Source organism: Suncus etruscus, chromosome 15 (assembly GCF_024139225.1).
Source record: "Suncus etruscus isolate mSunEtr1 chromosome 15, mSunEtr1.pri.cur, whole genome shotgun sequence".
In the NCBI taxonomy this organism is placed as follows: Eukaryota; Metazoa; Chordata; class Mammalia; order Eulipotyphla; family Soricidae; genus Suncus; species Suncus etruscus.
Window position 1 is genome coordinate 66,766,197 of NC_064862.1, and position 72,089 is coordinate 66,838,285.

General features: G+C 41.9%; 1 protein-coding gene and 1 non-coding gene across 2 annotated transcripts; one reads left to right on the forward strand and one right to left on the reverse strand.

The window, feature by feature from the left end:
- Positions 1-627: 627 nt before the first annotated feature.
- LOC126031450 (small nucleolar RNA U13) lies at positions 628-732 on the reverse strand. Its single transcript, XR_007503324.1, has one exon. It is a non-coding gene; the product is annotated as a small nucleolar RNA U13 (small nucleolar RNA).
- An 11,810-nt stretch (positions 733-12,542) lies between these two features.
- NIPSNAP2 (nipsnap homolog 2) lies at positions 12,543-53,203 on the forward strand. Its single transcript, XM_049789551.1, has 10 exons — positions 12,543-12,648; positions 25,723-25,862; positions 25,945-25,990; positions 29,204-29,298; positions 29,812-29,882; positions 31,304-31,444; positions 34,183-34,214; positions 41,099-41,193; positions 50,143-50,226; positions 52,663-53,203. The coding sequence occupies exons 1-10, from the start codon at positions 12,557-12,559 to the stop codon at positions 52,725-52,727; spliced, it is 861 nt and encodes a 286-aa protein (XP_049645508.1). The 5' UTR covers positions 12,543-12,556; the 3' UTR covers positions 52,728-53,203.
- Positions 53,204-72,089: the final 18,886 nt, after the last annotated feature.

Below are 72,089 nucleotides of genomic sequence, written 5' to 3' on the forward strand. Positions count from 1 at the left end.
AAGAAGTATCTTTAGCCATTGTTTAAACATGCTTTTATAACTCTCAAACTTTGAGTGAAAACCTTGCAAGATTGAGGAATTTCTTTATAGTACTTTGACAATTTTATTTAATTTTCTTATCTATAGAGTATCATTTGTAAACTCTGATATCCTTTTTATGGTGTTTCTGTTGTATTTGATGCATTGCATCTCTCTTGTCACTATCAGTCTCTTTATTATTCCACTCTTGATTACAACGTGTCTTGCTGTTGTTATGTTTGTTTGTTTGTTTTTAAGTCTTTGAGTCTTCTGAATCTTGCACAGTCTGGCTTTTCAGACTGAGGAAGTTCTAACCTACCAGCTCTCCCATCACCTATTTTCCCCCTTTTTCTTTCCTCACAGTCTTGATTTTGTATTATTTGAAGGTGTTCCTCCTGTTATTATCCACCAAGAATTGAAATTTTCTTCATTCTAAAAATGCATTAATATTTACCTCTTCTTTATTGATGATGTGATATACCTTCTCTTTGGGATCAGTGATTTGATGTTTGGCTTCTGCAATTTTGCTCTTAGATCTGTTACTACCTTCTTTAACTCACCCATTCCACTTCAACTTAACTTTTTAATATTTTTTATTTTTTTTCTTCATGTCAGAAGGGTGATGTGCCGACATCGTAACAAGGTTGAAAGGGAGGCACATATCACACAGATGTGTGAAAACCTGATCATCATGCTTATGAACTGGAAAAGGATCTAATTATTTTTTCTTAACTATACCTACTCCCCATACAAATACAGACCAGTATATTGAGATGGACGCAGGGTGAGTTTATTGTGCTGCTCGATATCTTTACCATAAGTGGAAAGAATACAGCCTGTAGAAACCACCAGGAGGCCAAATTCAGTTGTGCTTTTATTCATTCTTTCTTTCTCTTTCTTCCTTCCTTCCTTGCTTCCTTCCTTTTGCTTTCTTTCTTCCTTTCTTTGTCTTTTTCTTCCTTGCTTGCTTTCTTTTTCTGCCTTTGTTTTCTTTCTTTCTCTTTCTTTTTTTTTTCTCTCTTTCTTTTTTGTTTTTGAGCCACTCTCAGTGACACTCAGGGGAAACTCCTGGCTATGCACTTAGAAATCACTCTTGGCTTTGGGAACCATACGAGATGCCAGGGGATCAAACCAATGTCTGTCCTAGGTCAGCTGTGTACAAAGCAAACGCCCTACCACTGCGTCACAGATCCAGTTTGTCCTGCCTTCCTTCTTGCTTCTTGCTTTCTTTCTTTCAAAAGTATTTTGAGTTTATTGGATCACTCTTCTAATGAATTGTTCAGAGTTTGTAGATACTAAAATCTTGTTATTAAGGTTTAATTGATGTGTTGGCACTTTGAGGAAATTCTTTGGTTTTGGCGGCAGTTTGGGCACTCGGGCTCAAAATGGTTAGCCATCACTGCATTAGACTGAGGTATAGCACCTCTTCTGTTGGGCATGGAATGAGAGAGTGTCCAGGGGACTTTGGGTGCCTGGTTAGGAGATGCCTGACTATGTCCGTTGTAATGGAGATAGGAGCACCTTTGCAGCTGCTCAGCTGGAGTGAACCCTAAAGAAGAAAGGGCAGTTGCAGTGAAGGGGACAAAGGGTCCCTCTGCTGAATTCACCTCCCACAGTGAGAGGCCAACTTGGGCAACACCCAGAGTCATGCCAAGCAATAGAGCTTCTGGTATCTAGTGGCACGGGCACCATGATGAGACTGTCCCCCTGTGGACAGTATGAGGGAAGCACCAGCAGTCGTCCCAGGGAACTTGGTGCAGTCCTGTGTTAGTGGCCAGGAATAGGAGTCTGTGGCCCAGTAGAGAGATTGTAGAGGTTTATGGCAGGCACTTTCTGGAACTTTCCAGGAATTCAAGGTCGTCCCTGAGCCAAGGCAATTTGGAAAACGCAGAGGTCATTTGGGAGGACGCTGTACCCCTCAGTCACATTCTGGAGAGTGGCATGGCTACACACGTTCATGGTTTCAGATCAAGTTCCTTGAAGCTCATTGCCATTAAAGCAGGAAAGCAGTGTCAATTCTTAAACATCTTTGTTTCAGAAGAGTTTCTACATCTGGGGCAATGAATGTTCCTGGAGGCAGAGAGCAGTGGTCTTCTTGTCCTGGGGTTCACATCCATGTTCTCTGCTTCCAGAAAACACTCAGGAACCAAATGGACAGACATTAATTTCATCATCCTAGGCACAAAAGCAATTATGAGGATACTGCTCTGTCCTGGCTGCACTTCCTGAAGGGCAACTGGGTGGGGAGAGCAGTACTGGTTTGGGTACTGGTTGTAGAAAATTGTGCCATATTCCCTGTAGAATATATTTCGTGTTTCATTTCTAGGGGATCCTAAGCAGAGCCTGGAACCAAGCCTCAAGCATGCCCACCACAATAATCACTAAAGGCGTTTGTCTGGCATCTGGCTTGCCGCATGCCTGGTCCCCAGCAGAAATGCTAATGTTTCTTGGAGCTTATTGACACTAAAGCAATAAAACAGTAACCATTTCTGTCTGACTTTCAGAAGAGTTGGCAATTGGCACCACAGACTGGTACCTTAAGGCATACAGCTCAGGCATCCCATTTCCATGATGTGTCGCACTTCTCCTGGGTACATCCACTTTCTTGCTACCTTTTGACATTCCCAATCCAGTTATTCTTTGGGGAGAATGTCCTGGTGGCTTAAGAGCCAAGTTACACACAGCTCACCCTTGATATCTGGCTATACTGCAAGGGCAAGTAGGCAACAGACGTGGTCACACACTACATTGCTGATACATTTTTTGTGCTATAGACAATGTGATTCTCTGTGCAAAGGAGAGAAAGGAGTTGCCACCCAAGAAAACATGGCTATTATTTTAGGTCAGAGAGGTCATTCATAGCCATGTTAAAGCCAGGAGAGTGGGTAGGGATGTAGACGCAGGCTTCACACTAGAAGATCAAGGGAGTTCCAGGTGAGAGACAGTTTGACCATTGCCTGTCGTGGTCTGTTGTGTATGTAAATATTTTGGGGGATTACTATGTTGCTCACCCTAAACTGATTAGGTGATTGTGCCCTACCCTAGGGCGTGACCTGGCATTCTGCCCCCACCCTAGGGTAGGACCTGATTCTGCTTTCACCATTGGTTGGTATCTGATCCCACCATTGGGTGGGACCTGATTCTGGAGTATAAAAACAGGAGTCTGTGGAAGGCCGGGATCTTTTGGCTGGCTGGAACTGAATCTGAGTCTTTGGACTTCAGTTTTGTCCATCCGAATAAAGCAAATATTTCCACGAGCCTGATTGTCTGCGAGCTGTTTACCCACCGTTTCACCTCAGAACCGTGGGCTAGACAGGGTGGCAGACGCATACTCCGAGCTGGAAGAAAAGGGCCTCATTCTCCATCCCACCATCAGTCAACCTCTTCAGGGGCTGACTTGCTACAGTGGTCTTCAGCCCATGTCTAGTAAATCGAGGACAGAACCCACAGGCATAGTTTTCCCCGACATCAAAGACGAACTCTGGGATCAGTTCCCATTAGGCTGGCAAGACCCATGTCTGTCCTCCAAGGGAAAATGCCTGTTGCCACGATACCACAATGGCGATGAAAGGCTGTCATCAAGGAATGGATTGTGGCAGCCAGGTGCAGACAAAGTGCACAGGAAATGTGGGATTCAAGGGGCAGTGTCCTTCCCAAGCTACCTCATGTCTACACAGGAAGTAGCCTTCCGGAAACCACCATTGGCGAGTGGCACAGTGTACTTTTGTGCTGCAAGGGGGGATCTCATCTCATGCCAGAGTTTCATTCATTTCTAGAAAAGACGTGCTCCATCATGGAACAAAAACACAGGCATCCATAGAGAAGCACAATCAATGCTGTAGGCCCACTGTGCCCACGAGCCCAGCAGGCAGAACTACCATTATCTCAAACACGGTCCTTTTCTCCCTTGAGGTCCCTGGAAGGTAAGGAAACCTTGAAGGTATCTCTCATGTGATAAGACGAATTTAGAGCACTGTGTCTCCAGAATGAGACATAGATATCCCAACTCTTCTCTCAGAGGCCATCTCCGAGGATGCTTTTTGCATCGTCTTGGACAACGGGGAGTATAATAGGGCAGGTTGGAATGCGAAGCGAGTGAACATTGGCTTTGGCCAGGGCTTCGTGGCTTAGCTGGTGAGGGAGGTCCAGTTTCTCGGACACAAACTGGCATTTCAATTCTGTGCTGGGTATGGCCGCCAAGTGGGATGAGGGTGCTTCTGCCTTAGCACTCCCCACAAGGGAGGCGAGAGGAGAAGCCAGTGAGGTCATGGGTCCCCTAGCTCAGGAGCCCCCCACCCCCATGTCTTTATCCGGCACTTTATCAGGCACTGGGGACTCTGGGGGCCTTTCCAGAACGCGCCTTACAAGACCTTCAGGTGTCCAGAGGCACAGGAAGCCATGCAGTGCCCTTCACCACTGCCGTCAGTGTGTAGGAGGTGTCCATCCGGAGCCCTACGTAGACCAGGGCCTTCGCCATGCACCGACTGCAGCCTCCCCAGGCCGGCCGATAATGCAGTGACAGCAGATATCAGAGACACTGCCCAGAACACTGAGGGAAAAGTCTCGCCGATTGCCTTGCTCGCCTTCTCTGTGTCCTGGCGAGCTGGTGAACTCCCTGCTTGCCTGGCTCGGTGCAAATCAGAGGGTCAGAAATTCGGTGAGCCCCAGGGCCGTTCCTGTGCATGAACTGACAGGCTCCTGCTGCCTTAAGGGAAGACCGCAGCTGTCACTCACAACTCTCCTGCCCTCGCCCTCAGGGCTGTTTCCCTGCAGGGCTTTGGTTCAGTCCCGGGGCAGGACGGAAATGCGCCCGAGGGGAGAGGAGCCGGAAATAAGCCCAGAAGCTCCGCAAGGCCTCTGGGAACTAGAGCAGTGCAGGCCCAGACTTTTGACGTAAGGCCCCAAGCCAGAACTGGGCTTGCCAAAAGGCAGAAGAGCTTCAGCCTGAGCCAAAAGGAAAGTCAGGGTCATTATGAGTCGGATCCGTCTCTGCCATCCACTGGATATTTACTGAACGCCAGGAATTGTGCGAAAACGCTGCGAGATGATCACCTTTGAAAGCTAAGTCAGGGAGGATAGAGACAGCCCAAAATGTGGGGTGCACGAGTCTCCTCACCACCAACCCTTGCAAAGTTCCAGTCCAGGCACAGGCCTCTACCCTGCCTCCTGCTCACTGCTGCGGTGCCACCTGCCGATCATTGCCAGTTGAATTTGATTTGGTTTGAGTACAGGTGAGCAAAGAAGGACTGTATGGGTATTGAACAGAAAACTGCAGCAGCGAAGATAAGTGGCATACCAGTTTACATCAATGGCTGGATTTCATGATTTCAGTGAATTAAAGAAATGCATTTTTGTCAAATTCAGAACCAGCAAACAATGTCTAGAGAAACACAAAATTGTTCAATTATACAGTAAAGTAATAATAAAAAAGCCAGGATTCACGATTTTAAATAAATATCTTTATTAAGCACCATGATCACAAGAATGATTGTAGTTGGGTTTTAGTTTTATATATATAAAGAACACACCCTTTCACAGTGCTACGCTCCCAGCACCAATGCCCTCCATCTCCCTCCTCCCCCACCCCTTGCCTGTATTCAAGACAGGCATTCTATTTATTTATGGCTAAAAAGCCTAAAATAAAAAAGAGTGGGGGACAAAAAATGGAATAGGGATGTATAGGATTATACAGAGACAGCTGAATGATTTCTTCAGTCAGAGTAAGTTCGCGTGTGTTTCATTCTCACGCATAAATGCATATATTTTGTACTAGGCTTACTATAACTTGGGTTGAATTTAGGCCACAACCCATCCATGTTGGGGCTTACTCCTGTTCCTTTGCTCAGGGATGACTGCTGACCATGCTCAGAGAACCATATGGGCTGCTAGCAATGGAACCTGTGTCGGCTGTATGCAAGGCAACTACGGAACTCCTCTACTATCACTCTGGCCCTGCATTTTTAATTAATGAGTTAAAATATGTTTATATTTCACTTCATTTCTTTCAGGTGTTGAAAGTTGGGAATGAGATACACTCAAAGCTTTTAAAACTTTGGAACACAAACACACACACACACACAGAGAGCAAATGTGGGGGAAAGGCAACAGAAAGTCAGTAAGACACATCTCAGAAAACAAAGCTTGTTCAGTATGGGGGGAGGAATAAGAGCTCATTGATACCTAAGTAGGAATGACAGTGCAGAAAGCTGAGGATAGGGAACTTGGCCAGGAGGGAGGGTTGATATGAAATACCCCTCTTTCTTTGAGAGTCCTGTGCCAAGTGGGTAAAGCACATGACTAAGTATGTTTAGTCTCCTGGCTACCTTTGTTTGGGCACCAGTATGTTGGTGACTATATTTGGGGAGGAGCCTTTCAGTGGTGCCAAGGGCACCCCTGTGATTGTTGAGAAAGAGGGCACAATGCTTGGGCCTGCCCATGCCATGTTGCCCGAGTCTGGCAGTGTTGGAGGCCTGAGGGCTACTTCTTGGGTGCTCACATGGAATGTGATGGAACTCAGGACTTGATACATGCCCAGAGGTTGTTCCATTGCTGAGAGCTGTCTCCGGGCACTACTGGTACACTGTGGAGCTTCTTAGGGAGAAGCGTGTGGAATCAGGTGGGAACAGCTCCTGTCAGGCAACTCTGCAGCAGCACCAAGGCCCAAAGAGGTTAAGTATTTTCCAGGGAACACAGCTCAGTATTGAATCAAGCAGGTTTTATTCTCTGTCTCCTCTTTGTATTGAGGCAACATGGTTTGCATGTTTTTGCTGTGCCCAGGACCCTTGACCAGTGTCTCTGATCTCTCCTGGGTACCACCTCCCTGGATTCCCAGCCAGCCCGTGACTGCCCTCAAGTTCGTGGCCATTGCCCCTAGGGTGTGTTTTTCCCATGTCATGTTGGCTGCTCCATCTAGACTATTGTTGGTCTCCTTACTCCTCCTGTAACTCAATCCCCTCCCACTCCACCTGCTGGGCACTGGGCATGTGGCCAAGGCAAGATTCTGGCTCTTCCCCTAGCTCAGGAGCCCCCCACGTTGTTTTCACCCACTGTAACTCTACCCTGGATTTAGTTGTACCTACCTGAGACCCTCCCATTCCAGGGAGTGGTCTTGAAAGGTTATATAAGGCCTTTGACCCAGGGGATTAGCCCCTTTTGCCCTTTTGCCTTTTGGTCTTTGACCAGCATGGAGGTCAACGGGAAGATGGCTGACAGGAGTTAAGAGGCAGGGCTAGCTAAGAATGGCTGTGCTTAAAAGGTTATGATGGAGGCCACACATGTGGTGGATAGGGTATGAATAAAGTTGATGCTTCCTGATGCCTGTCTCTGGATGAGTGATTCCGCTGTTCACCTAAACCTGGGACCCGCCAGCTGAATGGGGATTGCGGAGCCACGTGGCCTGGGATGGCAGAGTATAATCCCTCCATCCTTCACCATCCAGCTCCATCATTAATTATTTAACACTACATCTGGCGCTCCGAACTCTGACCTGAAACCTGGACCCAAGAAAACAGCGAATATGGTGACATTTCTGATCTTCTGTTTGATTTTGGCTCTTTTCACATGGAGTCAGCCCAAAGTGTTTGGCCACATGAAGCCATGTTCAAAGATGGCCGCGACCCCTTCTATGGGCAAAAATATCAGTAAAACAGGGGAGTTGAAAACTTATATCACTCCCATCCAAGACTCAGGACTGAAACTTTGTTGCCGAAAATCCTTTTTCCAAAAACCTCGGCCTCCTCAAATACTGATGGAGGGCCTTAATTGGAAAAGGTTCAGAAAGAAAAAGCTTCTACAAGCAGACTGATTTTCTGAGAATGACCTTCGGCTTGAATTTGAATTTCGACTTTGAAAATTTTGGAGTGGACTTTTAGTTTGAACTCAACATCCACTCATGCCCTGCGGGGGGGAAAAAAAGCTGTGAACAAGTTGCATTGCGGCAGCAGTGATCAGCCAATAGTGTCCTTCCTGCTGCAAAGAATCGGCAAAAAGTTCCTAATCAGCCCAGAAGCAGCAACACCTGCGGCTCGGCTCGGCTCTGCTGTGGAAAAGCAGCAAGCCTGGAATCCACCCTCCAGATCACAAAGGTCAACAGTGCGAGCAAACCATCTGCGGGGCCTGGAACTATGGAAGTAAACCACGTGGTGAGAACAGCGTGGGACAAATTAATCATCTGGACATTTGGTTTTAGGTGAAAGGATTTCACAATTGGTGTTGGTAATGGGAAAAAATTAGGTAGTAGTGTAAAAAATTTAAAAAAAGGAGTAATAACAGCTTAGCCCATTTAAAGATCTGATTTCTAACCGCCTGCATCTTAGTCTTGATTAAGTCATTTTCTTTATAATTTTTGTTTTCCATAGTTAATATTTTCAATCGTAAAATGTAATACTGTGTGTATTTTAATGTACTTAGCCTGTTTTTAAAATGTATGTTATGTATTTATGCTGTAGTACTTGTGTGTAGGGAAGGTTAATAGGAACAGAAAGTTTCCCCAATATAGTTTAAAAGTATAGGAACATGAAAATTCCGGAATAGTGCTTGGTAAAAAAGCATTAAGAGAATTTTAAGTTACAGGTGTATAGTATATTTTGCAGAAAAGTTATGTGTTTGAAAAGGGCTGGTATGTTAATTTTCACTTTATTACGTTGTTGCTATTAAAATATTAACCCACCTTTGGCTAAAGGTGGAGTCAGGATTACAAAAGGTTCTTTTATATTTTAGAGAAGGGGGAGATGTAACTCCACCCTGGATTTAGGTGTACCTACCTGAGACCCTCCCATTCCAGGGAGTGGTCTTGAAAGGTTATATAAGGCCTTTGACCCAGGGGATTAGGGCCTTTTGCGCTTTTGGTCTTTGGTCAGCATGAAGGTCAAATGGAAGATGGCTGAAAGGAGTTAAGATGCAGGGCTAGCTAAGAATAGCAAATGCTTAAATGGTTATGATATAAGTCACACATGTGGTGAATAGAGCATGAATAAAGTTGATGCTTCCTGATGCCTGTCTCTGGATGAGTGATTCCGCCATTCACCTAAACCTGGGACCCGCCAGCTGAATGGGGATTGCGGAGCCACGTGGCAGAGAAACATCCATCCATCCATCCTTCACCATCCACCACCATCATTAATTATTTAATGCAACAACCCACCCCTATGTCTTTATCTGCTCAGGCACTGGGGACTCTAGGGACCTTTCCAGAACATGTAACCCGTGCGCCGCAGCCTGAGGTACATGGACTTTTCCCCAGAGTCCCTCTTCCTCAGAGCATATATATATATTGGTTTTTGGGTCACACCCAGCAGCGCTCAGAGGTTACTCCTGGCTCTACACTCAGAAATCGCTCCTGGCAAGAGATCATATGGGATGCCAGGATTCAACCACTGGCCTGCATGCAAGGCAAACGCCTTACCTCCATGCTATTTCTCTGGCCCATCATTTTAGATTTTTTCCTAAAAGCAAAGGAAAGACAAATTTGAAGTCAGAGGATAGGAATGAGGATTAAATATAAGAAACTGGGTAAAAGATAATATCACAAAAGTTAATAAATGATAAGGAAATGAGCAGTTCTTTTTTTTTTTTTTTTTTTTGGTTTTTGGTTTTTGGGCCACACCCGGCGTTGCTCAGAGTTTACTCCTGGCTGTCTGCTCAGAAATAGCTCCTGGCAGGCACGGGGGACCATATGGGACACCGGGATTCGAACCAACCACCTTTGGTCCTAGATCGGCTGCTTGCAAGGCAAACACCGCTGTGCTATCTCTCCGGGCCCACGAAATGAGCAGTTCTTAGAGCAGAACAAATGGATGAAAAAAGCTATTAGAAGGTACACTATTGCTTTCTTGTTAAGGGATAGGAGAGTTATGTGCCAAGGGTATTTCTGCACTCATGATTGGGCATTTAGAAAAGTAGAATGACATTAGTAATCAAAGGTCAAAAACATAGGACACACTGATGAATGACAGCTTCAGCATAGATCTTACTTTGAACACTGACTTTGTTTACTAGAGTACACATTACTTAGTCTGAGTATTTTTCTTTGTAAAATGGAAATGCCTGCTGAGGCAAGGTTGTCATAAGGATTAGGTGATTCTGGTTATGACTGATGACTTATTTGCAAACTTGAGCAGGACATCAAAGTGCCTTAGATTGGGCTGGAGAGATAGCACAGCCTTGCACACGTCCATCCCAGGTGTGATCCCTGGATTCTTATATGGTTCTCCAAGCCTGCAAGGAGTTATTTCTGAGCATACAGCGAGGAATAACCCTGAGCACTACAGTGTGCCCTCCCCCCAAAAAGCAAAAACAAAAACAAAGTGCTTTCGATTGGGAAAAAAATATTCTTGATAACTGTGAGGTGCCAATGTTAGTGTCTGATTGTATGTTTAAAAGAAAAGTGGGCTTGAAATGAGTAAATGACTAGTTCCATTCACACAACTCATGGTGGACATGGTATGTCTGTAGATTGTAAAGAAAGCCAGTGGGAAAGAAGAGTTGATATAAATTGAGAAATTGTGATTGTTAAAGGCAAGAGTACTTGAAGGGAATGGGCCTGACCGTGGCTTCTTAACCTCTTTCCATTCACAGCACTTTTTATTTTATTTTTTTTTAATTTTGTTTTTGGATCACACCCGGCAGTACTAGGGGTCATTCCTGACTCTATGCTCAAAGGTTGCTCCTCGCAGGCTTGGGGAACCATATGAGATGCCAGGATTCAAACCACTGTCCTTCAGCATGCAAGGCAAACACCTTACTTCCATACTATCTCTCCAGCCCTCACAGAATCTTTTCACTCAAGAAATGCAACATTGGCAAAAGTTGCCAGAAATATCTCAGATTCCGCACAGTTGAGTTTGAATTTTTGGTGGTTGTACATTCAGAAACCTTTGGCTGTTACCAAAATGTCTGTTACTGCACATCCAATTATACAACACTAGGTGGCGCCATGACTTTACTATGCCAGAGATCTTGGGGGAAAGGATAGGCTCTGGAAAAAATCGTAGCGATATTCTAAAAATAAAATGGCTTCTGTTGGAAACTCTTCTAATTTATTTAAGTGTATCATTTTTTTAGGCTTAGCTTTTATCACATGCATATTAGTTTATAAAAATAACTAGATCATGGTTGGGATCTACTGATGTTTGTTTGTTGTTTTTTTTAACAGTATTTTAGTAAGCGAAAAACCTACTTTGCCCATGATGGTCTTCAGCAGTGCACAGTTGGAGATATTGAGCTTCTCAAAGCTTTACCTGTTCCTCGAACAAAGCACGTGAAGCATGAAGTAGCCGAGATCATTTTCAAAGTTGGACAAGTCATAGATCTAGTGACTGGAAAATCTTGTGCAGGCACTACCTACTTGGAGGATCCAGTCGGTTTGGAAACCACCCTAACCAAAAATCTGAAAGAACTTTCTGTCTCTTCAACACAATAAATACAATACAATATTATTAATACATATTAATATTATGTATAATAATAATACAAAATAAATAAAATAGTAGAAAGAGGCAGAGATGTTTGTTTTAAGGTAAAACATTTTTTTCCTTTATTTGACCACCAGTTATTTCCTTTCTTTTTTAACCACCAGTTATTTCTTCTGATACGTATGAAATAGTTAAAAGCAATATGAATTAAATGCTTGTTATAACTTTTCACAAAGGTTTGTAGTCACCTTTCAAATTTCTCAGTGAATATACATTCCTATTTCACTGTATGCCTCCCAGTCTCCTGCCTTGTTTGGTACTATTTCTGCATGTTTCGTTTCCATTTTTTAAATTGATTTAAAATTTTAAGAAATTACAAAATTAGAGAAAAAAAGAAATTACAAAATTAGGAGTTTCAGGAATTTCGCTTCCTTGGTTTGTTATCAATCAAAAGAATTGTGTGTTTGGGGCTAGAGCTAGAGTGATAGTACAGCGGGTAAATTACTTCCCTCGCACATATCCTAAGCTGGGTCGATCCTTACACTGGATGTGGACCCCCACTTTCCCCCAAAAAAGAAATCCAAAGGGTGTTCAAGCAGTTTCCCCCCAGCTTTGGCCCCTACGACCTGGCGTCCCTTAGCAACAGCGGGATACCGGTGTTTGTTTGTTTGTTTGTTGTTTGTTTGGATGGGTTGGCTGGTTGGTTTGGGGGCCACACCCGGTGGTGCTCAGGGTTACTCTGCTCTGCGCTCAGAAATCACTCCAGGCAGGTTTCGGGGACCAAGCCTATGGGATGCCGGGAGTCGAACCCACGGGCGTCCTAGGTGGGCCGCGTGCAAGGCAAAGAAAAGCCCGACTAGCGCTGTGCGTTCTCTCCGGCCCCGGGATGCTGCTTTGCGTTGACCTTGACGTAGACGTGAATGCCTTAAGGGACTTCAGGCGCTCTCGGCGCAGATTCCGGCCAGGCCTGGTCTGTTTACTGCTGAGCCCGGCTCCCCCTGGCGGCGGTGCCCGGCTCTGCAGGTGAGCGCGCCGGCCCGCCCAGGCTCCGCGGCAGCGGCGTCAACGTCAGCATCGCGCGCGCCCGCCCGCTCGCGGGTGCAGAGCCCGGCCCGGCGCAAGACAAGATGGCGGCGCTCGTGCTGTGCGCCCGCGGAGCGGCCTCGGCCCGGGGCCTGGTGCAGCGAGCCGCCCACCGCAGCCTGCTCCCCGGGCTCCGGTGAGCAGCGCCGCCCGGGGGGCGCGGCCGGGGAGGGGCCGCCGCGGGGCTGGGGCGCGGGGCTAGGGCGCGCGTCCCCGCCCGGCTGCGGCCGTGCCCCAGGGGCCAGACCTGCGCGGGGCCTCGGGTGCTTCCGGGCACGGGGCTCAAGGTCACGGGCGCGACCTGGTTGACCTTGCGCCTGGAGCCGCCCCGGCCGCAGTGCTTTCCCTTACTCGGGGCTGATCAGACCTTCCTTCCCCTCCCAGAGCCTGGCAGGGCCTGGGAGCGGGTGAGCATGATCTCAGCATCTGCCTCGATTTTTCCAGGCCTGTCAGTCTCAAGTAGGCGTTGGGCTCGGCTTTAACTTCTGCATTTGATTTGCTGACCCCTTTGGATGAACTGTTCGACTTTCCGATTCAGTCACTCGTCTTGTCACTTGTCATGGGCCCCAAATTTTAAGCCGAAGCCCATACGCTACCTTGCGCATAAAACGTCCTGTCGTTGTCTTTAGATTGATGTGTTAGTAACAGTTACTAACTGTTCAACTAACAGTTAGTTGATCTCCCAAATAAGTGAGGAGCCTCGCCTCACCAAAAGACAGGAGGCACTTAAACCAGTAAAGAGGCTCTGCCAGGGTTTTGTTGGGCCAGGATCCAATCCAGGACCTTGACCCAGGAACTCTCTGAAATTCTTAGGAGGGCCAAGGCCTTATATTACTATGTTATAATACACTATCATTATATTGTAGTATGTTTAACTCAAGTGTAACTTGAAGTAATGGAATCTGCGGAGCGAGGAGATGGACCCTCCAAAGGAACAGATACAATGCTCAATAAGACTTAAACCAAATTAAAGTGTCCTTCCTACATGGATTGATTCTAAGTTTCATATTTGTTTCCAGGGTTATGAATCATCTTTTTAAAGTTCCGTTAAGTATCTGCTCCTTCATTGTTTTCTAGACATGAAAAGCGAACCATAAAATTCACATATTCTTTACAAGGAAGATAGGTGGATTGAAGTTGATAAATATGAATTCACATGTGCGCCTACAGTGTCCAAAGTTAGGAAAGCCAGGAGATGGGAGATTTGGTCCCTGTGCTATCCCGTCTGCTGAGCCCCAAGATTGCTTCATCTGTCCCATCTGTTGCATCTTAGCTTGCTCCTGCAGGTCCTATACCTTTTGATTCCTCCCTCCTATACCCTGCTCTGCCTTAACTGTTGATATTCTCTAACACTTAATGTAGACCTAGTAGACTGACTGATTTGGTCAAGTATTGAATGTAAACAATGTGTCTTTGAAAATCTGTGGAACTGAGCATTTGGTCTACCATTGAAGCAATTATGAGTCTGGTAAAGTTTGAGGTGACTATGAAATAATTCAAATTAAAATGCCAAATTGGCCATGCATAGCCTACTTGGTCTATGTCACTTATTACCTTAAAGGAAATATCAGAACTACAGGTATTGCTGGGAGTTATTAGCATATTGGGATGCAAAAAACGTTAACTGTTGGCAGATACTTAGATTTCTTCTATTTTTGTATTTAGTTGAATGTTTTCATAATAAAACTGCAGAAATAAAAAAATATTAAAGCTAAAACTTCGTGAACTATAGATATATATGAGATGGAGAGGGACTGTAGAAAGATAAGAGAAGTGACTGGAAAACAGACCTATGATATGTCAACATTTATAAGCAGATATAGGAAAAAGAGGTGGCAGGTGGTTGGGAAAGAACAGCCAGTGAGCTCACTGGTTTGTGACTTCCCGGGAGAGGCATTTCATAGAAGAAACGGATGTACCAGATGCTACTAAAACTACATTTGCCAGTAGGGAGTTTGTAAGTGAAGTGACCTTGCAAGAGTACTTTCAGAGAAGGCGAGGGAAGTCTTCCTGGGAGATTGACTTGCCAATATTTCTTGCTTAGCTTTCTGTACCCAACACAATATTTCAGCTGCTTTCAAAGGTTGTTATAAGTATCCTAGAAGGACCTGAGGTATTGTTTAATCATAATTTTCTTTTTCTTTTTCATTCTGGCCACACCTGGCAAGACTCGGGTTACCCTTGGCTGTCATGGGGAACCATACGGGATGCTGGGATTTAACTTGGGTCTGCTGTATGCAAGGCAAATGCCCTACCCACTGTGCAGTCATTCTGGCCAAATTTTTCACTCACATTTTTAGCTTCCTTAATCCTGGCATCTCTCCCCCTGATATTAGAATATCTCACATATAGTGGCATCAGCCAGGAAGAAACAAGGACTTTCTCCAAGAGCATCCCTCTTTTTTCTCTCTCTCTCAAACAGTTGCCAAATCTGTCAGTTTTGTCACCAGCATGGTGTGACTACCTTCTCCATTGCCACTGGCATCACATCTGGATTCCTGTGAAGAGGAGTGGACTTAAAACTATTGGTGATGGGGAAGCTAAAGAATTCTAAGCAGGACTTTCTTTTGAGCGAAGGAGTTAGGCCACACCAGGCTGTCTTCAGGGGAGGGAGTGTATATCCAGCAGTGCTGGAGGACCAGGTGGTGCTGGGGACATGCAAGACATACAAGATAAGTGCCTTGTCCCCTCTCTTCTTTCTTCAGCCCCAATTTCTGTAGAAGGAAGATCTCTAGGACATGAACCTCTGTAACTAGATTCTGATCTCTTCTCTTTTGACCTGCTCCCTTCAGAAAAATTATTAAAATTTTTAAAATGAAATTTGTTTTTATTTTTTATTTCCCCTCTGCACTTGTTTTCTATAATGACATTTGTACTTTCCAGAGGTAGTAGGCTTTTTGCAGCCCCTGATCCCAAACAGCCTCTTGATTGTATTTTGGCAATTAAGGCAGAGATTGAATTCAGTGTCTTACATTTTATTAGGGAATAACTCTTAAATGCTGAAGTAGGGTTATTTTAGATGTAATGAAAGTACCATGGGTTTGTTTTTGTTTTTAGGGAGATGCATGCTGACCTGTTTAGTGACAAAGTAAATGATGTCTGCATTCTACTTTAAAATTATTTAGTGGGGAGCAAAGACAGTTCAAGGCTTATGGCATTTGCCATGCATATAGCCAGCCCCAGTTCAATCTCTAGTATTACATGGTTCCCCAAACCAGAAGTTACCCCCAGAGCACCACCAAGTGTGTCCTCTCCCACTAAAATAATCGTTAGGTCAGGCCAAAGAGGGCCTCAAAGGGTTAAGCCTCATGCTATGTGTGCAAGCCCTGAAGATCTATGAGCCCTATAAGCCCTGAAGTCAAGCCCCAGGCAAGACAGAGTTAACAGATCCTTGATGATAGAATGAAGTCCATTATAGAGGGGCTGGAGAAAGTACAGGAGTTAAGGCATTTGCCTTGCATGTAGCCAACCTCATTACAAACTACTGTTTGTGGTCTCAATGTTAAATGTATTTTCTTAACTTTAATTGTTCCAAACCCTCCAGCTTGCATACCAAAGCAGAACCTTTATGGTCTTCACCTCAGAAGTATTTTTTCTAATGCGCCCCCCTTGGTTTTTGGGTCACACCGGCAGCGCTCAGGGGTTACTCCTGGCTATGTGCTCAGAAATCGCTCCTGGCAGGCTCAGGGGACCATATGGGATGCCAGGATTCGAACCACCATCCTTCTGCATGCAAGGCAAACACAGTACCTCCATGCCATCTCTCCAGCTCCACTACCATCTTTTAACCCAGAGCCATCCAGGCTCATCCAGTGAGTAGTACATGCTTCTGCATGCCTGGTATGCTGGCACAAAAGCCATGCTCCTTGATTTTATTGCTGTGGTTCGTTCAGCACTACTAGGTTTTTGGGGGTGGGGGAAGGTCATACTTGGCGGTGCTTAGGGCTTACTCTTGTCTCTGCTTAGAGATAACTACTAGCGGGGCTCTGTGGACCTTACTGAGTGCCAGGGGTTAAACCTAGGTCAGCCATGTGAAAGGCAAGCCCCCCTACCTGCTGTACTGTCGTTGTGGACTCGTTTTTGTTTCTTCAAATGTGCCAGCATTTCACTATGTACAGGATAAGGTCTAACTGATAGGTATGGTACACAAGATTCTAACTACTCTGCCCCTTCCGTTATCTTTCTTGTATATTGTTTTTCTGCCTACTGAATTCTTTGCTGTTCTGGAAATAAGGTCTACATTTCCATGACCCCATGACCCTGGATATATTGTTCCTTTTGACTAAAATAGACACCTGCCTGTCCTCCTCTTGCTTGTCTTTCAAAACAGAACCAAGCCCATGACTTCTCCTCCTACTGTGTAAATCAGAGTGTCTGTGACTCCACTATTTACTAATTTGGGTTTTTTTTTTTTTCCCAAAAAGCACTACATAGATTAGATATCTGATTCTGTATATTCATGGAACTTGAGACAATGCTTTTTTTCTTTTAAGTATAATATTGTGAATGTACTTTTATTCCATCCTCTGTAAAGAGCGCAATGTAAATACAATTTTTTTTTTTTTTTTTTGGTTTTGGGTCACACCCGGCAGCGCTCAGGTTACTCCTGGCTCTATGCTCAGAAGTCCAGAAGTCGCTCCTGGCAGGCTCAGGGGACCATATGGGATGCCGGGATTTGAACCACCGACCTTCTGCATGCAAGGCAAACACCTTACTTCTATGCTATCTCTCCGGCCCCTGTAAATACAATTTGATCATGATTTTTTGTCACTCTAAAGAATCACTTCCCAGATTCATCTTGATAGATGCATCTGACACAATAGGAGGTTTTGGTCAGGTGACTTAATCTGCAGATTTCCGAGTTTGTCAGTCAATTGGAAGTAATGCTGGGCCAGATGTTTCCGTTTTTTCATTGAGAGAATTGTGAATAGTGCAGTGGTTGAAAGCACCTGCTGTACAAGTATGCGATCACAGCTCAAGTCCCTCGTGCGCAGCACTTGATCCTGGCAGCTCTGTGGTACCACAAGCTATTTCCATCTGCAGCACAGTCTGAAAATAGCACAGAAAAGGGTGAGCACCACAAATAAAAAGATGTACAAGGATGAGCTGGAGCATTAGTACAGTGGGTAGGGCATTTGCCTTGCACATGGCCAACTGGGTTTGATTCCTGGCATCCTTATTATCCCCAGAGACCCACCAGGAGTGATTCCTGAGTGCAGAGCCAAGAGTAACACCTGAGCACCACCAGGTATGACACCAAAGCAGAGCAAAAAATTAAAAAAAGATGTGCAAGGAACACAGCCAGGAATCCAACCTCTGATGAATACTTTGGGGGGGGGGGGGCATACCCGGTGGTGCTCAGGTGTTACTCCTGGCTCTGCACTCAGAAATCTCTCCTGGCAGATTCAAGGGACTATATGGGATACTGCAAATTGAACCTGGTTAGTCCCGTGTTAGCTGAATACAAGGTAAACGCTCCACCCCTGTGCTATCACTCTGGTCTCCAGATGAGTACTTTTGTGAATACCACAGGGATCCCTAGCAAGCACCACAACCCTCAGTGTGCTTCAGCTACGAGAGACCCAGTGACCTGTGCAAATATCTCACAAGAGTGCTAACTTAAGTGAGCACCGTGGCCGTGATGTACACTCCCCAGAGGAAGAGCTGGAAGTTTATTAGCACCTCAACTTGGCATGTGGATAACTCACAGTCATCTCTCGCAACAGTAACCTGAGCAACAAAAGTGGAGAAGGGAAGAAATAAAAGAGGGTAGGACTTCATATTATAGAGTCCATGTTTATCATGTTTCAAATTTGTATCACATGGGAGGTGTTGTGTATGTAAACATTTCTATGGGATTTTTGTGTTACTGATCCTACCTTGATCAGTGATTGTGCCCTACCCTAGGGTGTGACCTGGCATTCTGCTCCCACCATAGGGTGGTACCTGATTCTGCTCCCACCCTGGGGTGGTACCTGATTCTGATGTATAAAAGCAAGGGTCTGTGGAAGGCAACGGCTTTTTTCTGGGACCAATTCTGGGGCTTTTGGCTTCAGCCTTATCCACGAATAAAGCTGATATCTTCAGAAGCCTGACTGCCTGTTAGCTTTCTACCCACCACATTCACCTCAGAACCGCCGGCTGAACAGGGTGGCAGACGCGTGGTCCGAGCTGGAGGAGAAAGACCTCATCCTCCATTCCTTCATCAGTCAGCCCCATAAAGGACTGACTTGCAACAGGGAGGTTTATTTTCTTCCCTTTGTGTTTAAATTCCAAGTCTCTTCTTTAATAACTAGAGATGGTTCTTGTCCCTGGGTCAGTCTACTTAGCAGACTTGAACTAGTCTACAAAATTGGGGCTAGAGAGATAGCACAGTGATAGGGCATTTGCCTTGCATGCGGCTGACTCCGGATGGACCTGGGTTTGATTCCCAGCATCCCATATGGTTCCCTGAGCCTGCCAGGAACAATTTCTGAGCACAGAGCCAGGAGGAGTCCCTGAGCACCACCGGGTGTGGCCCCCCACACAAAAAAAAGATATAGTATACAAAATTATCTGATAGTTCCATAGAAGACCAAGAACTGTTTCCTATATCACCATCCTGAAGTACTAGGTAAGTACTAATAAGATCCTGCACATTTATAATGGCTATTTGGAAAAAGTCAGAAAAGGTCATTTATGTGTGGATCAAAGATCTAGATTCTAAAAAAGTATTCTGGATGGAAATGACAGTAATCACTTATAAAGGGCATTATACAGAAGAAATGGGTATAGACTGTATATAAGACATTCTGGGAAAGAAAAATTTTTATGTACAGACAACAGATTTATGTTTGCTAGCAATTAGGTGATTGTGGGTTTTTGGTTTGGGGGACCATACCTGGTAGTATACAGGTTTTACTCTTGGTTCTATGTTCAGGGGTCATTCCTGGTAGTGCTTGGAGACCATATATGTTGTGCCACAGATTAAGCCAGTATCTGCTGAATGAAAGACCAATGTCTTACCTGGTATCCTATATCTCTGGCTTAAGAAGGATTGATTCTAGTCTCACTCATCTATGGTTTGTTTTTTTTTTTTTTTTTTTTTTTTGGGTTTTTGGGCCACACCCGTTTGATGCTCAGGGGTTACTCCTGGCTATGTGCTCAGAAATCGCCCCTGGCTTGGGGGGACCATATGGGACGCCGGGGGATCGAACCGCGGTCCTTCCTTGGCTAGCGCTTGCAAGGCAGACACCTTACCTCCAGCGCCACCTACCCGGCCCCTCATCTATGGGTTTTAAGAAAAATAAGACATTGAAATAATTCCCAGAGATGAGGGCTGGAAGGACCGGCTCAAGATATGAAGCTCACCACAAAGCACTGCACTGGTGAGTGCAGTTAGAGAAATAACTACACTAAGAACTATCATAACAATGCCAATGAGTGAGGGAAGTAGGAAGCCTGTCTCGAATACAGGGGGTGTGTGGGGGAGGAGGGAGATGAGGGTATTGGTGATGGGAAGGTTGCACTGGTGAAAGGGGGTATTCTTTTTATGACTGAAATCCAACTGTAATTATGTTTACAATCACAGTGTTTAAATAAAGATACTATTTAAAAAATTGAACTTGGGAAATTTAAATATATGAGTACCCCAATACAGATTTGAAACAGATTTGGTACATGGCAGAAGAACAAAAGAGGGATGTACCCAGATGTAATATATATATTACACACATATATATAAGTATAAATATATATATATATATTCTTGTGTACCTAAGCAAAATTATTCCAAAAAAGGGTAACTTGAGTCAACTTAACCATAAGAATCAAACCAGAATTTTCTTAAAAGATTTAGTATCCAGGGTTGGAGAGAGAGCATGGAGGTAGGGCATTTGCCTTGCATGCAGAAGGAGGTGGTTTGAATCCTGGCATCCTGTAATGTCCCCCGAGCCTGCCAGGAGTGATTTCTAAGCGTAGAGCTAGGAGTAACCCCTGAGTGCAGCCGGGTGTGACCCAAAAACCAAACAACAACAACAAAAAAAAAGAGTATCCTATTTACATCAGTTTTTTTGCTTATGTCTCTCTTTTATTTTTTTTAACTTTGCAACACTTTTATCACCACCTTGGGGCAAGTCAAACAAGCAAGAAACTCCTATTTTCACCAAGTCATTCCTAGATTATGTGTTATCTGAATCAAAGAGACATTTATGATTTCAAATGGTTGCCTGGCTTTTTCTCCCAGTAAATGTCAATCTTGTATTATATACTTCTTCTTTGTCTCAAATATGATTTTAAAATATAAACTGATTTTTGTAACAAAAAAAATAAAAGAAAGAAAGGATTGATTCTAAAAGGAGGAAATTGGGTAAGAGTTAAAGAACTTCCATATCTTATATTCTATGAATGAGGAGTAGAAAAATAAATCAGGAACTATAAAAATTATACAGACCAACTTGCCATAACCAGAAAAAAAAATCTGGAAATGAGGAAATGATTTAATGAACTTACATAAATATAGATGCCTCTGAGGTAGAATTATATCCAAATTTCTACAGTTTTGTTTTTGCATTTCTTAGATAAAGGCCAGAATCAACTATGCTGGGGAAGAGGATGACTGAGAGCCCTAGTTTCCAGACAGGTGGTGCTCCAGTCCCAACCTAGGAATGCTCATTGCCAGGGATCAAATGCAGGACCTTGCACATGCCAGGCATGTGTACCACCTGAAATCATATTCTCCCTACAGTCTTAAATTGTTAGCTTGTGCTGTCCTCTAGAGAGGTTATACAAATGTGTGATTCTAGACTTTTAAAAGTCCATGGTTAAAGTATAGTTTTTTTCGGGCTGGAACACTAGTACAGCAAGTAGAGCATTTGCTTTGCATGTGGCCGACCTGAGTTTGATACCCAGCATCTTATATGCGCCGCCAAGAGTGATCTCTGAGTGCAAAACCAGTAGTAACCCTAAGCTGATAAAGTATAGTTTGTTCATCTCAATCAAATTTATACTAGGACACCTTGTACAGTAGTAGATAGTTAATCATAAAATAAAATTTGAATTATTTTTATTTATTTATTTTTGGTTTTTAGGGCCACACCCTAAGTGCTCAGAAATCGCCCCTGGCTTGGGGGGACCATATGGGACGCCGGGGGATCAAACCATGGTCCTTCCTTGGCTAGCTCTTGCAAGACAGACACCTTGCCTCTAGCGCCACCTTGTTGGCCCCAAAATTGAATTATTTACATGTTAGTCCCCATCAACATCTTTATAACAGTTTAAAATCTGAAAAGCAGGGTTAATTTAGTTCAGAAGTAAACTTTTTAAGAAAATTTGTTTTTAGGACAGGGAGAGATAAATCATGATAGAGTATCTGCCTTTTCTATGTGAGCCTGAGTTAGATCCCCAGATAGGGGGCAAAGAAGGCAATTTTTGGACATTTTTTCACAGTTTTTATTATGAAATATATTTAGATAAAATTTGTCATTTGCAACATTTTCAAACATAGAATTCAGTATCATTAAGTAGACATTCATATTATACAATAATCACCACATCCAGAGCTCTTTCATCTTCAGAACTGAAAATCTGTACAGTTATTCCCTATTCCCTGCTCTTCTCCATTCCTGGCAGTCACCAGTTTAGTTTCACTATGGATTTTCACTGTGAATTCACTACTCAGATGTCTCCAGTTTTTGGAAACTTCACATCACACCACTTTTAAGAAAGGGCTGAGAGGTAGCTCAGTAGTTGAATGTACTTTTCGTAGTGTGAGCTCCTGGATTCAGTCTACCAGCACCATTAAAGAAACAAAAATAGGAGTCTTCTCTTTAGCCAACTCAAAGAAATCTAAGGAAAATTTTTCACTCTTACAACAAAGGTGAGAATCAAATATAATGTCCACCATCTGTCTTGTAGCTACCTAGGTTAGGAAAAGTGGAAACACCAAACAAACACCTTTTCTGTGAACTACTGTATATAGACTATTTTTTGTTATGTCTTCCTGATTTTACTGTGTGCTATGGTGATTTTAGATTGTATATATTTGGATCATTGGGTGGGATGTAGGGGGAAGCAGAGTAGGTGGTTTTGTGTGCTTTACCTTACTAAGGGCTCGGGAGATCATACAGTACCAGTCAACTGCATGCAAAATAAGTCCCTTAACCTCTGCATGCAAGGTAAGTCTCTGGCCCTAGGTTTAGTGTGATATGGTAATTGGTATGATTTGGTACTTTTGTTTGTTTGTTTGTTTTGTTTTTGGGTCACACCAGCAGTGCTCAGGGGTTACTCTGTGCTCAGAAATCGCCCTTGCAGGCACAGGGGACCATATGAGATGTTGGTATTCGAACCACCATCCTGCATGAAAGGCAAATGCCTTACCTCCATGCTATCTCTCCGGCCCCATGATTTGGTACTTTTGATGACTAGAAACACTGAAAATGTTTTCCATAAAATTAGTAGTAATTTCTTCTTTCTATTATGTCATTTCAGCTTAAAAGGGTTTCAGAGAAATGCTCTTCTTTGGATGATAGATTTTTTTCTATGTGAAAAGTTATTTTGGGAGAGGAAAAATCCTATAATAGAAATTGCAAAGATAACCTTTTTCAAACACTGTCTCTTTTTTTTTTTTTTTTTTTGGTTTTTGGTTTTTGGGTCACACCCGGCAGTACTCAGGGGTTACCCTGGCTGTCTGCTCAGAAATAGCTCCTGGCAGGCACAGGGGACCATATGGGACACCGGGATTCGAACCAACCACCTTTGGTCCTGGATCGGCTGCTTGCAAGGCAAACGCCGCTGTGCTATCTCTCCGGGCCATCAAACACTGTCTTAACCACAAGTTTCCTTTATTTAAAGAGTATCTTCTCAAATGAGCGCAGTCCAAAGGGGTGGTGAAGGGGAAGGTAGGAAAACGGAGAAGATTCTGTATGGCTTTTCAGCAGCACTTTGCTTCCATGCAATAGGAACCTCTAGCTCTACTGCTGTCTAGAACAGAGAGCATGGCCCAGCAGGAGTTGGGTTTTTTTTTTTGGGGGGGAGGCACACTCGGTCCTCAGGGGTTACTCCTGGCTGTCTGCTCAGAAATAGCTCCTGGCAAGCACGAGGGACCATATGGGACACCGGGATTCGAACCAACCACCTTTGGTCCTGGATCGGCTGCTTGCAAGGCAAACACTGCTGTGCTATCTCTCCGAGCCCCAGCAGGAATTTTTATCACTAGGTCCATATACCAAAACACACTCATAAGAAGAAATGCACCTCCCTTTTCTCAAGGTTTGATGTTTTTCACATGCTGGTAGCTAGGTTCCAGGACTGGCTTCCTTCCACAGAAGAAGTTCTAGAATTAGTCACTAACCACCCGCTCTTTTTTTAATTTGAAGTACCAGGGATGGATCCCAGGACCTGACACAAGCATGTCCAGTGCTCCAGCACTAAGCTATATAACACAACTCCTGTTTTTAGTTGTATAGGAAAACATCGAGGCCCTATTTTTCATTTCTAGTAACTATGTATTACCCTTCTCCCAACTGCCTAGCTCACCTCCTCTCCAGATATGAGATAGGCAGGAAGTTGGGGGAAGAGTAACAACTATTGTTCTTCAAGTACCTTTTCCCCCCTGTTAGTGGAGTATTTTTAGGGAGGAAACAGAAGGTGCTGGCTTGATCCCTAGTTGAGTGTTGATTGCAGTCCTCCCTGCAGAGTAGAGGGCTCAGGAGGAACTGTAAGCTACTGAGTAAATGGCCTTGACTGATTTTTTTTTTTTGGTTGTGTGTGGAATGATGAGTTACTGTAAACTGGCCCTTAGAACTTCTGTGATTCGAGTGAAGGGATGCCGAAAGCTTTGTTCTTTTGGAGCAGAGAGGGGTGGTGAGCAGTGGGGTGGGAACAATCACGAGTCCAGCTTTGCAATAAGCATCTTCCTTTGTTGCCATCTACCGGATAATAGAATCTGGCCTGCATGGTGAGACTTGCACCAACTCGGCCTGCCCTCCCTCCTTTCAGTTCCCAGCAATCTTGTGAGAAGCGTGGATACCTCCTGATAGGATGTGGAGCTCACCACCCACTCTGTGCCAGGTTGTCCTCATCCTTCACATCAGGCCTTGATACTTTGAGATTGAGGCCTGTCATTGAATGATAAAAGCCATTCTTGAGGGTTCGTTACAGTCTCCAGCGAGATCGCCCTATTCCCACACAGTCTTGATGATCCCTCTCTGTGAAAAGTAGCCAATACTAAGAGAAGGGGGAAGAGACGAGCCAAAATTGTGCCACTGTGTATGGGGAGTTGAGCTCTTTGTTGATCTATAATTTTCTATTGACCAGTTTACCTATAAACTAGAATTTGCAAGAGGCGCTGTGCTAATAACCCCTCTCCATTGCTGTAATGCTCATATAATCCAAGACAGTGAGAGGGACATGTAAATAAAATTGTAAAATTTTAGTTATGTGTTAAAATGTCACCTTTCTCCTTACCTCATGTGTCCTTATCTGTTGTCATTATTATTATTATTTTTGATTTTGCCAGACAATGACTTGTCACTCTTCCTCTGTTGGATGACTGAAGCTATGAGTAGTAGGTTGCGATAGGTGCATCTGTTTTGAGAGTACCTGTTAACAAATGAAGGCGAACTTGATGTCTTAAGAATCCCCATGCAAATAAATTGTTCCCTCCCAATAAAATATTGAGAATGCTAAAAAAAAATAGTAAAATAAAATAAAGAGTGTCTGCTCTCTTGGGAGATAGCCTAGAGCACTTTGGAGGATGATCAAATACTACATGCCTTCTAAACACCCCTGGGTTTGGTACCCAAACTAAACACATTCACACAAAGTATATGCTATTCTCCTGGAAACTGCTTTGGGGTATCCAAGTTCTAGAATAATGTTTTTCAACCTTTTTTCTGATCATGACCCTCTACTGACCTTGCTTCCTACCAGTGGCACATCACTTATTCCCTGTCTATCCATAGGCCCTCTCCTATGGGTAGGAGATGTACATCCCCGGTATAAGTGATTTTTCTTCTGTGATCCCTTGGAATATCCTGGTGATCCACAGGACCATGTATCCCCCAGCTGAGAAATGCTATTCTGGAACAATGTCGTAGGTGTTCATGGCATGTTTGTTGAAGGAATTGACAAATTTTTAAGACAGTATACTGTGTGATATTACCTAGACTCTAGAGTCACTAAAATATTCATATCACTGATTAGATTCACTTTTCTAATTATTATTTTGTAGGGGATTGACATCTTCAAGTAATAGACCTCGAGAAGACAGCTGGTTAAAATCCTTATTTGTCCGGAAAGTTGATCCAAGAAAAGATGCTCACTCTAATCTTCTAGCCAAAAAGGAAACAAGCAGTTTATACAAAATACAGTGTGAGTGACAGTTTAGATATTTTATATTTGTTTTTTTCTTTGTTTATAACATTATCATTGAATTTCCTTTTTTTTTTTTCAGTTCACAATGTTAAACCAGAATGCCTAGATGCATACAACAAAATTTGGTATGTATACCAAACTATTTATTTAGGAAAAGCTAGTGATTTCCATATTTATTGTTCAGCTAACACATAATAGCACAGCAACATCCTTGATTCCTCTTCTTACAATCAAATGTTCAAAGGCTCTTAAATTAAGCTCTATGTATTATGTATAATGAAAGGCATTAGGATTTCAAGTACTGATAGTCATGCTAGGCTATCAGTTAGACAATAAGGTGTTAGAATTTGGGGCCGGAGAGATAACATGGAGGTAGAGCTTTTGCCTTGCATGTAGAAGGACAGTGGTTTGAATCCCGGCATCCCATATGGTTCCTCGAGCCTGCCAGGAGCAATTTCTGAGCATAGAGCCAGGAGTAACCCCTGAGCACTGCCAGGTGTGACCCAAACCCCCCCCCCAATTTTTTTTACTAGATTCTTTTTTTTTAAGCACACAGCATCAAAATTTTTATTCAGTCTGAAAATGCATTTCTAACATATGCAAAACTATGGTGTGGCGTGCCCTAACTCTTCCCCAGTGAGGTGAGATAGGATTCTGTGAATGAAGCAAAATTTTACTAGATCCTTAAGGTTGAAGGAGCCTTGCAAAGCTGCATAGCCCATCTATTTACTTCCAGTACTTGAGTTTTTTTCATAGATTTCAAGACTATCTGTGCTTACATATATTTAGACATTTCATCCTGGACAGCTTTGTATGTCAGGAATTAGAACTCATCTCTGTCTCCTGTTGTTCCCAATTTTATTCCTAAAACTGCTACATGAAAGTTTTGTATATCAGTTGTCATTTCTTCTCAAGTCTTTCATTCCCCAGGAATCCAGTTCTTTTTAGCAAATTATCATATGCAATTAGATCCATATATTCTTACAGTATTAATAAACTTTAAGGCCAAAAGAGAATTAAGTCCATCGATGCTTTAGTAACAAATTAGTATATGATCAATTGTGAACAAATATAATTTAAGCAATTTTTTAACCTTTAATATTTGCTTTAGTGAGAAAGTCAATAAATTTGTCACCAGAATCAGCATGATTTGTAGAATCAAAGATCTTTCATTTGGTTGGTTTTGTTTGGTTTTGTTTTTTAGCAAATTTGGGAAACTAGTTTAGATTTCTAATACTGAGATGATTGTACTTTAAAAAAAAAAAGATACTTCTAATCTTTTCTTAGAAAATGAGTTTTTTCTCACAGCTGATGTTTCCCTGGATTTTCTTTTCTGTCTTGCCTTTGTCATTTCATCCTGTCCTAAATTCTGTCTCTTCATCTCTTCATATTTCCGATTGGATGTCTTGCTCTCATTTCAAACTCAGCATACAGAATCACCTTGCTCTTCTAGCTTCCTGTGTCTCACTCACATTGGTTTTCTTTCACTCTTTTCTTAGTTATTTATGATTATTTAATCACTAAGGACCATGTATTCTTCATTTGATAAGTATTTTGGTTCTCTCTCTCTCTCTGTTTTTTTTTTTTTTTCCTTCTCCATCTCCTGCTCCAAGCCTGTTGAGTCCTATTTCTAAGTAGCCTCCTTTCTGAACTGCTTTTCTGGGTTTAAAACTACACCTGTATCTTTATTCTATCCTGCAATTCATTACCCAGAAGTTTGTCAGTTTGTTCTGCTTGACTTCTATTTTCTCGTTCATCATATTTTTTCTTTTCTCTAAAACTTTCTGCAGCAACCTGTTTCCAGTACATAAAGACTTAACTCCTGCCTGGTTTTTAGGGGCCCCAATAATGAGGTTCTGCCCAACCCATCCAGTTCTGGGTACAAGTACTACCTACATTACAACCTCTGTTCAGGTAAGGTCAGGGCTTCAAAGAGCAGATTTGGGTCCCCTTTGTCCCCCAAAAGGGATTGAGTTTTGTATTGATGAAAAACCTTGGCCCCATTGTTCAGCTCTAACTCATTTCTGGACCCAATCTGGGTCATCTATAAAGGCTTCCTTCTTCCACATGACTCTAATTCAGGGAGAAAGAGAAGCCATTCCCATTTTCTCAATGTCATCCATCTTTCTGTATTCCTGATTTCTATCAACCCCATATCATTTGTCAGCATTCACTTATTATCACATCTTAATTTTTTAAATAACTTTACACTTTCAAAAATATACAGTGTGGTCATTATAACTGTGTTTAAATATGTTTAGGTTTTCATTTAGACAGCAGACCATTCAGAGATTTTATTTCTGTTCATATATACCCATCCTAATATCCCAGCACCTTGTGGTTAGTTAAACATCACTCATTATTGCCAAATAATTTCAACAGGTGTTGTTATCTCTGACCATTTAATACCTTTCTGCATCCAACACTGAATCTGTATTACACTCTACATCATTATAATATTCTGTTTAAAATTGGGCGGGTTTAAGCTTTCTCTTGATGTCGCATAGTCATTCCTGTTCCCTTTACATTTCCCTGTACATTCAGATCTTTACAACAGGAAGGTTTGTAGGGAGTAAAGCTGACACACTGGCATGACTTGACATTGCTTTGCTCAGGCTACTGTAGAGTTGGTGGGAATGAGCTGGGTGATGGTGTTTTCATTGTGAAATTATGTGGTACCTCACATACCTCCTCAGCTGGTTGACTTGAATAGAACCTAATTTATGCTTCAGGATATATTTTTAATTTGTCTTTTACCACATTGATGCCCATTGGGATGGTCAGGGTTATTTTTTCAGACTGTATTCTGTCTTTTCCCTTTCTAAAGTCAGCTTTTTTCCTGTCCTATTACTACCTCTGTCTGCACAGGCCACTCCTGTTATCTCTCCTATAATAAGTGTTCTCTCTTTTTTATTTCCTTCAGATTCTTTTTCTTCTATTGCCAGTTCTTTCATTTGCTCTTTATTTGAATTCAACAGAACTTAGCTTTTATAAATACTGTCACTTCTAAGTATTTCATTTTTTTTTGTACTCTGTAATGAAAAAAAATTAGTTCCTGGAATCTTGGAACCTTTGCCTCATTCTTGTCATTTTTATCACTATTCTTAATTGGATTACAATCGTTGTAGATAGAACATTAGAAAAATAAGATTATGTTAAGTGGGATACTAGGATTCAACAGAATTGGTTAAAAGGTTAGTTCTGCATGTTGTATAGCATAAAGTTAATCTGTCAGTTGTCAGAATATAGGGACAATGACCTTTTTCCTACTGATCATGTGTTGTCCACCTGGTAAAAATTTTTTTGTTTAATTAGTGTTGCTATCTTTTCTCTTTAAGTCAAGAGGTATTGCCAAAGATTCATGAAGATCAACATTACCCTTGTACTTTGGTGGGGACCTGGAATACGTGGTATGGCGAGCAAGATCAAGCTGGTAGGAAGCAGAAATGTTTAGAAAAAAACATTTGTTCCCCAAACCTTTACTGTACTAACTTAAGTAATGTTTAATTTATTGTTTGCTTTTATAATCAAAGCTTTCCCAGTCTCTATTTTTATGATTAGCTTTTCCTCTGAATCATTTATAAAACTCCTTTTGAGGGCTGGAGTGATAGCACAGTGGTGGTAGGGGGCTTGCCTTTTATGCAGCTGACTTGGAACAGTCCCGGGTTCAATTCCCAGCATCCCATATGGTCCCCTGAGCCTGCTAAGGATGATTTCTGAGTACAGAGTCAGAAGTAATCCCTGAGTGTCATCCAGTGTGGCCCAAACCCCCATCCCCAAATAAAAGAAAGAAAAAATTCCTTTTGTAAATTGTAATATTTCAGTCTGTCATTGAAACTTAATACTAGAATTCAGAGACCTACATATAGAACATACCTATAATTTATTTAAGCTCAAAGTATTATAAAATTCTTAAGCATATATTATCTTTTAAAATATATTTCAGTTCACCTCTGGAGGTATGAGGGAGGCTATCCAGCTCTCACAGAGGTCATGAATAAACTCAGAGGAAATCAGGTAATGATTATGTGTGAAAATTATTTATTTGGACTAAATGATAATAGATCTTAGTACAGTTAAGTAACTTTTTATCAAGATTTTTGTTAGTAAATGTTTAGTGTATTATAAAATTCTTTACTTGAGGTTATATCTAAATACTAAAAAACTATTTGTAATACTACTGAAATGATGATTTTTATGGGCCAGAGTGATAGCATAGTGGGTAGGGCATTTGTCTTGCACATGGCTGACCCAGGTTTGATCCCTGGCATTTCATATGGCCCCCTGAGCCAGCCAGGGGCAGTTTCTGAGCACAGAACCAAGAGTAACCCCTGAGCGCCACCGGGTGTGGCCAAAAAAAAAAAAAAAAATCTTGAGAAATGCTAACTGCATTCATAGTCATATATATCTTGGACTGACTTTGCTTTTTCCCCTCCTTCTGCATAGAAGGAATTTTAATAGCACATTATTAGGAAAGAGAACCTTTTCCTTTCTGTTAGATTCTCAGTTCATTCATATTGGATAATCTGATGTTCTATATAGTCTCCACATTATCTCTCTTAATGTGCTGTCAAACACCATTTGGAGCACCTAAAACTTTATAAAATTAAATTTGTTTTTATTGTTACTTAATTAGGATGACCATAGAGTTTTTCACCTAAACATGAACACTTTTGGGTCCAGAGCAATTGCACAGCAGTAGGGCATTTGCCTTGTACTTGACCAACCCCAGACAGACCATGGTTTAATTCTAGCATCCCATATGGTCCCCCAAACCTGCCGGGACCAATTTCTGAGCACAGAGCTAGAAGTAACCCCGGAGTGCTGTCAGGTGTGAACCAATCTCCTCACCCCCCAAAAAAACACACACAATTTATTTTTGTTTGTTCTTGATTTTAGTTTTGGAGTCACACTTGGAAGTATTCAAGACTTATTTCTAGTTGTACATGCAGGGATCACTACTGGCTATGGGGGAACATGTGTAATGTCAGGATTGAACCCAGGTCATTCATATGACTGTACTTGCTATACTTTCACTTTGTCCTTAAACTTGAACACTTTTTTTTTCTTTTTTGGGCCATACCTGGTGATACTCAGGGGCTACTCCTGGCTCTGTGTTCAGAAATTACTCCTGGCAGGCACAGGGACCATGTGAGATGCTAAGGATCAAACCTGGGTCAGCTGTCTACAAGACCAGTGCCCTACCTCCTGTTTTATCTTTCTGGCCCCTTAAACTTGAACACTTTTGAGAGTGAAAGAAAATCTAAAAATCACTTATGATTCAGTAGGATGTGAATTCAGATTCTCTTGGGCCAACCGGAACTCTGTTTATAATCATGTTTTCCTATAGAAGAACTCTATACGAGGAACAAAGCATTATCAAAGGTTAATTTATAACATTTTTTTAAATTTTCACAAGCAACTCTCTTTGCTCCAAGGAATTTGTGGAATTCCGTAAAGCAAGAAGCAATATGCTTCTCTCCAGGAAGAATCAGCTGCTGCTGGAGTTCAGCTTCTGGAATGAACCTGTCCCCCGGTCAGGACCTAATATTTATGAACTCAGATCTTACCAACTGCGAGTAAGTATCGAAACATGATTAATTGTCCTCTTATTCTTTGCCTGATAGCCCTCCCAACGCTGACAATGCTAACAGCAAAATTTAAGTATAAATTCTATGATTATATGTTTGATGTCATGTTTTGATTAGTTTGTTTTATCCCATTCCCAGGGTCTTCCTCCTGTTTTTTTTTTTACTCATAAATTCTTTTCTGCTAAATCCTTCCCTAAGTTCTATTAAAAAAAAGAAAAAGAAGAAGAAACAACATTAAAAAAAAGTGGCGTTGGACCATGCCTCACTGTGCTTGGGGTTTGCTCCTAGATCTGTGTGCAAGGACCACTCATGCTAGACCTTTGGGGCTACATAAGATTCCAGGTTTTTAACCCATGCAAGGCAAGCACCTTACCCACTGTACAGTATATCTCTCCAACCTCTCTTCAACTTCTTTTTTAATCATCTTTTCTGTAGTTTTTATGTTTATAATTGTTATTTTTTGTATAGTATTTATTATTTTATTTTTTGTTTTTTGAGCCATATACAGTAGTGCATAGGGGACCTTGCAGGACCAGAGATTTAACCCTCAGTTTGAAACTTGTCTTCAGCCATAATATTTCTAGGTTTTTTTCCCTTTTTTTCCTTCCTTCCTTCCTTCCTTCTTTATTTTTACTTTAATTTTTGTTTTTTGGCCACACCCAGTGATGCTCAGGGGTTACTCCTGCCTATGCGCTCAGAAATTGTTCCTGGCTTTTGGGGGGACCATATGGATCACCAGGGATCAAACCACGTTCGTCCTGGATCTGCCACATGCAAGGCAAATGCCCTACCGCTGCACTATCATGCCAGCCCCTTCCTACTTTAATTTTTTAATTGAAACCATTGTGATTTACAAAGTTCTTTTTAGTTGGGTTTCAGACATGCAGTGTTTCTGGGGCAATCCCACCATCAGTGTTTCCCCTGAGTCCATCCCATGCACCATCCCCCTACCCCCTAACCTGCCAGAATAACAGCCCCATTTTAAGTTTTGATTGTTAAATTTTGGGTTTCATGATTTCATTGTTGTTAATTCTGACAGTATTTCTGTTTGTTTGTTTTGGTTTTTGGGTCACACCTGGTGGTGCTCAGGGGTTACTCCTGGCTTTGCACTCAGAAGTAGCTCCTGGCAAGCTCGGGGGACTATATGGGATGCTGGGATTTGAACCATCCTTCTGTCCTGGGTTGTCTGCGTGCAAGGCGAACGCCCTGCTGCTGTGCTATCTCACTGGCCCTATATTTCTGTTTTTAAAAGGAAAAAATATGGGTGGATATATATACATAGTGAATATATTTTTATATATTTCTCAGGACTAAGAAATAGAAATAAATAGCATCTATTGCAGCTGAACTAGCACGACTAATATGTATATGACTGTTGAATAAATATAACTTTTTTTTGGCCGGGTGGGGCACGGGCAGGGGCTCACATGGCCCCGCACTCGGGAGGTGGGGCGGAGGTGAGGGTCCGGCGGGGGAGGAGGGAGCAATATGACTTTATATTAAGATGAAAGGGAATAATATTTTGTAAGAATTGCTAGATTTTTGCTGGAAGTGACAATAGCACTCCAGATAGCACCATTATTAAAAAAAAATAGTGAGACGTGTGTGTGTGTGTGTGTGTGTGTGTGTGTGTGTGTGTGTACACATCAGTAGTTTGGTGACCTAATACTGTTTCATTATATTATAAAATATTAAATGAGGGCCGGAGTGATAGCACAGCAGTAGCCCATTTGCCTTGCATACAGGCCAGGACGGACCCGGGTTTGATCCCCAGGATCCCATATGGTCCCTGAGCCTGCCAGGAATGATTTCTGATGGCAGAGACTGGAGTAACCCCTGAGTATCACCAAGTGTGGCCCAAAAACAAACTTTTTCATGGAAAAAAATTAAATGATATCTTCGTTAAGTTTTCCTAAAATGGAACTGGAGAGAGAATTCTGTAGACTGAGCACATACTTTGCTTGCAGGTGGTTCAGGTTCAACCTCCAGCACCAGATAGTTTGTTACACATCACTCTGTGCACAAAATCAAAAGTTAAGTCTCTGAGCACCACTGGTTGTGGCTGCATCACACACCAAAAATAAAAATAAAAGGTGTGGGGTCAGAGTGGTAGGACAGTGTTTAGGATGTTTGCCTTGCATGTGAACCAATCCCTGGTATCCCATATGGTTTCCAAAGCACCACTGGGAGTAATTCCTATGTACAGAGCTAGAAATAACCCGAGCATCACCAGGTATGGCTTCCTCCCAATAAAAGGTGTGCTTATGGGCCCGGAGAGATAGCACAGCGGTGTTTGCCTTGCAAGCAGCCAATCCAGGACCAAAGGTGGTTGGGTCAAGTACCGGTGTCCCATATGGTCCCCCGTGCCTGCCAGGAGCTATTTCTGAGCACACAGCCAGAAGTAACCCCTGAGCACCACCGGATGTGGCCCAAAAAACAAAAACAAAAACCAAAAGGTGTGCTTATATTGAATCTTTTGGTGGTGGGGGCCAGGGTGGGGCACGGCTGCACCCAGGGATCACTTTTGACAAGTTTTTAAGAATTGTATGCAGTGCCAGGGAATGAATTCAGGTTAACTATGCAAGCTAGATAAGTGCTTTACCCACAGTACTGTCTCTCTAGCCCAAAGTTAATTTTTAATGTAGTAAGTATTGTCATTTGATTACTTTTAATGCTATTTCATATTTCTTCAAAGAAGAACTAACAAAATCCCTATCTCTTTTCAGCCAGGAACTATGATTGAATGGGGCAATTATTGGTGAGTATATTACCAAATAGTAAGTTTATAACTATTATTAATATATTTTTGTCTTTATGAGGACTATAAATTATATTAGGCTGTAGTGTTAGATATAGAAGTAAAACTGACAATAATGCCATGATTTGATACTTTTTTTTTTTTTGGTTTTTGGGTCACACCCGGCAACGCTCAGGGGTTACTCCTGGCAGGCTCAGGGGACCATATGGGATGCTGGGATTCGAACCACCAACCTTTTGCATGCAAGGCAAACACCTTACCTCCATGCTATCTCTCTGGCCTCTGATACTATTTTTGTTGGACTTTTGTTGTATACTTTTTTTGAGCACTTACAATAGAATAATACTATGGATTCCCTGCTTCTCTGCTTATTAGTTTAGCTTCAGTAATTTGAATACATGACTAATCTGATTTTGATTATTGGGCCATACCCGGTGACGCTCAGGAGTTACTCCTGGCTATGCATTCAGAAATCGCTGTTGGCTTGGGGGACCTTATGGGACGCCAGGGGATTGAATCACGGTCCATCCTGGGTTAGCGTGTACAAGGCAAACAGCCTACTGCTTGCACCACCACTCTGGCCTCAGCTAATCTTTCTTAAATATAATTCCTCCAATCCAGATTATCTGGAAGTCAATCACAGTACTTCATTCATAAGTATTTTAGTGCATGTGTGTTTGTGCGTGTGTGTATGTATATATAAAAGAAGTAAAGAACTTTGGGAGGGACCAAGAATGTTTGGACCACACTTGGTTGTGCTCAGGAATTATTTCTGGTTCTATCTACACTCAGGAATTAATCCTAATGGATTCAGGGCACCATATGGGATGTTGGGTATCAAACCTAGGTGGGCCACATGCAAGGCAGACACCCTACCAGCATCACTCCAGCTCCACCTTTTAGCTTTTAACAAAAACAGTGCTTCATAAGCTGATTTCATATATTTCTTAGACATTTTCTTCTCTAAAATGTTGCTTTTCAGGGTCAGAGAAATAGTATAGCAGACAGGGCACTTGCCTTACATATGGCAGACTCAGGTTCGATCCTAGCACTTGAGTAGCACCAGGAGTGACTTCTGAGCACAGAGCCAGGAGTAAGCCCTGGGTACTGCCAAGAGTGGCCCAGAAACAAAATAGAACAAAAAAAAATGTTACTGTTGATAGATAATCAGAGCATCACAATAATTCCATTATTTTTCTTTTTAGTTTAAGACAATGATACTGGTCTATATTTTATACTAGTTTAGCCACGTTCTTCATGTTGATTAGAAAAATATAAATATTTTGCATGCTAATGTATAGCTTGAACACAATCTAAAATGAAATTCCAGCAAACATTGGAAATATAAAGGACCCAAAGTAAAATCTTAAAAAAGAAAAATAAAGCTAGAGAATTCACACTTTCACTTTTTTCTTTTTCAATTTTTGACTCATATTTGACTGTGCTCAGGAATCACTCCTGGCAGTGGTCTGCCGCGAACGTGTTAGCGTCCCTAAGCAAAACCTTAGTGGGTCAGATAAATTTCCACTGGGAATAGACGGGAAACATGAAGCGGACAAATATGAAATATGAAATAATGATACCACACACAGTATGTGTGGGGTCAACACATCTCTGGCAAGAGTGCGACAAATTTAATCTTAGGCAAAGGAGTATTTAAAGGGAAAAAGAGAGGCAGTCGTAACATGAAAGGAATGCAATGTACATCGTTTGATTTCAGAACAAATACACATAGCTTTAGGTGTTTTGTAACCTTAGAATAAAAGGAAGACTAAATTATTACATATCAAAGAGGTTTCTGGCTCTAGGTGTTATTACTGATGTAAATTAAGGGATAGCAGAAATCCTGGTTTACTCCTGATAACAAATATTCTTAACCTGAGGGAAATAGTATTCTAGCTAGGGGCTAAGACCCACTTCCTATGATCTGGTAATAGAGAGAATAACACTAAAGAAAGGGGTACAGAATTATACCTAGTAAAATAGCCTAATTCTACACTGACCAAACCTGTTTGCAAGCATGTATACAAAGTGACAGAGAGAGTTCCCAAGACAGAAATCATTCTGCTTTGAGGCTCAAAAGTAGGGAGAGAAGACCATTGTCTTGAAGATGCTATGTTTTGACTTGGCCTTTGGAAGTGAGAAGGCTGACAGAAAGAGGGGTAGCTGGTGAGCTTTGAGTTGCAAATGTACTAAGCCAGCAGGGAACTTCTGGCAGCTTGCTTTTGGTACTGAAATTCCTTTGTGAGTGTAGAAAATCTAAAGCCGAATTTCTGTAGTAGAAAAGAGACAAAATTCAAATAAAGAGAAAATGTAATGTCACAGAATTATAGCCAATAATCCACGCAAAGGGTCAGTAATTGACTTCTCTGAACGGGCCTTTTGGCAAATAATTCTTGGGAGGGAAATTAGACACTGCACCAGGAAGGCAAAAGCCACATCTGGTGCATGCCCCCTTAAGTGGGTGGCAACAGTGGTCTGAGGATCATATGTAATGCCAGTTATCTGACTGTGAATTGGCCACATGGAAGACAAAACACCTTAACCTCTATACTCTCCCCAGCTCCACCTTCAATTTTAATTTGACCACATAGCTAGAATAATCAAGAGTAAGAATAGACAGATCAGTGAAATAGAATTGAGATATGGAAATATATTTGGGGGGCAGAGAAATAGCATGGAGGTAAGGAGTTTTCCTTGAATGCAGAAGGTTGGTGGTTCTAATCCCGGCATCCCATATGGTTCCCCGAGCCTGCCAGGAGTGATTTCTTTTTCTTTTCTTTTATTTTCTTTTTTTTTTTTTTTTTTTTTTTTGGTTTTTGGGTCACACCCGGCGGTGCTCAGGGTTACTCCTGGCTGTCTGCTCAGAAATAGCTCCTGGCAGGCACAGGGGACCATATGGGACACCGGGATTTGAACCAACCACCTTTGGTCCTGGATCGGCTGCTTGCAAGGCAAACGCCACTGTGCTATCTCTCCGGGCCCCAGGAGTGATTTCTGAGCATAGAGCTAGGAGTAACACCTGAGCGCTGCCGGGTGTGACCCAAAAATCAAAATATATATTTATATATGTAAGCAGTTGATTTCTTTATTCTCTCTGGTGTGGGAGGTTAAACCCATTGCTTCATCCAGGCAAAGTAAGTGTTCTACTACTAGGCCACATTCCTAACAGAGAAAGGCATATGAAAAAATATTCAACATTATTAACTGTAAGAAAAAGCAAATCAAAACCATAAGGTACTTCACACCCATTAAGAATAGAAAATAGCAAATATCAGGGCTGGAGAGATAGCATTTACCTTTCATGCAGAAGGTCATCGGTTCAAATCCCGGCATCCCATATGGTCCCCTGTGCTTGCCAGGAGCGATTTCTGAGCATGGAGCCAGGAGTAACTCCTGAGCACTGCCGGGTGTGACCCAAAAACAAAAGAGAGAGAGAGAGAGAGACAGAGACAGAGACAGAGACAGAGACAGAGACAGAGAGAGAGAGAGAAAGAAAATAGCAAGTATTAGTGAAGCTATAGAGAAGTTGAAATCCTTGTTCACAGTTTATAGGTAGGAATGTAAACTGTGTATTCTGGAAAACCATGTGAAAGTTCCTCAAAACATTAAAAATAAAATTGCCGGGGCCGGAGAGATAGCATGGAGGTAAGGAGTTTGCCTTGCATGCAGAAGGATGGTGGTTCGAATGCCAGCATCTCATATGATCTCCCGAGCCTGCCAGGAGTGATTTCTGAGCATAGAACCAGGAGTAACCCCTGAGCGTCGCCAGCTGTGACCCCCCCAAAAAACACAAAAATAAAATAAAATTGCCACATGTTGGAGCAACCCCACTTCTTAGATATTTTCAAAAGAATTTAGAGCAAGATCTCTAAATTGCTCATCCATGGACAGTGAAATAGATCAAGCATTATATTTTATTACATGTCAGCACATAATAAGCAATATAATATAAATTTTTTTTTTGGTTTTTGGGTCACACCTGGTGACGCTCAGGGGTTACTTCTGGCTATGCACTCAGAAATTGCTCAGGGGACCATATGGGACTCTTTAATTTATATTAAGACAACAACTGGGTATGGCCCAAAAACCACTAAATAAAAAAAATGGCCCCAAAACCAATAAATAATTACATTTCTGCAGAAATGTAAGATTTCTCTTCTAAGATAGTGTTAATCTATAAATTAAATATAGGAAACTAACTGCAGGAAGCAGTAACGTGTGAGGAAATCTGTATGTATGTGTAATTTAGCTGCTTGGAGCTTTTATTTTTATATTTGAAACTTTCTTTTAACATGATTTAGAAGGTGGTTCATAATACAGTTGTTTTAAATATTTAATAATAATAATAATAATTAATAATATTAAATAGTAATCCCAATCCCAGTCCCACCAACAGTTTGACCTTTCTTCCACCAATGTTTCCAGTTCTCTACCCACCTCCTCAAGCCTACCTCCTTAATAGGCACAAATAAATTATATTATATTATTTTGGGGCCAGAGTGATAGCACGGTGGTAGGGTGTTTGTTTTGCACATGGTTTTCCCAGGATCCCCTGAGCCAGAATCAATTTCTGAGTGCATAACCAGGAGTACCCCCTGAGCATCACCAGGTGTGGCCCAAAAACGAAAAAAAATTTATATTATATTGCTTATTATGCGCTGATATGTAATAAAATATAATGCTTGTTAAAACATGTATCTTACAATGGTGTACTAAAGTCATTCCCTGAGGCCTTACTGAACTGTTTGGTGTTAGTTGAGCCTTCTGTGTTACTGTTTTTGTTCATTGAGCTTAGTGAACTTCTACATATTTTTCCAATCTCATTTGCTATGCTCCTCTGATATGTGAATTTTGTGAAATTTGAAGTGTTGCACAGCTTCCAGGAGCTGTGGAACTGGACTGCTTCCGTAGCTTGGCATCTCCTCAAGAGTAGTAATGGAGCTGTGAAGCTGGGCCATTTCTGTTTTGGAGGATGTCAGGTGTGAGTGTGAGGCTGGGCCTCTTGGCAGGGTGGAACCCGGCCAACCTCCATCCAAAGAAGACTCCAGAAATCTCAGAGACTGGGCACTTTTTTTTTTTTTAAGGAAAATGAACCTGTGACTTTAGCCACTTTGAACTTTTAGCTAAAAATTCTGCTGTTTCAGTTATAAAACATTTGTTTTAGACAAGTTGATTCTGACCATCTAATTAAAGTAAAAAATAAAAAGTAGCTCTGTGATAATTATTTCTAATGAATCATTTCTTCTTGAGTCACAAAAGGTTAAGAGCTTTTTATTTGCTTTTGGGCCACACCATTGGGTTTCTCTTGGCTTTGCACTCAAGAATCACTCCTGACAGGCTCTGAGGACTATATGGGATGCCTGGGATCGAAACCAAGTCTGCCGCATGCAAGCAAGCACCTTATCCCACTGTACTATCTCTCTGGCCCCAAATTAGGATATCTTTTCATTTGAAAATAAATAAATTATGTTTATATTACTAGTTTGGGTGTTTTATTTATTTATTTATTTTTATTTTTTATTTTTTGTTTTTGTTTTTTGGGCCACACCCAGTGGTGCTCAGGGGTTACTGCTCCTGGCTATTTGCTCAGAAATAGCTCCTGGCAGGCACGGGGGACCATATGGGACACCGGAATTCAAACCAACCACCTTTGGTCCTGGATCGGCTGCTTGCAAGGCAAACACCACTGTGCTATCTCTCCAGGCCCGTTTGGGTGTTTTATTACTCAGGGACAGGATGTGTGCTAAGTAATTGACTTTCCTAAGGTGCCATTTGGATTTAGAACTAGCTTAGAAAGAATGCAAAGTAGCACCCCTTACCCCTGTTTATCTCTCCAGTCCCATAGATATTATGGTTTGTTGTTGTTGTACCTGGGGGATCATATTTGGGGACATCAGTCATTTATGAGGATCAGATCCAGAGCTTCACAAACCTCAGAGTATGCTCTGAGCCACATTTCCAGTACATGTAAAAATCACAATAGGCACCAGTTCATTAAGGGATTGTTTAGGGTGGATGTTTAGGTGTAACAATTTAGTGTCCATTGAATAGCATCATTCAGTTCCTTTCTTTCATGTTAATAGTTAAGACTTGCCCACCATAGAATCTGCAGTGAACTTTCAGGGTTACTCTTCAGTTATTTTAAAAATTATAAATAAAGCTAGTTCAGCATTCAATTTGTATTTTGGTACATAGGTAACTATTTAAGATGCTGATCTTCTCTACAGTACATGCTTCTGATTATTACCAGGCCAAGGCAAGTATGTTTTCTTTGCCTATTGTACCTGAATTTTTAAAATTTAGAATGAAATAATCTCCAATATTTATCACTATCAATAAAGGACACTTTATACTGAATGCACATGAAAGTGATTTATATAATTTCACTAATTGACCAATCAGAGCTGTAATTTATGGGAAGAATATTGATCAATTAATTCTAAAGGTAAAAGAAAAAATATCATTTGGGTGTCACCAATGGGGCAGTAACTAGATTTTACCTTCACAGAGTTGAGCTCACCATGTATGAAAACAGTGGAAATTGGCTTTTGTCTCCTCTAGCACAAGTTCTCCAACCTCTGATTCCAGTCCTTCTGCCCCCACATTCTAATTCACATGCGGTGAAGTTCTCCTGGAGAATTATTGGTCACAACAATTCAAATATCTAGTTTCTCAAGAGCCGTGTTTCACTAGAGGTATAGAAACAATAAGGTTGATATGACAACTGCTTGATGACAAGCTGCTGACTCTAAAATGAATTATCTTCTCAAATACCTTAAATGTTAACTCTGTTGTACACACATAGCCTAAGCTCTGAGTATGGAGAAAACAGACAGTTTCTGACAACTAATATAATATCTGAACATTGTTTTTTCTTGTAGGGCCCGTGCTGTTCGCTTCAGACAAGATAATAATGAAGCAGTTGGAGGATTTTTCTCTCAGATTGGACAACTGTATATGGTGCATCATCTCTGGGGTATGTATTAGTGTGTGTGTGTGTGTGTGTGTGTGTGTGTGTTTACTGGGATTTCAGAGTTCATTTCAAAATGAATTTTACTAGACACTGAAGCATACTTTATATCAGGGACCTGAAATGCTGCAGCAAATTCAAACATCACAGATAGCAGTTCAGGGTCGTTCTCTCAACTATGAAAGACCTTTGTAAAGATTTATAACCCATTAATAAGCTATCTGTGGGGATGGGCACATGGGTGAAATCAGGGAACTATGCAGCTATGGAGAGGGAAGATGGTAGAGCTACTGAGTTCCTTTCATAGAGTGGTCTTAACTTCCCTTTCCAGATTGACTTCTCAGTGCTCCCTCAGAGATAGTCCTGAGTTTTACCTGTGTAAGGTAGCTCACTGCACACACATTAATAACCTCCCTCTGGCTCTGGGTCCTTTATTCTGAAGACCCTCGTCTAGCTAGCCTTTTCCATCCCCACCCAGTTAATTTTGACACCTTCTTTAATGTCTTTAGGGAGTGATTCAAATGTTTCCTTTCCTGCAAAATAAATATCTCTCTCTCACCCTCAGTCTGTGCTATCCAAGTTGTCACAGTTGTCATGAAAGTTATTACAGTTCTGTTTGCCTTATGTGGGTGAGACCGTGATCCCCAGTGTTATCCCACATCAATAACTCCAGTCCCCTGCTCTGCCAGTATGGTTGCAGACACCATAGTCAAGTCTGCAATCCCACACTATAATATCAGCAACAGAGAGGAGAATGAAAAGTATAACTCACTTCCAGAGCACAACAATTAACTATTGTGTTGGTTTGACATATTTGGTCTCACCAAGTGCAGTCACCCTATCTTCCTCTTTTTTGCATGGCAGGCTTACAAGTATTATAAGTCAGATTGAATAAGAAATAAAGAAACAGGGGCCGGAGCCTTGCAAGCGCTAGCCTAGGATGGACTGTGTTTGATCCCCCGGCATCCCATATGGTCCCCCCAAGCCAGGAGCAATTTCTGAGGGCGTAACCAGGAGTAACCCCTGAGCATCAACAGGTGTGCCTCCCCCCAAAGAAAAAACCAAATAAACGAAAAAGAAATAAACTGTTACATTAAAAAATCGTGACTAGGCATGCCTCAAGAGAATGTATAACCTATTTTGGGGGGGGGGGCACATCCGGCAATGCTCAGGGGTTACTCCTGGCTCTCTGCTCAGAAATCACTCCTGGCAGGCACCAGGGACCATATGGGATGCCAGGATTCGAACCACTATTGGTCCTGAGTTAGCACTTGCAAGGCAAATGCGCTACCATTGTGCTATCTCTCTGGCCCCTGTATAACCTATTTAAAACAAAAAATTATATTCAGGGGCCAGAGCGATAGCACAGTGGTAGGGCATTTGCTCTGCACACAGCTGACCCAGGACAGACTGTGGTTCGATCCCCAGTGTCCCATATGGTTCCCCAAGCCAGGAGCGATTTTCTGAGCTCTTAGCCAGGAGTAACCTCTGAGCGTCCCCAGGTGTGGCTCAAAAACCAAAAAAAAAAAAAAATTTTTTTTCAGGAAAACCTGAAAGGTATAAAGGTATTTGTGAAAAATTGAAAGGCTCTATACTAGATTACAACATTTATCTGGGATTGACAGATGAAATGGAAAGGAAGATCTGTATCAGCAATAGGTACATGAGAAATTATGAAAATGACTCAAAAATGACAAGTATCATATTTCTTTATACGAGGACACAGAAACCAAGAACAAAATAGTACTTAGGCTTCCAAGAGCAACCAGATGGCAGCTTATGTATATCCCTTCTACCTTCATTTGTTGTCTCCAAAGTTCCAAATTTGCAGTACCATCAGTATCATTTCTACATTCCCACTCTTCCCACTCTATAGAGACAAATACTTAGATATGCAAAGTTTAATTCTCACTTGCCTATCCCAAAATAAAATTACGCTGTGCTTCTCTCTCTCTCTCTCTCTCTCACCCTCTCTCTCTCTCTCTCTCTCACACACACACACACACACACACACACACACACGTATGTATGTATGTGCTTCTGAATGCATATGTGTGCTTGGGGTTAAATTCAGGGCTTTATACATGCATAAAAGTGCTCTACCATTAAACCACATCCCTGGCCCACTTAGAGAAAGAAACTCAACATTTGGGTTGGAGCAGTAGTACACTGGGTTTGCCTTGCATGTGGCTAACACTGGTTTAATCCCTGGCATTCATATAGTTCCCCAAGTACCACTATGAGTGATTTCTGAATGCAGAACCAGGAGTAAACCCTGAGCGCGTGCACACACACACACACACACACACACACACACACACACACACACACAACAAGCAAACAATTAAAAACAACCTTGATGCTGCCCTCAATCCCTGCTTCAACCACTTGTTCTATGTACTGACCTTTTCCATAAATTTATTTCTTATATAAGTGTGTTCAGGTGCCTTCTATCTTTAAAAACCTCCCAAAGCAAATTTTCTGTCAGTAGATAGGAAAAAGACAGTATGTACATACAATACAGTGTTGTTTCCATAAAAAAGGAATGAATTACTGCTACATGATAAAATATAAAAGAACACTGAGGATGTACTATGTGAAATAAACCAGAAAAACAGAAGGGAAAACATTGTATGATTCCACTTCTACTAAATGCCTAGAAGGACAAGTTCATAGAGACAGAAAATAGTATAGAAGTGACCACAAACTGAATTAATGGAAAAAGGAAGTTATTCATTGGATATAGTTTTAAGGACAAGTTCATAGAGACAGAAAATAGTATAGAAGTGACCACAAACTGAATTAATGGAAAAAGGAAGTTATTCATTGGATACAGTTTTAATCTGGGGAAAAATTTTGAAATGATTAGTAATAATGAGGATGCTGAATGTACTTAATGCCCTTAATTATATATTTACTATAGTTAAAATAGAAATGTCATGTTATGTTTACCTTTCCAAAATGTAATTAAAATGTATAAAGACTTTTACACAGAAAAAAATTAATCAATTTTGGAGGCTCCCATAATTGCAAAGTTATAAAGATAATAATTTATGATTGAGTGTGGCAGGGATATTGTATCAACACCAGTTACCTTCAGCACTGTCCACTGCCCTCCACCAGTATCCCCAGTTTCCCTCCTGCTGCCCAGTCTGCTTTTATAACAGGCACATTTCCTTTCCACACCGTCCTGGTGTTCTTTTTTTTCTTTATAATTTCTTTATGTAAACAACATGATTACAAACATAATTATAGTTGGGTTTCAGTCATAACATGAACACCCTCTTTCACCGTGCAACCTTCCCATCACCAATGTCTCCATCTTTCTCCTCCCCACCACACCCCACCATCTTTCTCCTCCCCACCGAACCCCAGTCTGTATTCAAGACAGGCTTTCTACATCCCTCACTCACTGACATTGTTATGATAGTTCTCAGCGTAGTTATTTCTCTAACTGCACTCATCACTCTTTGTGGTGAGCTTCATATCTTGAGCTGTTCATTCCAGCCCTCATCTCTGGGAATTATTTCAATGTCTTTATTTTTTTTTTCCCGTAAAACCCATAGATGAGTGAGACTATTCTGTGTGTATCTCTCTCTCCCTCTGACTAATTTCACTCAGCATAATAGATTCCATGAACAACCATGTATAGGAAAATTTCATTACTTCATATCTCCTGATGGCTGCATAATATTCCATTGTGTAGATGTACCACAGTTTCTTTAGCCATTCACCTGTTAAAGGGCATCATGGTTGTATCCAGAGTCTAGCTATTGTAAAAAGTGCTGCAATGAATTTGGGTGTGAGGAAGGGATTTTTGTATTGGATTTTTTTGTTTTTGTTTTTGTTTTTTTTTTTGGTTTTTGGGCCACACCCGGTAACGCTCAGGGGTTACTCCTGGCTATGCGCTCAGAAGTCGCTCCTGGCTTGGGGGACCATATGGGACGCCGGGGGATCGAACCGCGGTCCGTCTCCTAGGCTAGCGCAGGTAAGGCAGGCACCTTACCTCCAGCGCCACCGCCCGGCCCCGGATTTTTGTTTTTCTAGGGCCGTGATGGCTAACCTTTTTGAGCCTAGTGCCCAAACTGCCCCACAAAACCAAAGAATTTCCTCAAAGTGCCAGCACATCAATTAAACCTTAATAACAAGATTTTAGTATCTAAAAAGTTTTTATAAATTTTATAAATTTATTAATTGTGGACCTTCCTGTGTGCCAGCTGCAAGGCCTTTGTGTGCCACAGCTGGTACGCGTGCCATAGGTTCGCTATCGCAATCCTAGGGTATATCCATAGGAGTGGTATAGCTGGATCATATGGGAGCTCAATTGCCAGTTTTTTGAGGAATCTCCATATTGTTTTCCATAAGGGCTGGACTAGATGGCATTCCCACCAGCAGTGAATGAGAGTTCCTTTCTCCCCACATCCCTGCCAGCACTGATTGTTCTTGTTCTTTGTGCTGTGTGTCAATCTCCGTGGTGTGAGATGATACCTCATTGTTGTTTTGATTTGCATCTTCCTGATGATTAGTATGTGGAGCATTTTTTCATGTGCCTTTTGGCCATTTGTCTTTCTTCTTTGAGAAAGTGTCTGTTCATTTCTTCTCCCATTTTTTGATGGGATTATATGTTTTTTTTCTTGTTAAGTTCTATAAGTACCTTGTATATATTATATATTAACTCCTTATCTGATGAGTATTAGATGAATAGCTTCTCCCATTCTGTGGTGGCTTTTGTATCCTAGGAATTATTTTCTTTGAGGTGCAGAAGCTTTTCAGCTTAAATATAGTCCCATTTGTGTATATCTCTGCTTCCACTTGTTTGGAGAGTGCTGTTTCCTTGAAGATGCCTTTAGTTTCAATGTCCTGGAATGTTTTACCTATGTGTTGTTCTGTATAACTTATGGTTTCAGGCCTGATATCAAGGTCCTTAATCCATTTGGATTTTACCTTCGTACATGATGTTAGCTGGAGATCTAAGTTCGCTTTTTTGCAAGTGGCTAGCCAGTTGTGCCAACACCACTTGTTGAAGAGGCTTTTCCTGCTCCATTTAGGATTTCTTGCTCCTTTATCAAAAATTAGGTGATTGTATGTCTGGGGAACATTCTCCAAGTAGTCAAGCCTATTCCACTGATCTGAGGGTCTGTCTTTATTCCAATACCATGCTGTTTTGATAACTATTGCTTTGTAATACAGTTTAAAATTGAGAAAAGTGATGCCTCTCATATTTGTTTTCCCAAGCATTGCTCTAGCTATTTTTAGGTATTTATTGTTCCAGATGAATTTCAGGAGTGTTTGCTCTACTTCTTTGAAGAATATTATGGGTATCCTTAGAGGGATTGCATTAAACCATATGATCATATATCAGTAAATGCAGAGAAAGCATTTGATAAGGTCCAACACCCATTCTTTTTTTTTTTTTTTTTTTTTTTTTTTTTTTTGGTTTTTCAGCCACACCGTTTGATGCTCAGGGGTTACGCCTGGCTAAGTGCTCAGAAATTGCCCCTGGCTTGGGGGGACCATATAGGACGCCGAGGGATCAAACCATGGTCCTTCCTTGGCTAGCGCTTGCAAGGCAGACACCTTACCTCTAGCGCCACCTCACTGGCCCCGACAACACCCATTCTTGATTAAAAAATTCTCATCAAGATGAGAATAGAATGAACTTTCCTCAATATAGTAGAGGCAATCTTCCACAAGCCAATGGCAAATATTTTCAATGGATATAAACTAAAGCCTTTTATCTAAAATCTGGTACAAGACAAGCCTGCCCTCTCTCACCACTACTATTCAACATAGTGCTGGAAGTTCTTGCCATAGCGATTAGGCAAGAAAAAGATATCAAGGGCATCCAGATAGGAAAGGAAGAAGTCAAGCTCTCACTGTTGCAGATGACATGATACTATATTTAGAAAACCCTAAAGACTCTACCAAAAAACTTTTAGAAACAATAGTTCATATAGCAAAGTGGCAGGCTACAAAATTAACACAAAAAAATCAATGACCTTCTTATACACCAATAATAATAGAGAAGAAATGGATAAAAAAAAACCAATCAAATTTACATTAGTGCCACACAAACTCAAATATCTTGGAGTCAGCTGGTCCAAGTGCAGTGGTATTTACAATTAATTGATCACAGCCAGTTACAGATTTCTTTGTTCCTTCTCCACTCCCTCTGTTTACTTGACTAGCCTTAATATATATTACAACTAATATATATATATGTATATATATATATACACAACTGAAGATGTAAAGGACTTATACAAAGAAAACTACAAAACCCTGCTTTAAGAAATAAACGAGGGAGCCGGAGAGATAGCATGGAGGTAAGGCGTTTGCCTTTCATGCAGAAGGACGGTGGTTCGAATCCCGGCATCCCATATGGTCCCCAAGCCTGCCAGGAGCGATTTCTGAGCATAGAGCCAGGAGTAACCCCTGAGCGCTGCCGGGTGTGACCCAAAAACCCAAAAAATTAAAAAAAATTAAAAAAAAAAGAAATAAACGAGGATATATGGAAATGGAGAAATGGGGCATATACCCTGCTCATGGATTGGGAAGATTAACATCATTAAAACGGTGTTCTGTATCTTGTCCCACCACTGACACCTCAGTGGCGAGCTTGCTCTGGAAGACCTGTTCTTTTGCTCTTTGTTTGTATTGCCATTTTACATTTGTTATTACCCTACAAAGTTTCTTCATATCCCAAGTATGAGAGAGATCATTTTGTCTACTCTTTTCCATCTGATGGCTTCACTCAACATGATACATGTAGATCCATCTGCATTGCAGCAAATTGCAACACTTTATTTTTTTCTCACAGCCGGTGGAGTAGTATTCCATTGTAGTGTATACCAGTTTCTTTATCCAGTCATCTGTAGTAGGCATTTGGATTGTTTCCATATTTTAGCTATTGTATATAGCCAAATGAACAGAGGCATACAGATGTCTTTTCTGCATTGTGCTTTTTGCCCTTTGGACCAGATTCTATTTGTGGTTAACTTATGTTTTCAGAGCATTGTGGTCTGAGAAGTTAAATGTGCTACATAATTATTTTTACAGGTTGTAATGGGAAAAGACTCCTATTTTTAGCATCTTCAATATTTTATGTAATAAATTGATATTGTGTTAATAGTAAATATAATTTTTTCTTCATGTGTTTATACTTGTAAGTTTACTAGGAGGAGTTTCTATTAGGGAGAAGGAAGTACTATGCCAAAAAGAAGTTTTTCCTATAATAAAATTTTAAATCTCATCTGAAGCTGGTTGGGGGTCATTTCCAGCAAGACTCCCACTTGTAAAGCTTTGTTGTTCAGTCTTTTGAGTTGTCTCCTGGTTCTCTGCACTTTTGTCTTGATGATGCTAGACACTCATTTCCCTAGTAAGCACTTGGAAGGATCAGGTGTAGGTTGGGAATCTGAATCCAAGCATAATGAGATATCTGAATTGGGCCATCTGACTCAATTCTGATGAGTAACTATGCTGATTCCTGTTTCTACATGCCTCTGGCATTTTCTTCTGCCTTCAGGACCAACCTGTTCAAACTCACATCTTTCTGGCATTTCTCCCTGTTCTCAATGGGGACTGTAGAACACGGCAGAGTTCGACCTTGCCTTTATTTGTACTTTTGTTCTCCACTGCACTGAACACAGTCATTACCCAGACCACTGTAGTGTTTTATAAATGATGAACAGAATTAAATCTAATAATTCTTGTCATCTGTGGTCTAATAGATCCTGAGTATATATTTAATATGTTATGAAGAAGCTCGTTTGTTTTGTGTTTATCTTGGCAAAGGCAAAGAGGACTAGTCCATGGTTGGAAGCTCTCCACTAAGAGTGAGAGAGTGTAGTTAGAGCAGAGAAGAAGACTGCTATGGCAATGGTATTGGAAATGATCACTCTGGACAAGAACTGAGTACTCAAAGGAGGTAAAGTGATATGCATAATATCCCTTCAGTTACAATATTTATTGCAAACCACAGTTTAAAAGAGGAAAAATAGAAGCCAGAGAGAGAGATAGAGAAGAAAAATGTCTTTCATAGAGACAGGCAGGGATGGAAAGGAAACTGGGAATATTGATGGTGGGAAATATGCACTGATGAAGGGATGAGTGTTGACATTGTATGATTGAAGTTTAGTCATGAACAGCTTAGTAACTATGTATCTCACAATGATCAGTTAAAAAAATTATTTTTAAAAATAAAACAATTCTGTCCCTTCACCCAAAACCAGGCCCTAAAACTGATGGGATCTATCAAAGAATTCTTGGGAAGGAAAGGTCTCGGGGACAGGTCCTTCTCAGCACCCTTAACATAGGCCACCTGCCACCGCCCCAGAAACTAAGGCATCATCTGAGAGTAAAGGCAGGTGTAGGAGGTCTCCTGGAGAGACCATCACGGTGAGAGGGTCATGCTAAGGAAGGGGTCTTGATAAGGACTTTGGTTTAAAGAGGCCCAAGGAAAAAGTGGGGTTCAGAGATGTAGCTAAGTCGATGTGGCTTTACCAGTGACAAGGCTGTCTGCTTCTGTACGGGGGGATAGAATGTGCCAGGTGTTAAGCCCCAGGGCCTGCTTGTGAAAGACACACTGCAGAGGGATCAGAAAGCCTGGAGGCTGCTCTGGGTATCAGATGAGGGCTGAAGGGTGGCAAAAGAACCTAGGAGAGGACTCTGGAAAGATGTTTTAGGGAGAATCAGAACCAGGAGAAATAAAGTTGTTTTGGATCTAGTAGACTGTAAACTTGAGAGCAGATGGTTTTGCTCCTCTCACAGCCCTAATATTTGGTTCAGATGAAGTAGCACTTTTGTATTTACATAGTAATAAATTTAAATTCCTAAAATAGAGTTCTTGAGAAAATTAAATGAGCATCAGGATGAAAACTTAATGTGTATACTACTAAAATGCAGGTCAATTATGTTTGATTTTAATATTACCTCTTCTGTGTGCTTATTTTTCAGCATACAAGGATCTTCAGACTAGGGAAGATATACGGAATGCAGCTTGGCATAAACATGGCTGGGAAGAATTAGTATATTATACAGGTAATAGTTGAATAGGCGTAAATTTTTTTATTTTCATTTTAAAAAAGTAGTATGGTGAATTATAAAGTTTAGGGGAAAATAAACAAAAATTCTAATATATGACTTTGAATAAAAAAATTTTTCCAATATATATGTTGTTTGGCAAAAATTTTAGATCCTTATAATTTTTTTTTGGTTTTTGGGCCACACCCAGGGACACTCAGGGGTTACTCCTGGCTATGCATTCAGAAATCGCTCCTGGCTTGGGAGACCATATGGGATGCCAGGGATCAAACCGAGGTCCATCCTGGACAGCCGCATACAAGGCAGATGCCCTACTACTGTGTTACCACTTCTGCCCCCCTTATAAACTTCTTTATCACTATTTTATAGACTTCTCTATGCTTTGAAAATATATCATACAATTTTTTTTTCTGAAGCCTTTTGTTTGTCATCAGCATGGTCAGTTCTCAGGGCATGCAGGACCATCAGGTTCAGTCTCTAGTAGTGCATAGTTATACAGGTATCACCCCTAAGCACTGCAAGGTATGACCCAAAAAAATCAAAATAATGATATTAGGAGCCAGAGAGATAGCACAATGGTAGGGCATTTGCCTTGCACACAGCTGATCCAGGACAGACGGTGGTTTGAATCTCAGCATCCCATATGGTCCCCTGTGCCTGCCAGGAGTGATTTCTGAGCACAGAGCCAGGAATAGTCCCTGAGCGCTGCCAGATGTGACACAAAAAAACAAATATAATAATAATAATAATAATAATAATGATAATGTATTAAAATAAGTCTGCTCCCGGGGTCAGAGAGATAGCACAGCAGTAGGGCATTTGCTTTGCATGCAGTCCGATTCCTAGCATCCCATATGCTCCCCTGAGCCTGCCAGGAGCAATTTCTAAGTGCAGAGCCAGGAATATCTCCTGAGCGCTGCCAGTTGTCCAAAAAAAAAAGAAAGTCTGTTCTCAAAAACATTGTAGGCTAAGGGTCAAGAGATTGTACAGGGGTTAAGGTGCTGGCCTTGTACACAAGCTGACTCCAGTTTGATGCCAGGCATCTCCATAAAAATGGTTTAAAGAAAGAAAGAAAATAGTTGGGCTGAATACAACCCCACAATCCTGATACAGATTCCTGGAAGTAACTGATGTAAGCAACTGCAAAGTTCCTTAGTCCACAGTGAAATTAAATTCTTTATTTTATATAAATTAATTTCAAGAACTGCTTAAGAAAGTACCATATTGGGGGCCAGGAAGCTAGTATAGATTAAAAGATGTTTGTTTTGGGGCCAGAAAGATAGCACAGCAGTAGGACATTTGCCTTGCAAGCAGCCAATCTAGGAGGGACGCTGGTGTGAATCCCGGCATCCCATATGGTTCCCTGTGCCTGCCAGGAGCGATTTCTGAGCACAGAGCCAGGAGTAACCCATGAGCACTGCCAGGTGTGATCAAAAAAAACCCTAAAGTATGCTTGTTTCCCCGGCTTGCATCTGACCCCAGTTCAACCTTCAACATTACATGTATTCCCCAGAAAATTGGCAGGAGTGACCCGTGCACACAGAGCCAGGAATAGCCCCTAAACAACACCAGGTGTGGCCAAAAATGCACCTCCTCCCAAAAAGTGCCATATTACTCATATTAAGAATTTTCAGGGGGCCCGGAGAGATAGCACAGCGGTATTTGCCTTGCAAGCAGCTGATCCAGAACCAAAGTTGGTTGGCTCGAATCCCGGTGTCCTATATGGTCCCCCATGCCTGCCAGGAGCTATTTCTGAGCAGACAGCCAGGAGTAACCCCTGAGCACCGCCGGGTGTGGCCCAAAAACCAAAAATAAATAAATAAATAAATAATTTTCAGGGCCAGAGAAATACCACAGTGTTAAGGCGTTTGCCTTGCATGCAGAAGGACAGTGGTTTGAATCCCGATGTCCCATATTGTCCCTCGAGCCTGCTGGGGGCGATTTCTGAGCATAGAGCCAGGAATAGCCTCTGAGTGTTGCTGGTGTGACCCAAAAACCAAAAATAAAATTTTCCACAAGTGAAACATCTCCAAATAGGATGTTTTTATTTTTTTTTGTTTTTATTTTTATTTTTTTATTTATTTATTTATTTTGGTTTTGGGGTCACACCAGGGGTTACTCCTGGCTCCATGCTCAGAAATCGCTCCTGGCAGGCACAGGGGACCATATGGGATGCCGGGATTTGAACCAGTGACCTTCTGCATGAAAGGCAAACGCCTTACCTCCATGCTATCTCTCCGGCCCAGGATCTGTTTTTAATTAATATTTAATACTAACTGATCTTGAATATTTCTTCTGAGATCAGTCCTGTTTTTTTCCCAGTGCTCTATCCTGGTATCAAGTAGCAGGCTTTTGAACATTCTCAGCAAACTATTTATTAATACCCAAATTGTTTGAAAAGAATAAACATAGTAATATTGATCTTGTTTTCAGTCCCACTTATTCAGGAAATGGAATCCAGAATTATGATCCCACAGAAGACTTCCCCTCTCCAGTAAAGCTTTGGAGTTGAGATATGTCTACATAAATGTCTGTGACAAGTATTTTCCATAAATTAATTTTAATTTTATATCAAGTGAAAAGAATTGTAAACTGCTGTATATAGCTTACCAAAGACCTCTTTTTCTTTAAAATTTACATGATCACAAGAAAATTATTACAGATTTATTGTAGCGGTGTTCAGTAGTGCTCTTTATAACAACTGTTTGTCAAATATACTGTATAATGTTGAGGCACCCCTTTCTACCCTCTAGGGAAAGAGGGCTTAAATTAAAATTTGATCCATTTTCAAACAAGAATCCAACCATTAGGAAAAGTCAGCTATTTACTTACAAGAAGAAATTTTGTGGGCCGAAGAGATAACACAGCGGTAGGGCATTCACCTTGCACACTGCCAACCCAGGACAGACGGTGGTTGGAATCCCAGAGTCCCATATGGTCCCCTGAGCCTGCCAGAGGCAATTTCTGAGTGCAAAGCCAGCAGGAATAACCCCTGAGTGCCACCACCAGGTGTGGCCCAAAAAGGAAAAGAAAACAATTTTTGTTTTATCATTAGATTTTTTTGACAAGTTTCTTGAATCAAGAAAAAATATAAATTTTGTCATGTCTCTCTATTTCAGAATCTCACTAGGAATACCAATCAGTCTACCAATACCTGAAATTGTTTGAATTTACTCATGTATATTTTTCATCAGCAGGCAAAATAAACAATGTGTTATTACTAAACACTAGGAGTGAATGCAGATACATTTACTCAGTAATTCAATACTCGCATGGTATTTATGTATCTATTTGAGAGAAGAACATGAATATTATATGTGATTTTCAAATGAACACCTTGAATAGCACTAATTTTTATTTGTAATATTTTTCTATAACAAACAAGTAGCACTAAAAAAAGAGGTATTATTTTTAAAAATCATTTGTGACTTCATTTCTATTGACTATTTCAGTAAGCTCACAGCAAATACTTTCAAGATCATGTATAATGCATGTTACCATTTAAATTGACCGTAAGATTCATATCTTGTTTAGTTTTGTTTCATTTTGGTTTTGCTGGGTTTGTGATTTAATCATGTGAAAATACCACTGAAATGTTAGACAAATTACGTCTAACATCCAAATTGAAGAATTTTTGTGTATAATAGTGTGAATAAATCTCATTTCAAATGTCAACTTTTTCTGTGAATGGTTTTCTTTAAGAATATATAAAATTCAATAAAATCTTCTTAATTTTCACAGATTGTATGCTTGTAATTTTTTTTTTTTTTTTTTTTTTTTTTTTGGTTTTTGGGCGACACCCGTTTGACGCTCAGGGGTTTCTCCTGGCTATGTGCTCAGAAATCGCCCCTGGCTTGGGGGGACCATATGGGACGCTGGGGGATCGAACCGCGGTCCGTTCCTTGGCTAGCGCTTGTAAGGCAGACACCTTAGCTCTAGCGCCACCTTCCCGGCCCCGCTTGTAATTTTTTTTATAAAGTGGTGACAGTATGCTCTTGAAGATCTAGGGGTGTTAATATTAAATAAACACTTTAGGGTCTGGAGAGATAGCACAGCGGTGTTTGCCTTGCAAGCAGCCGACCCAGGAACTAAGGTGGTTGGTTCGAATCCCAGCATCTCATATGGTCCCCCGTGCCTGCCAGGAGCTATTTCTGAGCAGATAGTCAGGTGTAACCCCTGAGCACCGCCGGGTGTAGCCCAAAAACCAAAAATAAAAATAAACACTTTAGTTTTTCAGTTGAAAAAGATTAATTCAGCACTTATCTCTGAAATAAAGAAAATAGCTATTTAAAAAAATTAATTCATCAGTTTCTTTACAAATTAAATATTTAAAAAATTAAATAAGTCTTTAAATTAAATTAGTTATTTATTGTAAATAAAATTAAAGAAGTCGCCAGCCTTTGACCATTTGTTGGGGGATTGAAAATGTTGGTCGTAGTAGTTCTTTTAAGTCCAAATTTTTCTCCTTAACAAAGTTCTTATTCTCTGAGATTGTGTCCTTAATCTGTAAAATGGGAAAGTTGAGATCTGCATTTCTTTAACTGAATCTTGATCCTATGGGAAGTAGTGTCATGGGAGAGCTGTCACCAGTAAGCCCCTTGCTTTGCCAAGTAACCTTAGACAATTATTAATTTCTCTGTGGCTGTGTCCTAATCTTCAAAATAATGAAAAGAATATCTTTCAGACTTATGCAATTAATTTTTGTGAAAGTTGTAATTTTTCTTTATCTCAGAAACATTACTAGATAGAGCTCCGTAAATCAAAGACTGTGTAGGGGCTGGAGCAATAGCACAGCAGGTAGGATGTTTGCTTTGTGTGTGGCTGACCTAGGATTTAATCCTAGGCATTCCATATGGTTCCCTGAGCACTGCCAGGAGTAATTCCTGAGTTCAGAGCCAGTAGTAAGCCCTGAACACTATCCAGAAAAAGTAGGAAAGGAAATCCAGGTACACCAACTAAAAAAAAAAACAAAGAGGAAATTTTCACATTGTGTGGATTTATAAATAAAATGAACCCTATAATATAAACTGGTATGAGATTATAGGATTTTACTTACATTGTTATGGAAACCAAGAAATCCCATAATTAGGGGCCGGGCGGTGGCGCTCGAGGTAAGGTGCCTGCCTTACCTGCGCTAGCCTAGGAGACGGACCGCGGTTCGATCCCCCGGTGTCCCATATGGTCCCCCAAGCCAGGAGCGACTTCTGAGTGCATAGCCAGGAGTAACCCCTGAGCGTCACCGGGTGTGGCCCAAAAACAAAAAAAACAAAAAAACAAAAAAAAAAAAAAAAAAAAAAAGAAATCCCATAATTAGCCACCACAAACTAGAGAATCAGCATCCAAGTCCAAAGATTTGAGCATCCAATGTCAATATGTGCTCAAAGGCTCCTCACCAAGAGGTATAATAGGGATGTATCTTGGCGTTATAGTTCTGATCTTCCATGTGTAAACCTCTGGATCTGAACCTCAAATTTAAAAAATAGTCAGCTCTGTAGCCTAGAATAGCAAGTGGATATCCTTACCCAGGAAAAGAATGAGTTTTTTTTTTTAATATAAGTTCTTTATTTAAGCACCATGATTACAAACATTATTGTAGTTGGGTTTCAGTCATAAACAGAACACCCCCCCCCTTCACCAGTGCAACATTCTCACCACCAATGCCCCCACCCTTCCCATCATCTGCCTGTATTCAAGACAGGGATTTTACTATAGTTACTTTTTTTGTTTTGTTTTGTTTTGTTTTTGTTTTTCGGGCCACACCCATTTGATGCTCAGGGGTTACTCCTGGTTAAGTGCTCAGAAATTGCCCCTGGCTTGGGGGGACCATATGGGACGCCAGGGAATCGAACCGCAGTCCTTCCTTGGCTAGCACTTGCAATGCAGACACTAACCTCTAACGCCACCTCGCCGGCCCCAGTTACCTTTTTTTTTTTAAGTTTAGTAAGCTGGGTTTTTTTTTTTTAAAGGATAAGTGTTTAAAAAAAAAATACAGTAGTAACGGTGTGAGAGTGGCAATCGCCATTGTTTGCATAGGCCCAGCAAAATACGGGGAAAACGGGGTGTGGGGGGTTGCTTTGGCCTAAATACAAGGAGACCTCACTCCTGAAGTTTTCTGGCATAAGACTGACTCTGGGCTCCAGGCATACCAGGCTGCCCAACCCCTGAATCATTCTTCGTGGTCCTGGTGAAACTTTTTCTGCACATTAGCTGTTGTTGGTGTCAGGTTCCTGTAGTTAAAGACTCTGGTTTCTGTGCATTTCCTTCATCGAAATCAGGATGATGTGGAGTGTCCTGTAGTTTCACCTCACCATTAGATGTGGAGAGACATGCCCTGCAAACAGGTTGTTGGTATTGCTAAGTCGTCTGGGTGTTAAGAGTAAGTAAGTCAATGCTAGAGCAGTGATAGAGTCTTCCCTGGTAGAAGTTTGCTTCCTGGTGATAGACAATTGTGGTTGTTTACATAGATGGTATCCATGGTTCAGGAGTGTATGAGATTCTTCTGAGGCCTGAGCCAAGTCATTATGCCAATGTTCAGTGTATAAGGCTTAACTGCATTACAAAATTTGTGTCCCTATCTCTTTTAGATAAGAAATTGTTTGCATATGTAATATTTTCCCATTTTAATGTGTCTATACAAAAGAGGAACAATGCCACAAGTTATTATTGGTGCATTTTGGGGTTGAGGGAACAAGTCCAACATTCCCCATAACTTGGTTCTAATATAAATTCTAAACAGAGTAACTCTTCTACCAGAATTCCTTATTGAACAGATCCCAAAGGGGGGGGGGGGAAACAGTGGACAAAATTGTCACTATATAAGAGGATATTCAAAAAGAGTTATAGATGTTAAGGGAATACATCTAAGATATACAAAGGAGATACACATGTCCCTTTTATGTTTTGAGAAATAATCAGGGAGAGGATATTGAATCCAGGACACCACTTTGGTCTATGATTTGGCTTTGAGTGGGGGCTTCTCAGAAACCAAGTATGGTAGCAAGCACAGGTACACAGTGAAGGAAAGTAGAGGATAGGAGGCCGCTGAGAGTAGATTAATAGGAACAAAGTATTGGTTTCTTAGGCTGAGAGTCTATTTTTCTACTTTGGGAGCTGGTGGCAGCTGGTTTGAGTGAGAATAATGATTTGCTTCAAGAGGAGCCAAGAACTGAGGGTAAAAATGGTTAAATGTGGGGTAATAGACAGTAGGGGTGAGAGTAAAGGACTAGAAATTAGTCTGTAAGGTGATGAGCCAATGGGGAAAGGAAAGTATACAACATAGACATTCTGTATATTGTAAACATAGATGACACCCTATGATATCTTCTTAAACTATCTAGTGCCCCTGTGTGGTTTGAGAATGGACACTGATCAGGAGGAAAGTTGGCAGTGACTTCGTGAGGGTGGGGGTTGGGTAAAGCCTGGGACACTCTATCTCAGGTCCTGGGGTCTCAAAAGCCTGGGGTCCCTTTTAAACTCCTCCCCGGCACCCACTTCGCTGGCCCCCTGGGCGGGGGCCCAGAGATAGCCCCGGAGTCAGGGAGTAAGGCTGTTGGGGGGAGGCCAAGACCCGCAGCCTCCCCTAAACTTGGCAGAAGGGCCTTCGGCCTGGAGTCTTGCTATTCCCCATGCTGGCCAAGGCTTCTGCTCCCAGAAGAGGAAATTAATTCCTTAATTATGCTGGAAGCTGGAAGTTTACTAGCCTGCTCCCCTCCCCGAGAATGAGGGGTTTTCTTGTTGTTTTGTTTTGGTTTGGTTTGGTTTTTGGGTCACAACCGGCCGCACTCAGGGGTTCCTCCTGGCTCTACACTCAGAAATCGCTCCTGGCAGGCTCGGGGGACCATATGGGATGCTGGGATTCGAAACACTGTCCTTCTGCATGCAAGGCCATGCAAGCCATGCCATTTCTCCGGCCCTGAGAATGAATTTTATCCTTTATTGCCTTTATCAGAAATCTCTTGCTATGGGCATAGAATAATCACACTCGTATGGAATATTAAAAACATATAATATGATGATAATATCCAGAGGTTATAGAGATGAGGGCCAGGAGGACCAGTCCATGAAAGGAAACTTGCTGCAAATAGCTGGGGAGTGAAGTTAAGACAAAGAAGGAACCACTATGGCAATAATTGGAAATGATCACTCTGGACAAGAACTGGGTGCAAAAAAAAAAAAAAAACTGAGTGCAGAAAGGAGGTAAAGTGATATGCATGATAAGGAAGAAAGAGAAGATATCTACACAGAGGCAGGCAAGGGGCAGGAGGAAACTAGGGACATTGGTAGTAGGAAATGTACTAGTGAAGGGTGTTATATGTTGTATGACTGAAACTCAACTATGAACAACTTGTAACTGGAAAATAAACATGATCAACTATATAACTATACAAGGTGTTTAAATAAAGTATTAAAAATAAAATGGAGGGGCCGGAGAGATAGCATGGAGGTAAGGCGTTTGCCTTTCATGCAGGAGGTTCGAATCCCGGCGCCCCATATGGTCCCCTGTGCCTGCCAGGAGCAATTTCTGAGCCTGGAGCCAGGAATAACCCCTGAGCACTGCCAGGTGTGACCCAAAAACAAAAAAAAAACAAAAAAAAAAATAAAATGGAGATATATTTTTAAATAAATCAGCATTTTCTATGCTTAGTAAGGGATAAGAAAAAATCCCTGGTCACCAACAGATTAGATAAAACCTATTCAAACTTAGTCTACTGATTCAAAGGTTAATCTCTTAGAGAAATAAACATGTTCACAGCAATACCAGGAAGTAAGGAGTTTTTAGCAACAGTTTGGATTAGGTCAGTCTATCTTAACATAAAATTAACATATTATTTGACATAAAATTAACTGGATTCTAGAATCCACCAAATCCACTCATAATCTCACTGGAAAGCTATACAGTATTTCTGAGCATCAGATGGCCCATGTACCAGCCAATATGCAATATATTTTTCTTTTAGAAATAGTTGCTTCTTCAGGTCCCCTGGGCTGAACTCCTAGTCCAGGGGGCCAAGATCCCCCCAAACCTGGTGGGTCTTCAGGGCCACGCCTGGTTAATCGGGCCCTGGGGGGAGGCGGGGGAGAAATCCCGCCCTTTGCATCCCAAAACTGCAGAGGCACGGCTGGGCTCAGACCACTCCACATGCCAGGATTTCTGGGTGTTTGACTGGTATGTGGGGGGCTCTGGGCAGGACAGCTAGCCACAGGTCCCCTGGGCTGAACTCCTAGTCCAGGGGGCCAAGATCCCCCCAAACCTGGTGGGTCTTCAGGGCCACGCCTGGTTAATCGGGCCCTGGGGGGAGGCGGGGGAGAAATCCCGCCCTTTGCATCCCAAAACTGCAGAGGCACGGCTGGGCTCAGACCACTCCACATGCCAGGATTTCTGGGTGTTTGACTGGTATGTGGGGGGCTCTGGGCAGGACAGCTAGCCACAGGTCCCCTGGGCTGAACTCCTAGTCCAGGGGGCCAAGATCCCCCCAAGCCTGGTGGGTCTTCAGGGCCACGCCTGGTTAATCGGGCCCTGGGAGGAGGCGGGGGAGAAATCCCGCCCTTTGCATCCCAAAACTGCAGAGGCACGGCTGGGCTCAGACCACTCCACATGCCAGGATTTCTGGGTGTTTGACTGGTATGTGGGGGGCTCTGGGCAGGACAGCTAGCCACAGGTCCCCTGGGCTGAACTCCTAGTCCAGGGGGCCAAGATCCCCCCAAGCCTGGTGGGTCTTCAGGGCCACGCCTGGTTAATCGGGCCCTGGGAGGAGGCGGGGGAGAAATCCCGCCCTTTGCATCCCAAAACTGCAGAGGCACGGCTGGGCTCAGACCACTCCACATGCCAGGATTTCTGGGTGTTTGACTGGTATGTGGGGGGCTCTGGGCAGGACAGCTAGCCACAGGTCCCCTGGGCTGAACTCCTAGTCCAGGGGGCCAAGATCCCCCCAAACCTGGTGGGTCTTCAGGGCCAAGCCTGGTTAATCGGGCCCTGGGGGGAGGCGGGGGAGAAATCCCGCCCTTTGCATCCCAAAACTGCAGAACCGCGCGGGGGCTAGGGCCCCCGCGCGTACTTCATATATTAAGTGCATTCCTACTGTTATGTTACTTTTTACGTATCCAGAATCTTTTTTATGTATCGTGCCCTTTCCCACATCCCTACAAAGCTCTTTTTTATTCCTTTACTCTCTATCCCCCCCAAACATCTCTAATCTACATTACTCTTTTTAATCAGTAGTGTACAAGCGTTATCACAGACCAAAGCCGTGCATTGTGTGTAACAACCCCAAACTGTTTCAAGATACATAAAATGGACACGTATTTCTTTAGAATATTTTGGTTTTTTTTCTCTGACAGCTATAATTCTTACTAAATGTTGTCTTATATAGTGACGATTCTAACCGCTTTTCTTCTCTTTTTGAGCTGTTTAACAAGGAATCTTAGAGAAAGAGTCCCCCAGATTAATGCTTATGATTGAACCATAATTGTTCTTATCACCCCCTTATGGGCCAAGAACACCACGTGGCATTGCTCCTTTTTTGCATAGGCACATTAAAATGGGAAAATACTATACATATAAATAAGATCCTATCTAATAGAGATTGGTACAGACTAATCTTATAGTGCAAAGGGACCTTACACCCTGAACATTGACATAACGACCTGGCACAGACCTCAGAAGAAAGGACATTCCCCTGAACCAGGGAAGCCATCCACAAAACATCCAGGCTGGTCTATAGCATCACCTGGAAGCAATCCTCTACCAAGGAAGACTCTACACTGCTCAGACATTGTCCTGCTCAAAAGAGACTTCCATTAACACTGAGAAGACTTAACAACAACAACGATTTGCTTACAGGACAGGGCTCCCTGCATTGCCCTTTGATTGTAAGGTGAAACCAGAGGACGCTCCACATCCTGACTTCAATGTTGGATATACAGATTCCAGGATCTTAAATACAGAAGCTTGATACCAACAACAGAGACTGTGTGAAAAATATAAGTGTGTTGGCACTACAGACAATGTCTTGGATTGGACGATCTAGCTTGCCTGGAGCCTAGAGTTGGTCTTGTGCCAGGAACCTTCAGGGGTCGGGTCTTTTTGTATTTAGGCCAAGGTTATTTCTTTCCATGTCCCTCATATTTTGGTGGGCCTATGCAAACAACAATTGCCACTCTAACACCATTTTTGCTGTGCTCCTTTGACTCTAATCCTTAAAAAGAACCCAGTTAAGATTTGAGGTCAACTTAAGCTAATATGCATGAATATGGAAATGTAAAAAAAAATGCTATGCCTGTAATGTTTAAGGAGTTATGTAAGTTTTATGGCTTTAGATTGCCTTGTGTGCTGTTAAGAAATATTATAGTGTGTTACAATCTTAATGTTCTTTGGATGAAATTTCAAAGTTGGGATATCAGCAAGGGGACTTCTGAGAATTATGTTATGTATTGTCCTTCCACTGTAACTTTACCTTGTCCTCTTTCTTTGCATCCTTGTTCTCATAATTACAAATAAAAAATTAAAAAAAAAAAAAAGAAATAGTTGCTTCTTTTACTTTTTCTTAGAAGAGCCTTTATGTTGAGAAAAGCATAGAGCCTGACTCTGTAGGATGGAAGTGTTTTAGTTTGTTTTATGGGCCACACAAAAAGCTGTACCTCATAGCTTACTCCTGGCTCTGTGTTCAAGGATTACTCCTGGTAGGGCTCAAATGGTACCAAGGAACAAACCTAGTTTGGCCTTGTGTGAGCAAGTGCCCTACTTGCTATATTATCTCTCCAACACCAAATGGAGTTCTTTGAAAATATATCCTACACTTAGAAAAGAAATTTGGGTTTAGGAGGAGTCTTCCATTTGTGTTTATGTTTTTTAAGTCACCATGAGATAGAGTTAAAAATTAATAGTTAAGTGTCATATAAAATTCCAATATTCATCTCTTCACCAGTGTTCATTACCTGCCACATTTCCCCAGATATCCTCCCATCCACATCCTCACCCCCAGACTGCCTTCAAGACAGACATTTTCCTTCTTTCTTCTCTCCCTCTTGTTTTCCCCCTTTTTTTTCCTTTTAGGAATACTGTTACTGAAGGGATATTATGCATATCACTTCACTTCCTTTCAATTCCCAGTTCTTGTTCAGAGTGATCATTTTCCATTATTATTATCATAATGGTCCCTTCTCTGTCTTAACTGTACCCCCATCATTTCTATTGTCATTGAGTATTATTCTCATAATATGAGTCTTTTTAATATCCTGCAGATGAGTGTCCCTCTCCCGCTATTCGTTTTCCTTATCATGAAACTCCGTGTCTATTCATATATGAAAAAATTTTATGATTTTTTATAGTATTCCATTGAGTAGATTCCCATAGTTTCTTTGTCCATTCATCTGTTCTTAAGAATTTGGGTTGTATCCAGGTTATAGCTAGTGTGAATAGTGCTGCAATGAACATAGGAGTGTAGATGCCTTTCCTGCATTTTGGTTTTGGGTCCCAGGAGGATATTCCTAGTAGTGGTATTATGGGTCATATGGGAGCTCACTTTCTAGTTTTCTTGTTTGGTTTTTTTTGGGATTTTGGGGTCACACCCGGCAGCTCTCAGGTGTGACTCCTGGCTCTCTGCTCAGAAATCGCTCCTGGATGGCTCAGGGGCCGATATGGGATGCCAGGATTCAAACCACCATCCTCTGCATGCAAGGCAAACGCTCTACCGCCATGTTTTCTCTCCAGCCCCCTCACTTTCTAGTTTTTTGAGAAAAAATTTATATTGTATTCCAAAAGGGCTAGACCAGTTGACATTCCCACCAGTAATGAATGAGAATCCCTTTTCCTTACATCTGGCTAACTCTAGTTGTACCTGTTAGAAAAGGTATTTGTTTTAGTTAGGTGATTGCGAAATCCTGCAGAGTATAAATGCTGGACTTTAGCATTTATACTCTTCCCAAAAGGGGGAGTTACTTTTTTTTTTTTTTTGGTTTTTGGGCCACACCCGGCGGTGCTCAGGGGTTACTCCTGGCTGTCTGCTCAGAAATAGCTCCTGGCAGGCACGGGGGACCATATGGGACACCGGGATTCGAACCAACCACCTTTGGTCCTGGATTGGCTGCTTGCAAGGCAAACGCCGCTGTGCTATCTCTCCGGGCCCAGGGGGAGTTTCTGACCAAAAAAAATAAATACATAAAACCCATAGCTTCTGCTTTTAGGAAAAACTGTCAGAGAAAACTGGCAATTAACATTTAAGTTATATAAATTAAATAAAATTTAAGTTACATGGAAACATTGCAGAGGAAAAAAGGAAAAACAGAACAATGAAGATCAGGAATCTTAGGGATCAAAGAGCTATCCAGGGGTTAAGGCATGTTCCTTGCATGTGGCTGATACTAGTGTGATCCTCAAGCAGCACCTGGAGCAATTTTCCAGCACAGAGCTAAGAGTGCGATGAGCCCTGAATGGTCAAATATATAAATATATACATGTTATTCAGGGATTATTCCTGGCTCTGCACTCAGGAATCACTCCTGGCAGTGCTTGGGGGATTATATGATCAAATCCCAGTCAGCCGCATCATGTCAAGATCATTAACTGCTGTACTATCACTCCAGCCCCAGATTGTGAAACATATTTTAATGGCAGAGCCAACATAATTTCCTAAATAATAGTTTAGTGTGAAAAATAAAGTCAGGGCCGGGCGGTGGCGCTGGAGGTAAGGTGCCTGCCTTGCCTGCGCTAGCCTAGGACGGACCTCGGTTCGATCCCCCGGCGTCCCATATGGTCCCCCAAGAAGCCAGGAGCAACTTCTGAGTGCATAGCCAGGAGTAACCCCTGAGCATCACAGGGTGTGGCCCAAAAACCAAAAAAAAAAAAAAAAGAAAAGAAAAATAAAGTCAAAAGCTTTCCACCTCAGTAACTAATAAGATAAGGAAAATGAAATGTTTCAAAATCTGACAAACAGGAGAGAGATAGTACAGTGTATAAAACTCTTGCCTTGCATGCAGCCAAACTAGGTCCAACCCTTAGCAACTGATATCGTCTCCTGAGACCCACCAGAAGTGATCCCTGAGTGCAGAACCAAGAATAACTCCTGAGCATTGCAAGATATGGTGCCCAAAAATAAAATTTGGAGGGGGTGGGCGTCACACCTGGCAGCGCTCATGGGTTACTCCTGGCTCTACACTCAGAAATCAACCCCATCTGGCTTGGGGGACCATATGGAATGCAGGGATTCAAACCACCATCCTTCTACATGCAAGGCAAACACATCACCTCCATGCTATCTCTCTGGCCCTCAAAAATTTTTTTTATTTTAAAAGTAAGATTGATATTCAGGTAAAGGCTTGATAATGTCTTTTACTCAGGAGAGCTGTGTGACCTGAAGACTTGCAAATATCTGCATTGAGTTTAAAATCATATGAGAAAGATAGGTCTGGTGAGATAAAGAGTAGGTAGGGTTCTTTTTTTTTTTTTTTTTTTTTTTTGGTTTTTGGGCCACACCCGGTAACGCTCAGGGATTACTCCTGGCTATGTGCTCAGAAGTTGCTCCTGGCTTGGGGGACCATATGGGACACCGGGGGGATCGAACCGCGGTCCGTCCAAGGCTAGCACAGGCAAGGCAGGCACCTTACCTTTAGCGCCACCGCCCAGCCCCAGGTAGGGTTCTTTTTTGTTTTACACACTGTCAAACCTGGTTCAATCCTCAACACCTTATCTGGTCCCCAAACCATTGCCAGGAATGATCCCTGAGCACAGAGACCAGAATAAGCCTTGAGCACTGCCAGGTGTGGCCCCAAAACCAAAAAGATGGGGGAAATAAAGTATACAAGGAGTAAGAGTATATGGTGAAGAGGAGTCAGGAATGAAGTGTTAGACACCATCAGAAATATAGGCCTGGAATCGGAGAGATAGTACGAAGGTAGGCATTTGCCTTACATGTAGAAGGATGGTGGTTCGAATCCCGGCATCCCATATGGTCCCCTGAACATACTAGGAGCGATTTTTGAGCATAGAGCCAGGACTAACCCCTGAGCACTGCCAGGTGTGATCCAAAAACCAAAAAAAGAAAAAGAAAAAAAAAAGAAATATAGGCCAAAAGTTATGGAAGTGAATTTGATCAAGATAGCAACTTGGTAGTAACTTAAACCAAAACAACCTATGATTAAGCTAAGTTATCAAATTCTCACATTGTTTCGATAATACCTACCCATTTTCAAATGATTAAACCACACAGTGGAACAAATTAATATATTATCTCACAATTTTCATTGTCAATAAATATAATAATCTTTTTTAAATTTGGGCCACACCAAGCAGTGCTCAGAACTTACTACTGCCTTTGTTAAGGGATCATTTCAGTCAGTGCACAGGGGACCATATGGGGTACTGGGGATCAAATACAGGTCTACCACATCAAGGCAAGCATCCTACCTCTATTTCTCTATCTCATCTTCCTATCTCTTGGACCAACTCTAGTAAATCTTACTAATAAAAGTTAGTTCAGTGCAGGGGGTATGGTTCAGTGGTAGGACATTCACCTTCCATGTGTGAGGACGTAGTATAATTCCCATCACCATAGGGTACTCTGCATACTGCCAGAAGCCAACCCATAAGAAACTCTCAGCACTGCTTAGTGTGGTTCAGAAAACAAAAAGGCCAACTCGTTTATCATTCATGTTATTATATACCAATTTATTGGGATTTTTTTGTTTTTGGGTCACACTTGGCAGTGCTCAGGGGTTACTTCTGCCTCTATGCTCAGAAATCGCTCCTGGCAGGCTCAGGGGACCATATGGGATGCCAGGACTTGAACCACCATCCTTCTGCATGCAAGGCAAATGCCCTACCTCCATGCTATCTCTCCAGCCCCTATCTACCAATTTTTTAATTAGTCAAAAAAGTAACATCTGTTATGGCCTCTTCTTACCACTCTTTTTGTTTTTGTTTTTGGGCCACACCTGGTGGTGCTCAGGGGTTACTCCTGACTCTGCGCTCAGAAATCACTCCTGGTAGGCACAGGAGACCATATGAGATGCCAGAAATCGAACCGGGGTCCATCCTGTATTGGTCATGTGCAAGGCAAATGCCCTACTGCTGTGCTATTGCTTCGGTCCCTCTTTGGTTTTTTTGGGGGGGAATTATACTTTCTTTTCATTTTCTTTTTTTTCTTTCCTTTTTTTGTTTTGTTTTGTTTTCGGGTCATACCCAGCAGCGCTCAGGAGTTACTCCTGGTTCTACGCTCAGAAATTGCTCCTGGCAAGCTTGGGGGACCATATGGGATGCCGGATTCTAACCACCATCCTTCTGCATGCAAGGCAAATGCCCTACCTCCATGCTATCTCTCTGGCCCTTTCTTTTCATTTTCTAAGTTATTTAATAAGCTTGAGCTTGAAACCAGAGAGTAAGTTATTTTTTACATTTTTTAATTAAAATCTTTATTTAAGCACCATGATTACAAATATGTTGTACCCAGCCTTTGTAATATCTCCTCCAGCTCCTCAGTGTTTGATGAACAACTATGAGGGAAGAAGAAAGTAAAAAGAAGAACAAAAATTATGAAAACATTTAAAATGGGAAAACACAGAGCGGGCAGAAGATGGCTATGGCTACAGCAACAACCTTGCAAGAGTGAGGGCATGCGTTTGATTTCTAGCATGCTGCAGGCACTGAGTATGACCGTGGCAGCTCTGCTATTTTGACCCTGGCAGGCTTGTTATGATCCTTGGCACTGCAGTGATTTCTGGCCACACCACAGCAAGGTTTGTGCAAACACCACAATGAAAGGATGCAACCACTAGAAAGCACACATCCAGGAGTGTAACTGTCTCAGCCTACCAATAAGCACGTGCAACCTATGGTGAGTACTAAAACCATAAAGTAGTACACAACACCATTGTGACAAGCCCCAGAAAGTATGCAAGCACTAGAACTTGAAATGTACTCCCTCAGGAATTTTAGTGGTTAGACCGACAACTACAGGAAAAACTGTGTAAGCTCCAAAACTGAACATGTTTATAATGCCAGATTATTGTGACAAAAGCACCAATGGAAGAAAGGGAAGGGGGAGAGCTAGATAAATTATTAATAGAAGAGATCTCATAAAGTTGTACAGGGTCTATTTTGTTTTGTTTTTGTTTTGGGACCACAGGGTCACTCCTAGCTCTGTGCTCAGAAATCGCTCCTGGAAGATTTGGAGGACCATATATGATGTCCAGAATTGAACCTGGGTCTGTCCAAGGCAAATGTCCTACTGCTGTGCTATCACTCCAGCCCCCAATTTTGAAACAAGTTCTAAAGATACTTAAAATACAAAATGACTATTTGAATTGTTCAGTAAAAATTTATATCAGCAAATGATTGAATCTATTTAACTAGTATGAACATTTGTAATTTTTTCAGAGTTCAGTAATCATTAGTTGGTTTTGGAGTTCTTTTTTAGTTGCTGGATCATACCAGCTGGCTTTTTGGTAGTGCTTGGAGCTCCATAGCAACTGGGACTTGTGACCTGCATGAAGTAGATAGACACAATGCCTTCTTCCTCTATTAAACAGATTGCCAGACAGATAAAATGCATTGGTCCAGAGGGGATTACAGCCACTTTCCAGCTCCATGTAGACCCCATGCCCCAGAATCTATGGAGCTGAGATTTACAACAACAGTGGCAGGCTCTGCCCCCTAATTCAAAAGTCACACCTTTTTAATTGAGGCCATTGTGGCTCAGATACCACCACCCTTTTGCATTCAATGACAGTTTTACAATCCTGTGTAGACATGACAGTGGCCACTCAACAATGTAAAGTTAAGGTCACTGGTAAACATGGTAGAGGAACAGCTTAAATTAACATATATTAAAATTTTGTTTTTGAAATGGAATTTCCCTGTCTGTGTTATTCAAAAGGAATAGGGCAAGTGGCTTTTTCTTTCTTTCTTTTTTTCTTTTTTCTTTTTTTGGTTTTTGGGCCACACCCAGCAATGCTAAAAGGTTACTCCTGGCTGTCTGCTCAGAAATAGCTCCTGGAAGGCAGGAGGGACCATATGGGACACCAGGATTCGAACCAAGCACCTTAGATCCTAGATCGGCTGTTTGCAAGGCAAACACCACTGTGCTATCTCTCCGGCCCTGCAAGTGGCTTTTTCAATTCCACAATTGACTTGCTGAATGTTAATTCTACCAGGGTTCCCATGGTGAGCCTCCAACCCAGCCTTCCATTCCCTTGAAGCAATTCCTAAGGACTGGCCACTGGTTGTGAATAACTTAAAAATTGTTTTTTTTTTTTTTTTGGGTCACACCCGGCGGTGCTCAGGAATTACTCCTGGCTGTCTGCTCAGAAATAGCTCCTGGCAGGCACGAGGGACCATATGGGACACCGGGATTCGAACCAACCACCTTTGGTCCTGGATCGGCTGCTTGTAAGGCAAACGCCACTGTGCTATCTCTCCGGGCCCTAAAAATTGTTTTTAAAACAATTTATAAAATTCTAATTCACCCAGATGACCATAAACATTTTGCATTTCCTGTTAGCAATCCACAGGTTTCAATGGGCTGCTCTACCCCAGAATGATTAACTCCTCTACCATGTGTCTATATTTTGTTGATATGGTTTTATGTCTTTCTTGCACAAGGTTTCCCATGATTTTATTATTCACTAAGTGGATGATATCTTGCTTGCGTGTTTTAGTGACCCGGAGCTTCAGAAATTATATAAGGAGGTGAGGACATACTTGCTGGCAGCCGGCTTACAAATTGCCACAGAAAAATTCAGATGCTGCCCGGTATGACTATTTGGATTATGTTCTTGAACGCACTACAGTGCATCCCCAAAAAATTTCCATCTACCTTAAAGACCTCAAAATTTTTAATGACTTTCAAAAATTGCTGGGAGACATTAATTAGATTCACCCCTCCCTCAGCATTACCCCACCCCTTGTTTGTGGTTGTTGGATTACACCCAGGGGTGCTCAGGGATTACTCCTGACTGCATTCAGGGGTCATTCTTGGCAGTACTTGAGGGGATTGTATGGGATGCTGAGGATCAAGCCTATGTCAGCCACTTGTAAGGCAAATTCCCTACCCACTGGGCTATTGCACCAGCCCTCATCGTTCCCAACTCAGAGCTTAATAAATTGTTCCTCATTCTTGAAAGGGACTCCACTGTGGATAACCCACGTTAATCCTGGAGGCTCAGAAGGAATTGGCATTTTTAATGGACTAGCTCCAGATGTCCTATCTTTCCCATCTTGCTCCTGAAGAAAAATTATGGTTATTGCTCTTTGCTACTTCTCAGAAACCCATTGCACAAGGCAGAGCAGTAGCACAGCGGTAAGACATTTGCCTAGCAAACGGCCAACACAGGATGGACCCTGGTTCATATCCAGCATCCTATATGGTCCCCCATACCTACCAGGAGTGACTTCTGCTCTCAGAACCAGGAGTAAAGCCTGAGCACTGCTGGGTGTGACCCCCCCAAACAAAACCCATTGCAGCTATTGCTCAGCTCTCAAGTCTGCTAGAATGACTCTTGACACAATAAACAGCATTGTACCTTTGTGCCATATTTGGAATCAATAATTACCCTTATAAATTAAAGGAAGACTGTGAGTTCATGCTCAATTGGGATATGATCCTCATGTAATTGTTTTCCCCATAGCTAAGAAAGAAATTGACTCCATTTTGCCCCTCAGCAATGTTCTTCAAAGAGCTTTAGCTGATTTTTCAGAACTTTCCTCCCACTACACAGCTAGGAAAGCTTGGGACTTTTTCAGAAAGGCTTCCTATATAATCTTTCCCATCATCTTTTCTCCCCCATTCACAATGCTTCGGTGTATTAGATTGACAGCTCCTCCTCATTGGGCCCTACATGACCAAAGCAGTGTATACCAACTATAATTCTGCCCAACAAATAGAACTCATTGCTTTGATTTATTTACTTTCCTATGTATCAGGCCCATCTAATATGGTGAGCAACTCAACCAATGTGGTTGGTTTTCCCAGAATCATCACTGCTTCTCTAAATGCTCATAACCATGCAGTTCAGGATTTGCTTCAGAAATTACAAGCTCTTTTACAAAAGTGCTCTGAACTTATTTTCATTACTCATATTGGATCTCATTCTGGTCTCCCTGGACTGATGGATCAAGGATATGAAACTGTTGATTACTTAGTGGCACCAGTCTTTACCTCATCTATGGAAGAGTATCAGGCCCTACACATAAATGCCCAGCACCTTACATGTATATTATCTCATCTCATTACGAAAAGCCAGGCAAATTGTCCATGCTCATCCTGTCTGTGCCCCTTTACATTGTACCTCCATGTGGCAGGAAGTAATCCCAACCTCTGCAGGCAAATAAATATTAAATGTTACCTTTAAAAAAACACACACGGGCCGCGAGGTGGCGCTAGAGGTAAGTGTCTGCCTTGCAAGTGCTAGCCAAGGAGGGACCGAGGTCCGAGGTTCGATTCCCCCCCCTCCCCGCGTCCCATGTAGTCCCCCCAAGCCAGGGGCAATTTATGAGTGCTTAGCCAGGAGTAATCCCTGAGCATCAAATGGGTGTGGCTGAAAAACAAAACAAAAAGAAAAAAGAAAACACACACACACACAATAAAACCCTTTTCTTCATATAGTCATTGGCCTTATTCTTACTGTATCTGGGCTGTCTCTATGACTTCTGAAAGAGCTAAAGTCATTTGTTCCTTTTGTTACAATGTTTTTCTCTCATGAGCATTCCCTATATCATCAAAAATGATAATGGCCCAACCTACAATAGTAAAACTTTTCAATTATTCTGATAATGAATAGCAAATCCAACACATCACTGGTATCCTCTATAATCCTCAGGAACAAAGCATTGTTGACCTTGTTCATAGAACCTCAAAGTACAATTATTAAAAAACAAATAAGAGAGTATGCTCTAGTTGACTTCTTATCCTTAACATTATTCTCTTTAAATTTTTTAATTTACCTCAAGGAGAACCCCACCCAGATGCTGAATGACACTTTCAAGAAGGTGCACAGGCTCAGAAAACAGTTAATTCACCTATCTGGGTGAAAACTGACAAAGAATGGATAGCAGAAAACTTCATTCGAGGAAAACAGCTATGCTTCTATTTCCACAGATGGCAGCCCCATCAAGAAACTGGACCCCGGGGCCGGTGAGGTGGCGCTAGAGGTAAGGTGTCTGCCTTGCAAGTGCTAGCCAAGGAAAGACTGTGGTTCAATCCCCCAGCGTCCCATATAGTCCCCCCAAGCCAGGGGCAATTTCTGAGGGCTTAGCCAAGAGTAACCCCTGAGCATCAAACAGGTGTGGCCCGAAAAACCAAAAAAAAAAAAAACTGGATTCTATTATGCCTCATCAGAAGTCAAATTCTCAAAAAGGCCTCTGCCTCTTTCAACACATTATGAAGCCACATTAGGGATCTGACCCAGAGAAGCTATTCCCAGAACCTCCTGCACTTGGGTCACCCCTAAAAAAAAAAAAAAAAAGCAGTCGTGTCCTTCAGCCCCTAAATACCTCAGTTCCCAAAGGAGGAAGAAGCCCCTTTTAACTTTCCTCTAGGATCTCTTGATCCTATTTGAATCAGTCACTATATTGCTGGCTAAACTGTGTGTTCTACCTCTCTAGCTTTTAACAGCTCTTTTGCTCTCTGCCCCATTAAAAACAGGTAAATTGCATCTAACTCTGGTCGTGTAAGATGTTGCAAATTACTGTGATTAGCTTTTTCAGACCACATTGTTAATTATTTTGCCCAGTTTGGGGGAAAAGCATGACACTGTTAAATTCTAAATGGTTCATAATAATCTTAGTGAACGTTTCCTAAATGCAATACTTGATTGTGAATATCCAAAAGCAACTTGTTTATTTATAGAATTGATTTAATTTTGTTTGTTTG

Excerpts from the sequence above, each read along its gene's own strand:
- NIPSNAP2 (XM_049789551.1), top strand. The coding sequence starts at position 12,557 with ATGGCGGCGCTCGTGCTGTGCGCCCGCGGAGCGGCCTCGGCCCGGGGC. Across the intron at positions 25,991-29,203 it reads GATGCATACAACAAAATTTG|TCAAGAGGTATTGCCAAAGA; the intron begins GTATGTATACCA and ends TTTCTCTTTAAG. Across the intron at positions 29,299-29,811 it reads TGGCGAGCAAGATCAAGCTG|TTCACCTCTGGAGGTATGAG; the intron begins GTAGGAAGCAGA and ends AATATATTTCAG.